Genomic DNA, 72089 nt, shown 5'->3' with positions numbered 1-72089 from the left:
CCAGCCAGGGAAGAGAAACCCAGGCAAAGCATGGCAGTCCCACCGAGTTCCGGGGACAGGTATTGAGTTTGGAGAACAGGAGGCAGCTGGATTCACAAGGCAGGGTACCGATGACAAGGACACTGCCAAAGAAATAGCTCCATGCACCTGCACGGTGCCCCGTAAGACCTTAGATCCGTGGTCTGCAAACTGCGGCTCACGAGCCACATGCGGCTCTTTGGCCCCTTGAGTGTGGCTCTTCCACAAAATACCAAGGCCTGGGTGAGTCTATTTTGAAGAAGTGGCGTTAGAAGAAGTTTAAGTTTAAAAAATTTGGCTCTCAAAAGAAATTTCAATCGCTGTTCTGTTGATATTTGGCTCTGTTGACTAATGAGTTTGCCGACCACTGCCTTAGATGAACTCTAAGCAATGCAAGCATAGGATAAAACCAAGCAATGCATGGAGTAAAATGCAAGAAGGCTGGGCAAGAATAAAAACTGCTCTGGAGTTATATGTAAGCTGAATAAATCCCAAACTCAACAAGGGTGGGAGGCTATTTGTACGGACCACCCAAATTGGAGAAACCTTGTTGAATGCCTGAGGCATTCAATAGAGACCCCAGAAGGGGTCTTCATTGCAGAGCTAGTCTCTATGCCACCCTAAAAAAGCACAAAGATAAATTCAAAATAATCCACGAGTAATTTCCTGTCGAAATATACTTCCGTACTCTTTAAATGAAGACAGTGAAATCCATACCCTTATCACTATAACATTCACTGTATCTCTAATTATATAAAAACTCCTGAATGTGGAAAGAAGCAGAAAAATGTAGCTAGCTCATAATCAGGAAAAATGTTTAATAGAAATAAACAGAAATAACAGAGATGATGAATTAGCAGACAAGTACATTATAAGAATATTATAAATATTCTCAAAGATTTGAATATAAACAAGAACTTAATGACAAGAGAAATGAATGATTTAAGGAAACAAATGTAATTGTTAGAGTTGAAAAGCATAATATCTGAGAGGGAAAATTAACTGGATGGACTTCCTAGCAGATTAGAGACTGAACAATAAAAGATTAATGAACTTGAAAACAGAACAAAGGAAATGCAAACTGTAGTACTGGGGTGGGGGGTGAGGGCTGGGAGGAGTTGAAAAAGAAATAAACAGAACCTCAGTTACCTGTGGAAAAATTGGGAGCGTCAACAAAAGAAGAAAAGGCAAATAAAAAGAAAAAAAAAAGACTGGTCAAAAATTCTCCAAATTATTCTTAAAAACTGCTTTATAGAGGTATGATTAACCAACAAAAAGAAGCACATATTTAATGTATTACAAGCTGAGATTGAAGATAAGCATACAACCTTGAAACCATCACCAAACCTATGCCATCAACATATATAACACCTTCAAAAGTTTCTCCCACCTTCTTCATCTATTATTATTGGGTGATAAAACCACAGCATAAGATTTAACCTCTCAGCAAATCCTTCAGTATATAATACAGTATAATTGACTGCAAGCACTGTGCAGTATAGCAGGGCTCTAGCAGTTATTCATGTTGCAGAACTGAAACTTTTTGTACCCTTTGGATAATATCTCTATAAATCCACAGATCTAAAAATCTGAACAGACAGGATAAAGACAAAGAAAACCACAAGAAAGCATAGCTTAATCACACTGTTGAAAACCAGTGGCGGGAAAAAAAGCACCCAGCAGAAAATGTCCGTGTTCAAACACCTTCACTGGTTAATTCTATTAAACATTAAAGGAAGAAAAAATAATTTTCCATAAGCCCAGAAATCAGAGGAGGAAGGGACAATTCCAAACTCATGAGCAACATTAATATATTAATGAGATGTTTTATATTCAGTTTTTTTTTTTCATTTAAAGGAATTAACATTACATTAAATTTAAAATTATGTTTCTCTGTCTCACTACATTTCAGGAGCTCAGTGGTCACCCCTGGCTAACAGCTACTATACTGGACAGTGTAATGCTAGAACCAAAGAATAATGACAATGTGTGACCTTCAGGAAAACACTCCGATTTAATGAATGCCTATATCTAATGCTTACAGTCAATGAAATTCTTACTCCTCTTTGAGAAGGGCATAATTTTAAAAAATCTACTTGTTGAAAGCTTCTTAATGGCAGACGTTGCTGCAGAAGCCAAAACAATCATCGCTTGCTGAAGAGCATTCTGAGTTAAGCTGTTTTTATTTAGAAGTTTGGTCTTTCTGGAATGTTCCATGACTTCTACCTGACCTTGCCACTCAGTTTCCAGATGGGCTGCCATATATTAATGATGTTCTCAGTGTGGCATGAATAGACAATGAACCCATGAAGAGAATTCAGAGAATTCTAAATAGTTTTGGTACAAGTGTCAGAATGAAAAATCTGCTATAAACTTCTCAAATTCCAATTAAGTGCCCTTGGTATTATCCCACCCAAATAAAGTCACAGCAACAACGGAAATGTAAATTCTCAAAATAAGGCAAGATTTTAAAACTTTCTTATGGTAGCATTACAATTTCTTCTCCCACTCCACCCCTAAAAAAACCCACAAAAAATAAACAAACCAACATTCAAAGTCAACTTTCATACTGGAATAAAGCCAGATTTGACAACATTTGTGTAGTTGGGAATTTATTCCTCTGTTATTAGATCAAGGACACTTATTATCCATGACAAATTATCAGGAAATACAATCATGAATGCATGTAATTTTGTAAGCATTTCCCAGGGAATAAAAGTTTTGATTTTGGTAGATAGCTCAGAATGGCTTCTGGTCCAGTAATCCCAAACTTGTCCTGACATAATCCCCAAAATGCACAGAGAGCCATACAATTTTGTTGTCAATAGTAGGCTGAATTAATTTAGTTCAAGGACTTTCTCCAAGCTATCAGGCAAGATTCATCATGCTCAATAAATAACAGCCTAAAAGGAAGAGAGTGACGACTAAAAAGAAAAATAAAATTATTGTAAAAATCTGCCCAAGTTGAATTACCAACTCTTCATCACCAACGTGCCCTTCTATATTCCATATTAGAAATTATAATGATTGCCATTTATGGGACAATATCTCAGCACTCACCTTAATCAGACCCTCCTCCCAGACTGAAGTAAGAGCTTATAAAACAAATAGGAATCTAACTTGAATTCCATTCCACCTCCACCTACCAACTCATCTCATCTGTCCTACAAAAAGTAATCTATGCTAGACCAAGGAGCTAGTGCAGAGAGGCTTAACCATGACATAACTGTTCCCTGTGAAATGGGTTGGTAAGCAGCATTATGATCATCAACAAAAGTTTCCTCTTAGAATAGCTTAGTAGGATTGAGACCCTTAAATTAATCTTCATTAGGGCTGGAGCTTTATTAGTTATACATGCATAAATACATTAAATCCATATATGTTTCCACATACACAGATGTCTATTATATATTACACACACACACACACACACACACACACACACACACACACACACAAATTCATAGCTTTCTCTAGAACCATCAAATGAAAGAGCAACTGGTAAAGTAAAATTTCTGGATTTTTTCTGCATCAACTAATATACATAGTTATTATAGCTCTGCAAAAGGCCACTTGTTTGCAACTTATGGATGGTGGCTGATTCTATAGTTGAGAGCTGGCATTTAAATCCAGGCAGTCTGGTGTACATTGTTGACTACATCGTTGACCACAATAGTAACATAAATAGTTCATTTTTGAAAAAAATTTAAAAGGTTGTCTAATACAACTTATAAACTTAGGTTTAATGTCTTCATTAATCCTTGGCAATGTATGAATTCTCCTAGCTGTAAGAATAGAGAAACATTTCTAAAGCAGAAAGAATATGTCAGGCCTTTTTTCTGTGTGACAAATTAAAATAGTTTAAAGTTAATCCTTAGCTCAGACATCCGATTTCTAAATTTTGAAGACTACCTTTTCCCATCTGATGTTCCATAATCATCTTTTCTATATAAAGAAAGAAAAAAATCACACCCATGAGATTTAAAAATAACTGTAAATAAATGAATTGTAAGTCATTATTTATTCTCTAGGACATCTCTATAGTTTGGGAAAAGAAAAACAGATTTTTCAGAGTAACTTATAACCTCAGCTCCATAGATTTGTTAAGCCAGTACATAATATGTCTAATACAGTAACAAAACCACATTTCTCACAGAAAATGCTAATTAGTTTTTTAATAAAGTACTTTTCACCCATCATATCTAATGTCTCATCTGGATTCTACCCTACTAAAAAATGCAGGCTTTCTCAAGGTTGAGTTCATCTACGTTTGCAGTAAAAAGAGAAATTGCTGTTTACTTTTTCAAAAATGTATTAGAAATGAAAGAAAATAGGAACATCATCAAAATGGTGGCTTCAAAGAAAATACAATGTAAAATCCTTTCATAGTTTTCAAAATCAAGCATAAAAGCAGTCCCTTTATTTTCTCATAAAGGGTGGGGTAAGGGATCTTCAGAGATCTCTAAGCAAACTTCAAACAGGCCTGCAATCCTGTTTCCCACATTTACATAAACATCCTTCCTGGTAATTTGACTCTGGAGCACGGGGACTGTCTGCATACCAAACAAAGCCATAGTTGGCATAGGTATCTCCCTAGCTCTGGGGGGAGATTAGAGATGGAAGAAATATCAACATCTACTAAGACCAGTGGAAGTAAATTTAAACTCTCTCTACCACCAAACAAACAACCACAACCACATCTTAAAAGCCACCACTGGGAAGACTGAGTCGGGCCCCAGGGCCCTGAAGTGGCTTTTTGCATATCTTAGTCCTGTAATTAGTGTCGGGTGTCCCCTCCCAACACTCAAGAGAGATTTGGTTTAAATGTTGTTCTAAAGTTTATCCAAATAAGGCTGGATTTTTCTTCTGTGTGTGTTCCTCCTTTTTTCTCACGTTTTCTTTCCCAGCCTATTCAATTTCTCCCGTAAAATCTATATATTTCCTTCCAAGCCTAGGACTTCTGATGGTGTCTCAGTTTAGTGTTTGTGTTCTGTTTCTCACATGTCCATTTTGCTCTCTAGATGCTAAATAATAGATTAAAGTTGTCAAAGAGAGTAGCTAAATTGAAAATCCAAGTTCCTTTTAGCTAGAAAATAAAATTCTCATGCCTATACTTCATAAATCTTCATTTTTATTTCTAAGACTTTTTTCTAAACAGCATACAACAGAAGTTATAATCAGCTTGAAGTGGACATTTATAATATTTGGCTGACTAGCCTCCTTTTTTTTATTCCTAAGAACACCATGATTTTGAAATGTTTGAGGAATTACCCCCTTCCCTTCTTCTGGGACTATAATTAGGGGCCCAACCCTGCCCTAGCGAGGCAGTGGAGATGTTACTCAAGATGAGCAATAATTTAGAGTTCTTTGGAACTTGAATCTTGAACACAGGAAAAGAACGGAAAGTTGTTGTGGTTTGTCCATTTCTGCAGTGGCTTCCTGACTAGCTCCCTCGTGCCATAGGACACTTCCTGTGGTTCCGCCTGTTCTCTGCACCTGCTGGCCTCACTGCCTGCTTCCAAGCCTGTTTCTCCAGACGTTATGTCATGCCTGAGAACTTCCAATAACACACCACAGTTCTCTTTGGTTTATGTTAGTCAAAGTCAGTTTCTGTTGCACACAATCAAAGAATCCCAATTGGTACTCAATTAAAACAGGAATTGTTTACAATTCCATGAAGATAATGGATCCTGTTTTGTGTGATCAGTACTGTTTTCAGTGCTGAAAAATGTATAAGAAAAAAAAGGGAGATATTGACTTATTCCCAGAGGGTTTACTGTAGACTCAAGATTAATCTACAAGCAACAGTTACTGTTCCCAGGCATACAAAGAGCTCTGAAGGAATGCATTCACCATCCAAGCAAAGACTTTTCTTGTCACCCACCTAGTCTCCCAAGCCTGAAACTGCAATTTATCCTTGACCTCTCTCTTCCTCACCCCACACATCTGATTAGTTACAAATCATTCATGGATAAAACATGTATTAGCAAACCATGCACTTGTGCTTATTTTAGAGCTCTTACTTCCTTCCATCACCAAAGCCTCTCCTTTAATTCAGCCCCTCCTGGTGCATTTATCAACCAACTAACTGTAGCAACTTAGTAACTGGCCCCTCTGACTTTGTCCTTTCCCTTACCATCTATTCTCCTCTAAGAAGGCAGAATTTTCTTCCTACAGTGCAAATCGAATGACATTGCTTTCCCCAGGAGGCTCGCCATTGTCTTCGAAGAGCTCCAAATAGCTTCGGGTGGTATTCACAGCCCTTTAAGGCACTCGAGAACTCTTCTGGAACAAAGTGAGCTGTAACTAAACAAACAAATGAAAAGCAAAGTCTATCTTGTTCTGCCTCATGTTTGTCTCTTGAGCTTCATCTCTCTCCATCCTGTGCTACCAGCACATTGAACTACTTATGGGTCCTTCCAGCACCATTATCTCATCCTCTGCCCTGAGCACCTGCTGCTGCTTTGCCTGGAATGCCCTCCCGGCTCCCTGACTGCCTTTTACCTGAAGAGCTCCTACTTTTCTACCTCCTAGCCTAGGCCCAGGAAAGCAGCTTCTTCTTCAAACTGCCACAGTAGTCACTCTGGCCATACCTCTGTGCATACATCTCTCTGTATTATAATGCACACATGTTCATTCTATATTATAATTTTCTGTTCCTTTGTATGCTTTCCTTTGCAGAAGGCAAGTTCTGTTCTTTGAGTTTGGAAAGTCTGTCTGATTCATTTTTGTATTCTCCATGCTTAATAGAACACCCAGAACATGGAAACATTCAATAAATGGTTATTGAACTGAATGAATACACATAAAATAATGCATATAGTATCTTTTTTTTTTTTACTGACCCAATTACACAGAGGATCTGGATAGAATACATTTTAAACATTCTACTTGTAAACACAGGAAACATCTTAATACCTAGACATTATACAGATTCAGGACTCTCTAAAGATGCCAACTCTAAATTTAACAAATTTATTACAACAAACAAGTAAATTTTCTAGATTTATGTAAAGTTTCTATTGACTCAATCGATCCGTAAACTCACATAGAAGCACTGACAAAACTATAGATGTCCATAAAGCCCTGGATTGTATGGGACATTTCATATATTAATGCATCAAACATAATTGAAGTAGAAGCCAATCCAACAGAATTGGTTTTATAGAAAAATAGGACAAATTAAACTAGTCTGTTACAGTCAAAGAAATATGTAACATTTTGGACAATATTTTCTGAATAAATGAATTCAGACAAAAATAATGGAAAGCTGTACAAGGAGCCAGAGGATGATTGGGCTATTATGGCAGATACTCTCCTAGGATGAAGTCAAATGGGATAAAAGTTTACATAGTTTCATAGACATTTATAACAAAATGAAGCAAAATACATATTCACCTGGCCGCTATGGCTCAATGGTTGAGTGTTAACCCATGAACTAGGAGGTCAGGGTTTGGTTCTTGCTGGGCTCCATCTCCAGCAGAGGACGTGCAGGAGGCAGACAATCGATGATTCTCTCTCATCATTGATGTTTCTTTCTTTCCCTCTCCCTTCCTCTCTCTGAAATCAATAAAAACATATTTTTGTAAAGAATTCTATGACAATAGGTATTGCATAAGATGAATTCCCCCTGCAACTTAACACTCTATTATTAGGGAGCGTGTAAGGCTCTTTCACAGAGAAACAAAACCTCTTCGTTAGGAAGGCCATTCGTGTATGGGGAGAATATACAGTACTTCTTTACTGCTGGCCTTTCCTCCTATCTGGAGAGTATTCCATTGTTACACTCCCAGCTTCCCTCACCCCCTCACTCATCCCCACACAGCTTATCTAACTGGTGAGCTTGGAAGGAGGACCTGAGCAAGTGAGAGGCAGCATCTTCTTCTCTACAGAAGCAGCTTTACTTCTCTGTGGGTCTGTGTTTGCTGGGAGAGCCTGCCCAGACCAACGCTGCCGGGACAAGGTGAGCAAGGCTGTCTGAGTCTGGGAATCAGTCGTTAGAAGCCCTCATGCTCCCACATGCAAAACACTTTCTCCGATTTGCGTTTTAACTGTAATAAGGATTATTTTTTTGTTCTCCATATGTTGACTCATTTAATGTATTTCTTAACTGATAAAGAATCTGAGTGGAAAATGGATTATAATTTATCGCATCTCCCAAATAACTGCTAGAGATAGTATATTGATTATTTATTTAAGCATGTTTGTCATCAGCATTTATAATGGGCTTTTTTTTCTACTTTTATTAGAGTACAGTTACTACTTGGGTATTTGGTGATGCTAACATATTTTTGGTGAGTCATTAGAATGTGCAATTACCACTAAATTTTTTCATAGAAAATTTTGTTAGCAATTTGAAATAAATGTGTTAATGTACATTGGTTATTTACACAGAAGCCAAAAAAGCAAAAAGTAAATATCAGTTTTAACATCATATTTTCTACTAGCATTTTCTATAGCCCATAGACATGTAATAACGTATACATTAGGAGTCAGATAAGATCATTTGTCCATTCAAAGCTTGTGGTAGAAACATGACTCAAAGAAAAGCAAATGAGCCTACAAATGCCAATGTCTCTTGATGACAAAAAAAAAAGGGGGGGGCACTTAATATTAAAAGCTAAGAGATATTACATTAAACATGCATGGCCACAAGACAAATCCATTTCAAATGCTTTAGGCTGGACTGAAATAGAAGTCATACTTCAACACCACTACTGCTTAATATTTACAAGCTGGCAAGGGGACAGAATACGCATTTAAACCTAAAAGAAGACTGAAGTTTGCTACCATCTCTCTCTTTTTTTTTCCTTGAAGGTCACACAATGACTATCTGTTTTTTAGTGCCACCTTTTGGGTGGTCTTGTTACTACATAACATCAACATTTAAAAACTGAAAATGCAATGCATGTGTCTGTGTGTGTGTGTGTGTGTGTGTGTGTGTGTGTGTGAATTGAAGTCTAGCATATCAAGTTTAACCCTTAGTTTTTCATGTGAATTATACAGCTTATTAAACAAGAACTCTGTTCAGTTATGTACTGTAGTAAAGTAGGCATGGTAAAGTTTCCTTATTAGAGTTTTTTAATCATGAGGTTCATCCCATCTACTATATCCTTATACGCCAACACAAACCCCAGCACTCACATTCACATCAACGTTGATTTAATGATGTCTTCTCTTTCCCTTTTAGAAAACTTACAAGTCAGTGGCCAACTGTGGCTGCTTAGAGGAGCTGTCATTGGGACAGCCCAAGGCAGACGGTTTTCTGATGCCTCCACATTTGTGAGTATGGAGTTCAAAACCAAACCCAGGTCTCGTAATACAAATTCCATGAACGACATTAATGCACTGCAAAGAACGTATTGGCTGGAACAAATGTCCTCTGCTACTCATCCTATCTAATAAAAGAGAAACATGCAAATTGACCATACCTCCGCTACTCCCACCAGCCAATCAGAGCGAGTATGCAAATTAACCCAACCAAGATGGCGGTGACCATGGAGCTGGAGAGAGCAGGAGGCTTGGGTTGCCCCTGGTGATGGAAGAAGCCAAGCTTCCCGCCCGCCCTGGCCAGCCCTGGCCTCCGCTCAAGGCTACAAAGTTTCAATTATAAAAGATAAATAAATCCCAGATACCTGCTTCCAGCCGGCCCTGACCTCCGCTCAAGGAGGTGCTGAAAAAAAAAAAAAAAAAAAGGAGGAGCTGGGAGCTTGGGTTGACAGGGGCCGTGGCCAGCCTGCAAACAGCCATCAGCCCCTCACCCAGGCTGGTCAGGCACCCCAGCAGGACCCCCCACTCTGAAGGGGGTGTGGCCAGCCTGAAAATGGCCCTCAGCCCCTCACCCAGGCTAGCCAGGCATCCCAGCAGGGACCCCCACCCTGATCCGGGACACCCTTCAGGGCAAACCAGCCGGCCCCCACCCATGCACCAGGCCTCTATCTATACTAATAAAAGGTAATATGCTAATTATACTGGGAGACCTTCCAGGAGACCTTCCAGACATTCTTCTGGACAAAGCCATGGTGGCGGGGCCGAGGTAGAGGTGGTTAGAGGTCAAGAGGGGAGGGCAGTTGTGGGTGATCAGGCCAGGATGGGACGGCAGTTGTGGGTGATCAGGCTGGTGGGGGACGGGGCCATTGGGGGTAAGCAGACCAGCAGGGGGCCAGTTAGGGTGAGCAGGCCATCAGTGGGGGTCAGTGGAGGTAATCAGGACAGTGGGGGGGCAGTTTGGAGTAAGCAGGACAGCAGGGGGGCAGTTGAGGGGAGCAGGCCAGTGGGGAGGGAAGGTAGGGGCGAGCAGACCAGCAGGGGGGTGAGCAGGCTGGCAGGGGAGGCAGTTGGGGATGAGCATACTGGCACAGGGGGCAGTTGGGGGTGATCAGGCTAGCAGGGGAGCATTTGGGGGTGAGCAGGCTGGCAGCAGGGGCCAGTTGGGGGCGAGCAGGCCGGCAGGCAGAGTGGTTAGGGGCAATCAGGCAGGCAGGCAGGCAGGCAGGCAGGTGAGTGGTTAGGAGCCAGCAGTCCTGGATTGCAAGAGGGATGTCCGACTGCCATTTTAGGCCCAATCCCTGTAAACCAGCAGTAGGACATCCTTTGAGAGGTCCCAGATTGGAGAGGGTTCAGGCCAGGCTGAGGAACAACCCCCTCCATGCACAAATTTCGTGCACCGGGCCACTAGTCTATATATATAAAAGCCTAAGTGACCGTTACAACCAAATGACCCAAACAACCAAAATGACCGGCCAACCAGTCAACCAGTCGCTATGACATGCACCGACCACCAGGTGGCAAATGCTCAACACAGGAGCTGCCCCCTGGTGGTCAGTGCACTCCCACAGCCAACTTCCCACAGCCAGCCAACTGCCCACGGTCCCTCCCCTGGCTGGCCGGCCCCCATCGGGCCTTGTTGCTAAACCATTCATAGACGACCTGCTTCTGGGTTGGAGTTTCATACAGAGCAGATTCCTTGCTGCAATCTACTGAAAGTCAGCCCTTGACACAAGGATTTGTCTTGCTCCCATCCTCTCCCTTCCCCGGGGGCCACCGGGGAAGGGTGAGGGAAGGGTGAGGGAGGCAGGGAACCATGTGGTGGCAGGTAGCCGACAGCGGCGTCAGCATCTGGCATCCGTTCCTTCCATGCCTGGCCTGGTGACTGTTGCCTTCTCTCCTGACCCCACCAGGGCCTTCGGGCCCCGGGCTGGGACAGGGAACCAGGGGTGGGTGGTGGCAGATGCGGCCCCTTTCCCAGGGGGGCCAAGGGCTGGTTCCCCCTTGGGCCGGAAACCAATCTCCCACGGTACCTCCCCACACCCCTCCCCCAGGGCTGTAGGCCCCAATCGGCCCAGCCCTGATCAGCCTGGCCCCGATCGGCCCTGATTGCCAGCCATGCATGAATTTGTGCACCGGGCCTCTAGTATCTTGATAAAGTAGTTTGAATTCCAGGTGAAATAAGAAATCTGCTCTCAAAATTTCACAACAGATGAACTTGCCCACTCACATCTGATAAGCTAAAACATAAACTTCTAAATTTGACCAGTAATGATCTCTCTGCTTTAGATTAGAAATGGAAAATATCATTGACTATTACCCAGTACCTGCCATCAACTCAGATACGTCATTCATTAAAGAGCCAAATTGGCATATTACCCACCCATTTATCTTTTTATTTTTTAACTTTCTATTGTCCATTGATTTTTAGAGACAGTGGAAGGGAGAGAGAAAGACAGAGAGAAATATTGATGTGAAAGAAACACATTGATTGGTTGTCTCCTGCATGAACTCCAACAGGGCCTGGGCCAGGGAGGAGCCTGCAACACAGGTACGTGCCCTTGCCTGGAATTGAACCCAGGACCCTTTGGTCCACAGGCTGACTCTCTATCCACTGAGCCAAACCAGCTAGGGTCCCACCCATTTATCTTGATTCCCAAAGTCCTATTCCTATACCAAACTAGATTATTAAAAACCATAACCCCCAAAAAAGTTAACTTAGCTCACAGAAAAATTTCACAAACTTATAATATAACTAGAGGCCCGGTGCATGAAATTTATGCATGGGTGGGGGTCCCCTCAGCCCAGCCTGCACCTTCTCCAATCCAGGACCCCTTGAGGGATGTCAGACATCCCTCTCACAATGAGGGACTGATGGCTCCTAACTGCTTACCTGCCTGCCTTCCTGGTCGCCCCTCACTGCCCCCCCTGCCAGCCTGGTTGCCACCAACTGCCCCACCCCCCTGCTTGGTTGCCCCTAACTGCTCCCTCCACCAGTCTAGTCTCTCGTTACTGCCCCCCCTGCCGGCCTGGTCATCCCATGCAGCCTGCTGCTCAATTGTTTGGTCGTCCCTCACTAACCCCCCTGCCGGCCTGGTCACCCCATGCAACCTACTGCTCAGTCATTTGGTCATCCCTCACTAACCCCCCTGCTGGCCTTGTCCCCAGAGTTGTGATGGCCCCTGGCTCTTTATATATATGCATTTTATGTCTCAGCTGAAGCTATTGATAATCACTGTCAGTGGAGAGGTAAAGCAGAAGAAAATGACAGTAAATGCAAGATAAGTAGAGGAAATATATGCACCCAACATGCTGAGGTCACAGGCAAGAAGGCGTACAATCAGACATAACCAGAGCCAAAGGTTATCAAGAGAAGGTTGCCAGGAGGCTTTATAAAACTTCAAAAAAATAAAAAATATCTTTGATTTTAGTAACTTTGGAACCTCTAGTATAAATATTATTTTCAGTTTGCTGTCATTGTTATTAATTTACATTTAGTTATTGTATAAGCATAAAGTTATATATATGAAAATACCATAATAATAAATTCATACATGCTCTGAAAAAAGTGGAATTTATATTCCATATATTTATTATAATATTATTTGCACTTTATAGAAAGACATTTCCATAACTGCAAACTATCTGAGCCATCAAAAACACAACTTATCTACTTAAATAAGGATGACACTCTGATCTTAAAAAGTGGAGAAAAAGAAAAAGTTCAAACATAAAAGTCTTGGGTATATCTGAGGAATTGTGGAATACGGTAGAGTGCTACCTTATTAAAGATTTTTTGGAAACTGAATTTGGAACCAATATATATATATATATAGTGATTTTTCTAACTGATATCAGGGAGGATATAGCATCCAGGAGGTAAGAGGGCTCCAACCCATTATACTCAGGAGTAGTCAATTCCACAGCTTTGTACTAAACAAGGTTTTCAAGCCAAAAAATAAGGAAAACTCAAAGAAGACTAGAGGAATAAAGAAAATATGGCCAAATGATTAGAGAACATTATCTCTAAGACTTGGAATTATTTGCTCTAAAGAAAGAAAGCTACAATCAATCTTCAATTTTAAGCTTGGCTACTACCCAGAAGATGCAATCACTAGACCTACTAAATGTAAAACAGATGGAATTAATTGCAACAGTGGAAAGATGAATGTGAAATAAAGAAATGAAGTCTTCCTGATTATGGGAGCTACTTAGCTGTTGAAAGTGCAACAGTGTTTTTATTTTTAGCAAATAAGAAAAATATTGTGCATGTTTATCATGTCTTTGATTTTCTTTAGATTATCTCCACATATGCTAGCATCCTTTAATAATATGTCCACTTCTGGATGTTTCTAAACTTCATATAAATAGCATGATACTGCATATATTCTTCAATCTATTTTTTGTTTGCACAAAATTATATATTTAATCTATGTTAGGATTGGTTTCTGTTTGTTTGTTCTGTTTTGTTTTGTTTGAGAACTACCTTGTTTTCTGGTACCACAAGATAGTCTAAGCATTTACACTAATGAAAGAGAAATATGCAAATTGACTGTACCTCCACAACATCCATCAGCCAATCAGGAGTGTGTATGCAAATTAACCCAACAAAGATGGTGGGTTAATTTGCATATACAAGCGTGGCGAGGCAGGGCAGGGCGGGACACCTGCTATGAGGGGGAGGGTGGGAGGCAGAGGGAGCTACAGGAGCAGCGCTCTAGCCGGGAGCTAGGACTTGCAGGCTCCCGGGGGGCCGGGTGCGAAGCCAGGGGAAGGAAGGCCTATTCTAGCATGAATCTTTGTGCAACAGGCTCTAGTGTCTAATATTTTCCCTGCTGAATAAACTGCTTCACCAAGAAGCCCTGGTTCCTTTTATTGCAGCATAGTATTTAGAAAAATATATGGGCTCCAAATGTGCTTATTGCTACTGGAGTGTCATTGCTTTTATGATGACAACATAGGCAAGATCAGACCCTTTTCAAATGTAACGTCCCAGGATCACTAGTGTCCTAATGTTTGTCTATTACATCATTACTAGCAGGAGAGAAAGCAATACTTCTCGGGGCTGGGGGTGGGGGGCCTGCAGCCTAGAATATGTGAGGGAAGAGTGTAAGTAAGTTTGCCCAGGGCCTAAAAGACCAAATAGTGCCAATTTCACCCATGCCAAACCAAGAAAATGGTTCATTCTTTCCTGATTTGGGGTTCTTAAAGCAGAGGACTGCTCATCAGGGAAACCAGAAAATTCATCATAAAGTCCAGCAGAAATAAATGGGGGCAATTCCCCAAGTTAAAGACAGTATAGGGGCTCAGAATGTCATTGCTTTTAAATCCTCTCAGCATATAGAGTGCAAAAATATGTCTATATATACTGACCCATACGTACCTACACATTTTATTTATTTCTGTATCCATTTATCCGTGTGTATATATCAAAAAACTTAAGTAAACATATGGCATAAAATGACAGCCAAGTTTGTGTGTGTGTATGTGTGTGAATACATATATTACAAGTTCATACAAATATCTCCAACTCCAGTATAACACCACAGGGTCCACTTACCTATCCCCCTTTACTCATTTGTAAGGTTTTTCTCAGACAATGAGAAAAAAAAACTTGGATTTCATTTTCTACAATATCTGTACTTTTTTTTTTCAATTATAACACATAACATAAAGCAATATCAGAAATATTAACCCATACCTTTATAATAAACACATTTACTGACCTCAATGCATTATTTGCATATTGCTCTTTTTGTATTTGGTTAGTTTTGTGGTGTACAGTTCTATGGGTTTGAAAAATGCATGGAGTCATGTAACCACCATTATAGTTGTGCTACAAAACAGTGCCATCTACCCCCAAATTCTCTCATGCTGTCCCTTTGTTGTCAACATCTCACACATCCCCCCTTCCTTACCCCTAGGAACTATAGATCCATTTTCCATCCCTACCATTTTTCTTTTTGCATAATAGCATACAAGTAAATCAAATAGTCTTTGGAGTGTGGCTTCTTCTACTTAGCAAAATGTATTTAACATGTATCCAGGTATAAATCAATAGTGCTGTCCCTTATATTGCTAAATACATAAGAATTTACCAGTTAAAGGACATGTGAATTGTTCCAAGGTTTGAACAATTATGGATAAAGTTGCTATAAGCATTCATGAAAAAGTTTTTGTGCTAATATAGATTTTTAGTTATCTTGTGAAAGCACTGAGAAATAGTATTGTTGGGTCATATGGTAAATATATGTTTAACTGTGTAAGAATAGAAGAGGGAATAGATTCACATATAAATGCTCATTTAAGCTCAGCAGGTGTGACTCACTGCTTAATCACAGACCTAGGAACCGGGAAGACACGGTCCGATTCCCGGTCAGGACACATGCCTGGGTTGTGGGCTCGATCACCAGTGGAGCGTGCAGGAGGCCACCAATCAATGATTCCCTATCATCATTGATGTTTCCATCTCTCTCTTCCTCTCATTTTCTTTCTAAAATTAATTAAAAAATATATTTTTAAATGCTCAAGTTATGATAACTATGCTAATGTAATTCAGTGGGGAAAGGGCGCTCTTTTCAATATGATGCTGAGGTAGATTAAAGATAGCCACAAATTTGTGGATGCTCCTTCCATGGAGATGTGGTCAGTATCCCTCCTCTCAAATCTGAGCTTTCCTGTGGCTGCTTTCTCCAGTAGAGTGTGCAGGAAGGGACATTCTACCAGTTCTGCACCATAAGTGGGTTATCCACTTCCACCTGTTCTCTTAAAACACAAGGTGCTGTGTACGAAGTCCACCCATTCAATGAGAATCCCGAGGCACACTGAGAAACCCTCACTGGGGATGAGATACAAGGCAGAGATAAAGATAGAGTGACAGAGAGAGAGGTCAAAGAGCCTGAGCACCACACCTGTGAGTGAAGAAGCCTTCTTGGAAATAGATGCTCCAGCCCCAGGTGCTCCGGCTGGTAACATCCATCAGCAATGAGCCACCTTGCCAAGCCTCTCCATAACTGATGACCCCAAGTCATCATCATGGGGAAAACTATAAAATCCAGCCCCTCCTTCTCTTTATATATCCAAACATTAATTTGAAATGAATTATGGCTCTAAATGTAAAAGGCAAAATTAGAAAAAATCTAGGGAAAATATTGGAGAAAACCCAATGACCTTGGATTATGTAAAATTTCTTCAGCAAGATTCAGAAAACTTTAATCCTAAAAGGAAAAGTTGATAACTTGTATGTCATTAAAATTAAAAACTTCTGTGGGTTTTTTTTTTCCTGAAACAACTCAAGCATTTTATTTAAAAGGCTGTAATATTAAAGGAATACATCTGCCTCAAAGCTCTTTGCAAAGTACCCCTTTTATCTAATCATCTCTCATGCCTTTGGCTTCTCTTTTTCTACGATTTTATAAAATTCCCCGAAAAGCTCCACCTCCAGTCCTAGCTTCTGTGCTCTTGGCCCATCTACCCGTCTTCACGTCTATCACAGTCTAAGGAACTAGTCATCAGAACCTGTCTCAAAGAGCTGGGAAGGGAAGAAGCCAAGGAAGCAAACCCAGAAACTTGGGGGTGCCAGGGGAACAGAAAAGCCTGGAATAATAGACATACGCTTATACCCTTATATATTCACCTTCCTACCATCCCTATCTTTACTGATCTCTGTCTCTGTCTCTGTTTCTATCTCTGGTTCTGTCTCTGTCTCTGTCTCTATTGAGGAGGACAAAGCTAAGAAAGCAGGAAACAAGAGCTGAAGCCCTGATGGTGTCAGACTCAACTCCTGCCTTGTATCTGAACTTCTACCTGTACAGGCTGGTAAAACTCCTTCTGGTTTAAGCCATTTTGAGTCACAGGTGTGTTCCTTTCACCTGGGAAGACTCTAACTATTCCAAGGTATAACCAAATGTTAGGTCTGGCATTTGACCTCTCTTCCCCACCCATCTTTCTCAATCAGCTCTCCCTATTTGTAACACCCCTGGAGTTGTCCCCTTCTTTCTCTCTCTGCAGTATCTTCCTTCCTGCAGGACTTGCTTTCTTCCTATTTTTTACAAGCTGCCTTTATCTGAGAAAAAAATGTAATATGCAGATTTGATGAACATTTCCATGACTTTATATGAGATGTTTTTCCTCACATATTTCAATCTGCCCGGCCTATTCTTACCAGGCAGGTCTGCAGAAAGCCTCCTTGAGCAGCCGTTATAAAGTTGTCCTCTCCTAAGCCATTCTATTCCGTACCTTTGTTTAGGAAACTTGAGCTTTTCTAAAGACACCATTTAGAACTTCAAAATGTTTGTGACAGATTAGGATATTTTGTTAGAGTTTTTATTGTATATCTTTGTCTAATCTTTACTATATATATATATATATATATATATGTATATATATATATATATATACAGTATCTTACCTAATAATAGACAAACATGTAAATTGTCCATACCTCCGCTACGCCACCAGCCAATTAGGAGTGATATGCAAATTAACCCAACAAAGATGGTGGTTAATTTGCATACACAGGCACTGAGTGACGGGGCCGGACGCTTGCATCATCGCCATGGCAACAACGCAGGCATTCTGCCCCACCTCCGGTCTTTTAGGGCCTCTGGGCAGCGTGGGAAGGTGGGGCCGGAGCAGAAAGAGGTGGTTCCAGGGCCTGTGTGGAAAGGCGGTGCCAGCAGCCAGGGAAAGGAAAGCCCATTCTAGCACGAATCTTCGTGCATCGGGCTCCTAGTATATATATATTTATATAATGCTTTTTACTTTATATGTCTCATATATAGATTATGTAGGTGTTTCCAGTCTATAATTATTTTAATCTGATAATCTGTGTATTTTTTTTTCTTCAACTGTCTTTTCTATTTTCCAGTCTATGGACTCTGTTATATTCTTGGAAATTTCTCCACGATCTCTCTCTAGTTCACAAATTTGCTCTTCATCTTTGTCTACTCTACTAATAAACCCATTTTATTCAGAATTTATGTTTGGCCTTTTTTATAGACTTTCACTTTGGAAATTCATTTTCAAACCATGATTTTATATTCTGCGTTGATCATTCAAATATCTAATTAATTGCAGGCTTGATTTTGGGTTTGTTTCTTTCTGCTGGCTCTCACATAACATGGCTTGCTTTTGTTTTGCTTTGCTTTGATTTTGTTTTTACTGTGAGCTCATATTGCTGTAGATATTATTTGACCCTGAGCTCTGGTGCTTTTATGACAAGAGAGCCTTTGTATGGCCCTGCCAGGTCCCAAGGCCACTACTAGCCAGGGACTACTTTACACTGAATAATTGTATGTTGAGTATTTAGACCACCCAGGAAGTAGGAACTCAGGCAGTAAAACTGAAATCAGATGGTTTGCGGTTACCACCTCCTCTTTGTGAAACCTTCACCATTGACCCCCGTCCCCGCTATGCCCGAGGACAAGGTTAATGGCTCCATCTTTTTTTTTTTTTTTTTTTTTTTACTTTTTAGTTTTTATTGTTGACACTATTACAGATGCCCTCTTTGCCCACCTCTACCCAGCCCCTGCCCTTCCTCCCTTTCCCTGGCCTTCACCACACTGTTTTCTATGTCTATATGTTATGCATATATGTTTTTTGGCTATTCTCTTCACCTTCTTTCATGCTGTCCCCACTCCCCTCTGACAGTTGTCAGTCTGTTCCAAGTACCCATGCCTCTGGTTCTGTTTTGTTCATCAGTTTTATCCTATCTCCTCTACCTTCTTCCTGAGTACCTCTTAGGACATTCAAAAGCTACTATTTAAATACATTTGTAGAAGACACCCGATTATGCCTGCAGTGAAGGACTTGAAGTTTTCAAAAGCCATCTATCTTATATAATAAAACCCTAATATGCAAATCGACCCAATGGTGGAATGACTGGTCTCTATTAACTGACCACCAGGGGGCAGATGCTCAACATAGGAGCTGCCCCCTGGTGGTCAGTGCACTCCCACAGGGGGAGCGCCACTCAGCCAGAAGCTGGGCTCACGGCTGGTGAGCGCAGTGGCGGTGGTGGGAGCCTTCGCAGCAGCACTAAGGAGCAGCGAGCTGAGTAGTAGGGAGCAGCAAGCAGGCGGGTGGTAAGGAGCAAGGGGTCCTGGACTGTGAGAGGGCACAGGCTGGGCTGAGGCCCCCCACCCCCACCCCCAGTGCATGAATTTCATGCACCAGGCCTCTAGTAGTAAATAATATTTCTGTAAAATAGCAAGATTGCTATACTTATTTTAACTAATATATACTCAAATGTAAAATGTTAAGAGGGAAAGAAAATATAGCATAGTAAATTTTAGGGGAAAATGGCTATCATCTTAAGGGATGTTTATCTGTGATTTGACATATGTTGATGGGCAAAAAAACTACTTTTTTTCTTCTATTTGATTTTCAAATATGATTTTCCATTGTCCCTGAAATCATCAAATTTATTCTTAAACCTCAGGTAAGAATTGCTTTTCTTTTTGGTACCTGGGTCTCAATTTTTTATCCTAACACTCTTTAGTCAGAAATGGCATCTGGCTTAGAAGACTAATGTGTTAAAAAGTTTTTCTCTTAAAAAAATATATTATTTTGCTTTATACTTTTGGCTTTTTCCATGTAATGCCACTACTTCATTTTTGTTTTAATTCCCAATTTTGCAAAAATAGAAAAAGATGCTTTCCCTGAGCCCCTCCCTCACTATAGTATTTCTCATCATTACGCTGCATGTGCTCGCCTGTTTCAGTTGCTGCACATATGTGCTTCTGTAGATCTGGTGTAATGTTCCTTCCACTTTCACCTGCTTTCTTGTATTGGAGCTCTAATTTCTAATGAGAAGTATATATAGCTCGTGCAGTTGCCTTGAGTTTGGGTGTATGTCAGCTGCACAGGCGAATTTGAGCAAATGGCACATTCTTCCAGATAGAAAAGTTTATTGATTCTTAAAGTTTACCATATGTGTATCCCTTCTTAGTTGAAACTTTGTCTTATACATTTAGGAATGGCTCTTTGGCAAAGCTCTGTAATACATGTGAAATACATAGGTCAGTGTCTGTCCATAAGTACTCGATTCATGTTAGCGATAAGAAGGGTGATGTTGATGACTTTTAGAAAACATTACATTTATCTACTCAGAGTCCAGTATATTTAATTAAGTAATAGTTAAAGTCAATAATATTGTAATAACTCTGTAGGGTGCCATGTGAGTACTTGAATTATTGGGAAGGATCACTTCATAAATTATATAATTAACCACTATGCTGTACACTTGAAATTAACATAAAATAATATTTAATGTCAACTATCATTGAAAAATGAAATTTAAAAAGAGTTAAAAAGTCATAACACCCACATCATCATTTTATGTTTCTTGCCTCAGTGATACAATATAAAAATTTGGAACCCATTTCTTTGTTCTGATATATATGCTTATATAAGATCTTTTATAGCATCTCCAAAATGTGGTACTGAATCCTTTTGGAAACTAAATCCCCTTCCACCAGCATCTTCTCCAGTTGTGTAAGAGGCTGAGTAATACAAGGCAGAAGAGTCCCATTTGATATTTACTTCATTGTTTCCTGACACTGGTGACAATAATACCATTAGCCATAGTTGGTTTCTAGAAACAGAAGATAGCATGTCTGATTTTTAGATATGAACAATGTTCTAGATGAGGAAAAGTTTCATTAAGGAATAATGACCTCGCCCAGGATGCAGTGTATAAAAAACTAACTGATTATGCAACAGAGCTATACCATTAAAACAAAGACACAGCAACCTGGACATGGATAGTCATTCAAAGAGCTAACTTTCATTCATAGTTCTAGAATAGGCAAGCTGTAAAGCTGTAGAATCGTCAAGCTGCAGCTGCCCAACCCACTCATTTTACGGACTGAGAAACTAAGTTCCAGAAAGTCTGTGACTGAGAGCACTGAGTAGGTGGCTGCACGTCTGAGATAATCTCTCTGACACTAAACCCAGTCCTGCTTTTTCTGTACTCCTACCACCCTGAAAAGTTTTAAATATGTGTATACATATTGTGCTTTGATTACACGAAAGATTAAAAGAACAGATTACCTGATTCTATGAATTATCAGTTATGTGGGCTTGGCCAAATTTCTTAACTTCTCTGTGCCTCAGTTACCTTATCTGTGAAACAGAGATATTAACAGCAGTAAATCTACACATGAGGAATAATTAGCACATATATACAGGGTGCCCCCAAAATATATACACACTTTAGCAGCTGATAGCTCAATTGATGCTGTTTCTTTCTTTTCAGATTTAACCCATTGGAATTCATAATGTATAATAAGAGTGTATACATTTTGGGGCACCCTGTATGTAATATATATATATATATATATATATATATATATATATATATACATATATATATATATATATATATATTAGCTTATAAAAGTGTGCATGGCATATATTAAGCACTCAATAAATACCAGGTATTGTCATGGTAAAACCATAGACAAATATTAATTCAGACATATCATTCATTACTGGCTCCCTTCTCCTAACTAGTTCCCTTGAGTGGACAAGAGTTCTTAATCTACTGGTGGCATGAAAGGGAAGGTACAGCCTGGCAGGGGACAGCTGGGACCCACTCCCCAGAAAACAAAGAATTGGGAATACAGAGTATGAGTTACTCCCCTACACAATGTACCCACAGTATTTTCCCAGCTCAATCTCCCTTGATCATCAGGTAGATAAACAGAAAGATTCCTGGAATCATTTCTCCTCGCCTGGAAATCTCGGCGAGACACCCACTGATAATAATGCTGAGTGGGCAACCACCAGCAGGTCTCATACGGTAAGGCACTTGGAACTATTCTGATTTGCCTATCACGTCCAGACCACCAGAATTCCCTGCTAGCTAACTGCACATACTCCACGTCATATCATTAACCTAAACAGCATGCACTTCTGCATTTTTCCGATGGAGTTTTTGTTAATTATGGAAAAAATTTCACAACACTATAATAAACTTTTATACTGTCATAAGTCTGTCTCATGCACATGTAATTTGATCATATCACTCTAATTAATGCAATGCACTAGCTAATATTGCTTCCTGCTTAAATTTTAGAAAATACTTGAGAACCATCATTTGTATGGCCAGTGTTTCTATAAAAAATTTCTCCAGGAAGTCTTGAACTTTGCCTAAGAGGCTAGGAATGAAAGGGATGGGCAGATGTTGAGGAGAAGCACTTACCTTGGCTAAGAACTATATAGTCTCTTGGCCACAGAGGCTGCTGTGCTGTAGCAAGGGGCTGATACCTGCCTCTGACAACCTGAGGGTCCAGGAGACCGTGGGGGAGGGTCAAGATGCTCAGGCTCACCCACCCAGTGTCTGCATCTCCTGTCTCAGGGTCCCACACTCCTATTAGGACTGTAAGATTATGCATTTTCAGATTTTAGCACGGTCTACTCACAGGCCTTAGGGAATAAAGGTGACTTTCATGGTAGACCTTGAAATTAAGAGTGTAAAAAAAAATGTAACGTTTCTTTTCAAAATTTTTCAAGGCTTCTGCAACGTGAGTCAACAAGCTATACTAATAAAAGAGAAACATGCAAATTGACCATCACTCCGCTACACCTACCAGCCAATCAGGAGCAAGTATGTAAATTAACCCAACAAAGATGGTGGCAGCCACGGAGCTGGAGTGAACAGAAGGCTTGGGTTTCTCCTGATGATGGAGGAAGCCAAGCTTCCCGCCTGCCCTGGCTGGCCCTGGCCTCTGCTCAAGGCTACAAAATTTCAATTATAGAAGATAAATAAATCCTAGATACCTGCTTTCAGCCAGCCCTGGCCTCCACTCAAGGAGGTGCTGAAAAAAAAAATAAAAAGGAGGGGCTGGGAGCTTGGGTCACTGGGGTGTGTGTGGCCAGCCTGCAAACAGCCATCAGCCCCTCACCCAGGCTGGCCAGACACCCCAGCAGTTATCCCCACCCTGAAGGGCGTGTGGCCAGCCTGAAAACAGCCCTCAGCCCCTCACCCAGGCTGGCCAGACACCCTAGCAGGACCCCCCACCCTGAAGAGGTTGTGGCCAGCCTGCAAACAGACATCAGCCCTTCACTCAGGTTGGCCAGGCACCCCAGCGTGGATCCCCATCCTGAAGGGGGTGTGGCCAGCCTGAAAACAGCCCTCAGCCCCCCAGGCTGGCCACACCCCCATGGCCCGATCCCTGTAAACGGGCAGTCGACAACCCTCGAGGGGTCCCAGATTGGAGAGGGTGCAGGCTGGGCTGAAGGACACCCCCCGGCCCCATGCATGAATTTCGTGCACCAGACCTCTAGTTACTTTCATAAAAGGCCAGGTGGTGCACGTTTTGGACATGTGAACCATGCATCTTTTGTAATCGCTCAACTCTGCCTTGTAGCACAACAGCAGCTAGAAATAATACATCAACAAATGACGTGGCTTATTCCAAACAAGCTTTATTTACAAAAACAGGTGGACGGCCCATCCCGCAGGCTATATATTGCAACCTATGCTCCAAAGCAGCTATCAAAAGCTATTTAACGGCACACTCTTTTTGTTGTTCTGTTTAAGTGCCACTGCTATGGTATACACCTCGTCCCACATTGTCAACTTACCCACAGTGACAATCTTCGCAAATGTCATGCCACTGCCTGCCTCAGACTTTGCCACTCATTTACCACCTATAAAGGGACCCTCATCACTGATCTGATCTGCCAGCGGTCCCACTACAGGATCTCTGATACTCATTGCTTTACTCACTTGAGCCCAGAAAGCAGAACCTGAGAATCAAGAATCGGACTGGTGCGGAGGCAGCCTTGTGTGTGTGTGTGTGTGTGTGAGTGTGTGTGTGTGTGTGTGTGTGGAGGGGGAAAGGGGAAGAAGGGCAAGAGCATGGAAACGAGTTTAGGAAACAGGAGAGGGGGCCTGACAAGACTCAGACAGGGGGTAAGCCAAGGCAACGGTGTATTATCAAGCTGGTCACTGCTAGGGACAATTGGGGCTTGATTCTCTCAGGACCCTCTGAAGAGGCATTTATAAAGGGCCTCTATTCTGTCTCCCAAGGTCAAAATATTAGTTACAGTAGATGTGGGAAATTGGGAGAACAAGAAAAAGAGAAAGAGTGGTAATTGAGATAGCTGAGGCTGCTGGTAGGAAGCACAGCCTAGCACTTTGAGATATTCAAATGCCATTGATTCCGAGCTACTCATTCTAATTTCCCTAGTGGATTGCCAATGAACTGCAAAACTTCATAATTCAGTCATTGGTTATCAATAAGATACAAAGGAGCCCTGTCAAGTCATATCCTTGTAGGGAAGGAACTTGGAAATCATCAGATATTGCTCTTTATCATTGGCAATAATCACTTCCAAAAAACCTAGACAACTGACTTCCAGCCTCTGCTCAAACAGCTGTATTGGGGGAAGGGGAGGACAACTTCCATCTCAATCAGATAATTGACAAATTGCAAGCTGGGTGGAGGGGAAATCTTCATTTAAATTTTCTTATTCTTCAGTCTCATGCGCCCCCTGCTGACGAAAATTATCTGCTTCCATACTTCCAATTCCAGAATTTATTAAGCTAGGGATACTGTGTTAATACTGATGCATTTTAAGGAATAAAACTTCACCAGAATATGATTTTCTATTCACTGGACATTTGGAAGTCACTTGCATTTAGAGCAGTCAAACGTGTATGAATTACTTGCCTTTATGAGCAATTTTAAATTTTATCTTTTGTCACCACCTGGTGGTAGACCGTTTTCTCACTTTTTCCCCCACTTTAAGTTCTTTTTTGTTTTTTGCTATGGGAAATCTCTAAACCAAGAAAACGAGTTAACTTTAGCAAGTATAAAACTTTTAGCATTGATAATCAAGCATTAATGTATACTCAGCATACAGTAGGCACTTAAATATCTGTTTAATAAAAGGTTTTAATTTTATTTCATGGATTGCAATGTCTATGATCTTTTTACTTGAATTGCATAAAGCTCCCAAATGTGGTACATGCAAGTGATCCACAGTATTATCAGTTATTTTTCCTTTTTTAAGTTTGAATTTTTTTTTTTTTTTTTTTTTTTGGTTTAAGCTAACAGAACTACATGATTAAAACGTAGCTAGCGAAGGCATTTTATTATTTTAAGAATGTAAATGCACTTAAAGTTATCATGTTTAAAAGGTATTTTCTATGATACCAAAAGGTGAAAGACGATTTGATAAAACTGTATTAAATGAGATTGAAAAGGTGTGACCGACATTGTAACTTCATGACTTGTGATATTAAGAAAAACTGAGTTGTACATCATTTGCTGTCGACCATCGCCACCTCGTGGGCTGAATGAGGTACTAAAAGCTGTGAATCTTTTAAGGTGGAATTGTTATTGCCAGAAAGTTCCTATTTAGAATTTAAATGAAATTTAATCATTGGAAACAACAGCAGTAATGAGTCTGACAACATTCATAACCTACCACACAATTAGATAATTAAAATGCCAAAAAGGCATTTGATTAAACATTATGAGTCACAGTCATTTCTAAGCCCCCAACTTGGTTTACCTTTAAGGCAACCCCCCCTGAGGCATAATTCAATATCCTGAAACAAGGAAAGTGGTTGCACAAATTACACTTTTCTCAGTTGTAGCAAATGCATGATTTGCGGGTTATAGCCATCTGTAGTCCAAATACAATTTACACGCATTTTTCTGTTTTCAACATTGTTATATTTCTGAGTATACGACATGCTTAAAGTAAATGTTTGGTATCTGTTTTCTCATTTACGATCAAATGAAATGTCCATTTTATTCAATGTGACTTTAGACCATCTGTTCCCAGAAGGATCACTAAACAGCGTTCCCATTTCTAATTGGTAAATCCTCTGGTATGAAAATATAAATCCATAGCGTCACATGTTTAAAAGAAATATGTACATTAATCATTTCTGTAGGCAATGTTTTCACTAAAACAATGCTAAGAGTGAATGTACCTCATTTTCTGGTTACTTATTGAATACTTAATTTGATATAGATTTCTTAGGAATTATGAGTAGAGTATTGTGTCTTACTATATGAAACACATGTAAACACAGAAGATGTAGGTGAGCATTAATACTTGTTTCTTTTACTTGAAAATGCTCAAAACATTCCCATTTCTCTGTCACCAGAGGACAAGAATGCTTGTAAAAGTTCAAACTGTTCATTGTAAGAATATTTTTATCCAATATTTTAACTTGGGTCAGCTCCTTTCTACAAATAATTAAAACTAGTTAAGGTCTGTAAAGTAAAACATATCTAAGTTTATGTTTGTATAAGTGCATATCTATAATAATAAAAGGGTAATATGCTAATTAGACTGGACAGCTGAACGACCTTCCGGAAGTCCTTCCAGATGACCTTCCGGACAAAGCCAGGGCTGCAAGGGCCAAGCCCCTTGCACGAATTTCGTGCATCGGGCCTCTAGTGTATCTATAAAAAGGAAGCCAGAAATATGGTAGGTCTTAGGACTACGTGTGATCTTTTTGGTGCTCGTTCAAATCAAGGAGCAAACATTTTATAAGGGGGAGAGTGCAAAACTTACAAAGATTCACTATTACATGTCATGTTTACTAGTGTCGTGAACACATTTTACTTCTGTTGGTCTTGTTTCCACAGAAAAATATTGTTTTCACATCACAATTTTGTTAAAAATATACATGTGTTATATGTATATATTTACGTAATACCACGAACGCCCAGAGTGCTGGTCTTTTTTAAAAAAGTAAGTAGATTAAATGTTCTTCTGCGTATGGATGGAGTTTTTCAAGCTTAGTAATTGGCAATTCCTACATCCATGCCTCTGTTGAAACGATTAAAAAAGAACCATTTCCCAGAACTACAGGTGCAGGACAGATTGGGGTCATTATGCAAAAGAACAGAAATCTGGAGAGAAACTTAGTGAATAAAAAAGCCATGTTCCTGGCCATCCGTTTGCCTTTAACTCTCTGTTTTGTTTTGTTTCTCAGCTCTATTTGAATATATAACGTGAAATATGCAAAAATTATAATAGATTTGAAATAAACCATCCAAGATTAGAAATCCATGCCTTGAATTAAACAAACTTCCAGTAAGAATGCACTGAGGGTGGAAATGAACTAAAGGCCAAGCTTGCATTCATATATTTTAAAAGCTAAAGTTTATGTAAGGGAGGTGACAGTTTGGAATACATTTCACAGGTTGCTGGTCTTCTGAATTTCCCATCATGTCCCAATTCAAGGAACTCACATTTTACCCTTAGTCCTCTGTTAAGTGTCTCAGCCCCTGGACCACCTCAAGCATTTGAAATCTCCACCGCTAAGCCACTCTGAGGTCCCAACTGCTGGTCACCTTACATAGTTCTCAGAGCCCTACTCTAAAGCAAGAGGTTTGAAAATTTATTAATGGCTTTGCCATCTTGCTTTCATCATCCCGGTCAGTATCTTGTAAGTATAAAGTGACTTTTCCTGAAGCGTTCTCCCAAGTATCTAACATTTCTTCTAGCTAAGAAAGAACATAAGAAATGAAATCATTTTTTTAAAAATGGGATGTTAAAAACCTATAACAGAGTAGAGGGGGTGGCATGTAGAACTTGGAGCTAAACTGACAAGTGGGGATGTTTGGGAAAGGACCCTTGAGAAGCAGAGAGGAGTCCATCTCTTCCCTCAAAGATGGACAGAAACAGTCAGGCTCAGACAATGTGGAAATGAATGGGCTACTCGTGGGTGTGTGTCTGTCACTATCAGAGTTGAAGGAGACATGGAAGGGGGTGAGAGAGGGCAGTGAAGGAGAGACTGGGTGGAAGGAGGTAGGTGGAAACAGTGGCAAAATGTTCGATGGTGTGAAAAAGGAAGAGCAAAGAAAAGAAAGCCTGGTGACCGAGATGCCTTGAGCTGCTGTTAAAACACATGCCGATCATGTGTTGGTCATTCAGCAGGTAATCATGACAGTGACTTCAGACAAAAGAAAGCCACATGGGAGAACCCATGCATTCATTCCTAAGTGTGTGGGGACCAGGGAAGGCTGTTACACTTTCCCCAGAGTGAAGCGTGTTTGCTTCTCGGCGCCGCTCATTCTCATTTGAACCCTGCTGGAGAGTGGAGAGCAACAGTTTGGATCTCATTGTCCAAGCAGGCAACCTAGAACCCTCGGAGAAAAGGGCGACATTGGAAAGTATTCTGAAAGCAAACCTGGGAAGAGGGATGCGTTGGGGGAGTGGAAGGGGGTGCCTCTAGCTGGGACAGAATGAAGTTGGCAACATCTGCAGAGGAGTGAGGCCAGGGCCCAGGGGCCGAGAGGAAACTTGGGGGAAACTGAGAGGTGGGGCGGAGGGGGCGGTGGGGCGGGAGGCCCTGCAAGCCCAGGAAGCGGAGCGCGCGAGCTGGAGGGACTGGGGTCTGCCTGGGCTTGGGCAGCCATTCACCATTGTCCCCGCGGCTTTCCGCCAGGGGAAGCATTATGAAACATTTCCTTCCTCTGTGTCACTGAGCCCCTCCCTCCTCCGGGATGGAAGAACTGCTCGGCTTTTTCTTGGAGACCTAACGGTGGAAAGGCTCCGCTGCTCTCGCTCCGGTAACACGGAGGCAGCCTTTCCCAGTCCTGATGGGAAGAGGGAGGGGCCCGGAAGGAAGCCGATTTCCTAAAGTCCCCACCGCACACTTTCTAGCCCCAGCGAGCCCGCAGGTCCCCGCGTGGAAAAGCGGGGTCCCTAGAGGTTTCCGCCCGCCTGGCCTACGCCTGGCCGCCGCCGAGGGTGAGGAAAGCGGGCAGGCTGGGCAGGAGCCCATCGGTTCTCGGATGGGGAAGAGGAAGAGCAGTTCCCTCCCTGGGCTCCAGGGACCTGAACCGAGTCCCGATAACCTCTTCCGGAAGTGTGACCCTGGGTCCCCACACAGAGGGCTCTCAGGCGGCAGAAGGGGGAGACGATGTGGGAAGGAGCAGGGGTGAAGGTCAATGCACACGCATGTTAACATCCAGAGCCCGGGAAGTGTCCCCGGCCCCCTCACCCAGCATGCTTTCTAGGGGAGGCGCTGGGCCAGCCAAGCTTTCCCCGAGAAAAACTGGGGCGAAGAGAGAGCAAACCGGCCCTTGGCAGGCTAGGGAGACGGCGAGGAGCGGTTGGGGTGCCTTTCTAGAAAAGGCTGGGGCGTCGGGGGCTCCGGGGGTGGGGGCGGTAAGAGAGGGAGGCCTCGCAGGGCCAGTTCCTGGGCGGGCAGGGGAATCTTGGAGAAGGGACGCAGCTTTCCACCCCGATCGTCCCTCCTGGGAACTGCAGCCTGCCCAGCGGACAGCGCTCCGCACCAGAGGGGCGGCGGGAAGGGCGGGTGGTCCGGGAAGCCGGCCGGGGCAAGGCGCGGTGGAAGTGAGTACCTCTCCCCGCAGCAGCCCCAGACGTACCAAGTACTGGTCACAGGGCCCCTGCGGCGTCTTCCGCCCCCAGATTGACGAGCCAGTGGCGCGGAGCCAGCGCGGAGGTCGTCCCCTCCCCCGCCCGGCCCGCCGCGCTGAGCGCGGTCTAGCACCGACTTTAGGGGGCGGTGTCTTGGGGTGGAGAGGCGGCCAAGAGGGAGGAGGGAGGGGGGAGGGGATGGCGAAGCCTCCAGCACGCTATAAAAGAGCGGTCCCGAGTGCCCGGTTCTTGCACTCGCAGGAAAGCCGCTCCGAGCCAGGGGCTGTTTCAAAGCCAGGTCGCGCGGTCCGGCCGAGAGGACAGTGCCCGGCGCAGAGCGAGCGGCACCCTGGTCAAGGCGGAAGCCAGAGAGGGGCTTCAGGCACCGATCTCCGCGTGGTCCGGTGCCCCCGCCCCAGAGGCGTCCCGGGGCGCTTCTGGTCCTCGCAGCAGCCACCCCGCCAGCACCAGCTGCGCGGTGCCTCTAACTCTGCGCTTAGAAGGAAAACTTCGCGTTCGCAGGCTGAACCGCAGCGCCTACTCCCCAGTGGCTCCGGGAGCCCTGAGTGTGGCTGATTTTCCGTGAACTTGCAAAGAATAACAGTAACTTAACTTTAACCATCCGGAGCGAGGCCAGCGAGGCTCTGCACTCACGACCCAAACAATAGCCTCCTCGTTTGGAGCGCTGCGGCGCGCCGAGCCTCCGGGGGCTCGGGTGCAGCTAGCGGTCCCCGCGGGGTCCCGAAGGCGCACCGCAGGCGGCGACATGGGGAAGGCGGAGCTGGCAAGGTGGTCTCGGGGTCCGCAGCCTGCGTCCGTGCTGCTGCTGCTCGCGGCGGCCGCGGCACTGCTGGTCGTACCGAGCGCGCACGGGCGCCCCGCCGAGGAGGACGAGGAGCTGGTGCTGCCGACAGTGGAGCGCGACCCGGGACACAGGGACACTCACCTCCGCCTGGACGCCTTCGGCCGGCAGCTGAGCCTGGAACTGCAACCGGACCGCGGCTTCCTGGCGCCCGGCTTCACGCTCCAGACCGTGGGACGCAGGCGCGGGTCCGACGCTCCAAGTCCCGACCCTGTCGGCGACCTGGCGCACTGCTTCTACTCCGGCACCGTGAATGGCGATCCCAGCTCAGCCGCGGCACTCAGCCTCTGCGAGGGCGTGCGCGGCGCCTTCTATCTGCAGGGCGAGGAGTACTTCATCCAGCCCGCGCCCGCCGCCGCCACGGTGCGCCTCTCCCCAGCCGCCGCCGGGGAGGAGCCGCCGACGCGGCCCCAGTTCCATCTCCTGCGGCGGAGGCGGCGGGGCGGCGGCGGTGCCAAGTGCGGGGTTATAGACGATGAGGCTCAGCTCGCGAGGGGCGCGGGGCCAGAGGGCGAGGACTCGGGGGCTCAGTTGCGGCCGAGGGACCCCGCGACGCAGAGCTCGGGGCAGCCAACAGGTATCAGTCCCAGAAGATTCACTCTCACTTGTGTCTCCATTCATCCCCCTCTCCCCACTCTCTCTATGCGACTCGACTTAAAGAGTAGACTCCAGTTTGTAGACAGGACGGAGACCTGGCGGGGAGCGAGGAGGTTTGAGGTCCTGCCAGAACACTTAGTTCCGTTTGCCTAAATAATGAATGATTGAGACAGGACAGACGACCCAATGATTTTCTGCTGACTAAGGCGAAGCATTTAGACGAGGAAGGGAGAGCTGGTAATGCAACTCATTCCGCCTAAGTCGAGTGTGAGCGTGTGCAACTTCTTCCCATCCCGTTCATTTCGCTTTACGGCCGTGCATGTGTTCTCGGGTCGCGTTGCAACTTTGCACTAGTTTTGTAACCGCTGCCTGTGCGCGCACGCTGTGCGCCGAGGAGGGCGGGGATGGAGGGCACCGGACCGCTGGTGACCTCGAAATGGGCAGCCCTCGCGATTGCACGGCTGCGCTACGACCTCTGTTCGGCTGCCCTCTGTCCCCCTTCCCCATTTAAGAGGCTGACCCCGACGACTAGCGGCGGCCGGGGCTTTCTGCAGAACCTGCTTGGGAGGTCTTCGCCCTGCTGGCCCCGCCTCTCCGCGCCTCCCACCCGGCATCCCAGTTTGCGCTCCCTCTCGCGGCCATAATTCTGCTCTCTGCTGAATGTTAGTCACCGCTAAGCCTGCTTCTCCTTCCCCTGACTTTGTTGTGTGGAGTGCTTACTGTCCAGTTCTTTTCGTCCTCTCACTTTGGTGCCTTTACGCTTCTTTAACTTCCTCACATGTCTTGTTTTAGAATTCTCCGCTCTCACTCTCCCCAGTACATCTGCTCCTTGAAGCAGTTACAGCCCAGTTCCCTGGGGGCTGAGTTTCAGGAGCTGAAGGGCCCTTTACTAAATCCCAGACATGGACTTATTTCCCTGGGGCAGCTGGAGTGGGGCAATAGGCTGCTGGGCAGAGTGGGTGGTCTTTTTGCCTGGATTTGGCAGGAGCAGTGCACCCCAGGGACCCCTGGAATGAGATTGCAGAGCAGTGCAGGCTGAGAGATTCCTGGAGGCCGGCCCCTTGGCAGAGGCCCCAGCCCTGCCCTGGGCCTTCCACGTGGAGCCCGATGATCTCATTCAGGATTTGAGCCCTGGCCTGTGAAAGAGTGACTCAGGGCCTCTGCCTGCTGCCCTTGCTCCAAGATTTTACTACAGCTGGGGAGGAAGATGTACACACGGCCTTCCTTGTTCTGACTGTAGGATTCCCAGGCGGACAAAAGAAATCCTGCTCACCAAAAAAAAAAAAAAATTAACAAATACGTTTTTTAAAAACAAAGCCTGACCCCTCTTTAAATAACATAGCCATTTTATTTAAAGTAAAGGAGAAAACTTTAAAAATAACATTTTCGGTGAATGGCGATGCAAATATTTTTGTTATTGTTGCCTTGGGTGTATTTTTGTTTTATTTGCTTTGACTGGTTAGACTTTCCTTATATACTAGTACCCTGGGGAGGTAATTATTCTTGGCTAGACTGCCCCTGAGCAGACCATCTTTCTTATTCCTTTACAGGAAGTGGAAGCGTAAGAAAGAAGCGATTTGTGTCCAGCCCCCGTTATGTGGAAACCATGCTGGTGGCTGACCAGTCCATGGCAGAGTTCCACGGCAGTGGCCTGAAGAACTACCTCCTCACCTTGTTCTCGGTGGCAGCCAGGTTGTACAAGCACCCCAGCATTCGGAATTCGGTTAGCCTGGTGGTCGTGAAGATCCTGGTCATCTATGAGGAACAAAAGGGACCAGAAGTGACGTCCAACGCGGCCCTCACTCTGCGCAACTTCTGCAACTGGCAGAAACAGCACAACCCGCCCAGTGACCGAGATGCCGAACACTATGACACAGCGATTCTTTTCACCAGGCAGGTGAGAGGAAGACAGGGCTAAGTATGGTAGGGTCCCCTGGGGAGTCCACTTGGTGACAAATGTCCCTAAGGCATGTCACCAATTTTTGGCACGTGCATTTTTTTAATTGGCTAGCGTGGTCAGTCAATCTCCTCATTTCTCCTACAATATTAATATCTCAAGTTGCACAGTCCTGTTTGAATAGCATTAGGAAGAAATATTGATGAAAGTCACAGAGTACTCCTAAAAGGACAGTAACACTGAATGTAGATGCTCCAGTACAAGACATATGTGAAGATACACCTTGCCCCGAAAGATCCCAAAGTTCATGGGATGGCCCTATTAATCAGGATTTACCTTTGTCCTTGTAGGACCTGTGTGGCACCCAGACATGTGACACCCTCGGGATGGCTGATGTTGGAACTGTCTGTGATCCCAGCAGAAGCTGCTCTGTCATAGAAGATGATGGCTTACAAGCTGCCTTCACCACAGCCCATGAATTGGGTGAGTCTGTTTTAGAGTAAAGAGCTAAGCTCAATTTGTGAATTCAAACTGAAAAACAATATATCAGTTTGAGAGAGAGTGTCTGTAGGTTATATTGCTATGTTAGGTGCCAGAGCTTCTTAGACATTGCAGAAAATATATTTTAATTGTTGTAACCATGATCATCTTTATTAGAATACCAATAAGATCATTGGAGCTATGGACATTTAGAGATTGTACACGTTGGTTTACACTCTGTAAAATGTAGACATTGTGTAGACATTGTCTCCAAAATAGGTATTCTTTTTTTCTCTCTAGAAATATCCTTATTTGGGATAAAATGCTGCAAATTTACCTATATTTTAATGTGAGTTTTGGATTGCTTCTTAGGCCACGTGTTTAACATGCCACACGATGACGCTAAGCAATGTGCCAGCCTTAATGTCAACCGGGATTCCCACATGATGGCGTCAATGCTTTCCAACTTGGACCGCAGCCAGCCTTGGTCTCCCTGCAGCGCCTACATGATTACCTCATTTCTGGACAACGGTCATGGTAAGACGCTCCAACTCCTCTTTCTACATGGCACCCAGCCTCCTATCTGTGAAGCTCTAATTAAACAGGCTCGCTTTTCTTTTTTTGTTCTTGGTATTTTCCTTCAAGATTACTTTCACTGCCAAGCGCATGCATTTTTAGATCTTAATTCCAATAAAAGATAGCGCTTCTGGCTAAGTCATTCCCAACGTACATGAATTTGAATTTTTAGCAGAACAGTCATTTCCTGTCATTGTTAATGCAGAAATACCCCATTGAGGATAATATCTTCATTTAAATTTATCTTCGTTTAAATTTCTCTGGCATCTTCTCCAAAAGTTTGACAGCTTTCAAATAGCTTTGCTGTATATTATCTCTTTATGATAAACATTTGCTGGAATCGATCTACCCCCTGCATGCTTTCATTTATTAGTTATTAACAATGGTTAATAGTTGGGTTTTTTTGTTTATTTTGTTTTTGCAGGGGAATGTTTGATGGACAAGCCCCAGAGCCCCATGCAGCTCCCCTCTGACCTTCCTGGGACCTTGTATGATGCCAACCGGCAGTGCCAATTTACATTTGGGGAAGACTCCAAACACTGCCCCGATGCAGCCAGCACGTGCACCACCCTCTGGTGCACGGGCACCTCCGGTGGGCTGCTGGTGTGCCAAACCAAACACTTCCCTTGGGCGGACGGCACCAGCTGTGGCGAAGGGAAATGGTGTGTCAACGGCAAGTGTGTGAACAAGACCGACAAGAAGCATTTTGATGTGAGTTTCCTGCACAGGCGCACACTCCTTTACAATTCAGAATCGAGCACAGTGAGGCCAAAATGGCTGATGGCACGTTAAACACCCCAACTCTGTTCTCGGGCCGGGAAGATAGATTCTTTTTGTAATCGATTCCTTGTCTCGTATTTTTCTCTTTTATTCCCTAAGAAGGGCTCTGTAGAGAATTCTAATCCGATGACTTGTGTCCCCACGTAGACGCCTGTTCATGGAAGCTGGGGGCCATGGGGACCCTGGGGAGATTGTTCAAGAACCTGTGGTGGAGGCGTTCAGTACACCATGCGGGAATGTGACAACCCAGTCCCCAAGAACGGAGGGAAGTACTGTGAAGGCAAGCGTGTGCGCTACAGATCATGTAACATTGAGGACTGTCCGGACAACAATGGTGAGTGAAAACGGGCAAAAAGCTGTGCCCGCCAAGAGGCAGTTAAGGGATGGAAACGGATAACGCCGTTCTGTCATTCTCTTTCCAGGCAAAACCTTTAGAGAGGAGCAGTGTGAGGCACACAACGAGTTCTCCAAAGCGTCCTTTGGAAGTGGGCCCGCAGTGGAGTGGACACCCAAGTACGCTGGGGTCTCCCCAAAGGACAGGTGCAAGCTCATCTGTCAAGCCAAAGGCATTGGCTACTTCTTCGTTCTGCAGCCCAAGGTAGTAACTTTTCCACTTACTTTTTGCCTAAGACCCAAGGCCTTGGCTTGCTACCTTTTCATGCAACCTAGAGGCATGTTCTTTAATTAGTATATTAATATGTTCAATTTCAAATTAGACTTCATTTTCTTCGGGATACCTCAGCCAGATTTGTTTGGTGTTGTGTACAGTTATGAATGAAGCTGAATTCAGCACTTAGGATTCTTGCAATTTCTTCTTATTATTCTTATAACCAAGAACCCTTTACTAGGCTAGATAAATTATGTATTCGCATGGCAGCCAACCAGTAGTTTTGGAAAACAGCCCAGGCACGGTCCAAGTACTTGTTACTGGGTGACTAGCAGGAGCATGTGCAAACAGACTTATTAAAATGGAAGTCTGAGCTTTGATATCTTTTGTGTTTAAGAACATATATATGGAACCAGCAAAAGCATCGTTTTACTGTTTGACTGAGGGGATAAACTGGCTGAGGTAGAACATGGTATTGAATTTGGTTGAAATCTCATGTGTCATTATCACTGTAGGCCATAAAAATGTTCCTCACTTGCAAATTCAATATTTAGTAAGTGATTTATTCAGCACCTACTTATTCAGGCATTATTCTGAGGATACAGCCATAAGAAAATTGACAAAAATTTCTGCTTTCATTGATCTTAGGTAGAAGTAAGATAGGTCAAAAAACAAATACTTAAAAATCTGTAATTTTTTCAGATGTCAATATGTACTATGGGAAAAAAAGACAGAGAAGGTGGTATGGCATGTGTAGAGTACTGTTTTATTGCGATGGTCAGGAAATCAGAGATGTGATGTTAGTGAGGGAAACTTTTGTAGTTATAGCTCCATGTCTCCCCTGGTTAGTGTGTGACACCAGATACCTATTCTTCCCCTCAGGTGGTAGATGGTACTCCATGCAGCCCCGACTCCACCTCTGTCTGCGTGCAAGGACAGTGTGTAAAAGCTGGTTGTGATCGCATCATAGACTCCAAAAAGAAATTTGATAAATGTGGCATTTGTGGAGGAAATGGATCCACATGCAAGAAAATATCAGGATCAGCTACCAGTTCAAAGTAAGTTTGAAAATGCCGTACTCCCAAAGATCCTATCATTTAGATGTTACTTTTTACAGGTTTGGTAAAAATTGTATTCTAAATGATTAGCTAAGCCATATAATAGCCAGTGAATGAGCGATCTTTCTCTCTGCTCTTCTTGCCTGCAGTCCTGGCTATCACGATGTCGTCACCATCCCAGCGGGAGCCACAAACATTGAAGTGAAGCAACGGAACCAGAGGGGATCCAGAAACACTGGCAGCTTCCTAGCCATCAAAGCCGCCGATGGCACATACATCCTGAACGGCGACTTCACCCTGTCCACCTTAGAGCAAGACATCACGTACAAGGGCACCGCCTTGAGGTACAGCGGCTCCTCTGCGACGCTGGAAAGAATCCGCAGCTTCAGCCCCCTCAAGGAGCCCTTGACCATCCAGGTCCTCACAGTGGGCAATGCCCTCCGGCCGAAAATTAAATACACCTATTTCGTGAAGAAGAAGAAGGAACCTTTCAATGCCATCCCTACCTTCTCAGAGTGGGTCATCGAAGAGTGGGGCGAATGCTCCAAGTCCTGTGGGCAGGGGGTGCAGAGGAGACTGGTGGAGTGCCGAGACCTCAATGGGCAGCCTGCTTCCGAGTGTGCCAAGGAAGTGAAGCCAGCCAGCACCCGACCCTGTGCGGACCTGCCCTGCCCCCACTGGCAGCTGGGGGACTGGTCCCCCTGTTCCAAGACTTGTGGGAAGGGCTACAAAAAGAGGACCTTGCAGTGTCTGTCCCACGATGGGGGGGTGCTGGCCCACGAGAGCTGCGATCCTTTAAAGAAGCCTAAGCATTACATAGACTTTTGCACCACGGCAGAGTGCAGTTAAGCGGGCTGAGTGTGGAGGGGAAGATGAGGTGAGGAAGGGCTGAGGCACTGAAATCAAGAAGGCTGGAGGGACCCAGTAGACCTTGCTGGTGATGTTACAATCCCTGTTCCCTGGTACTCATTCAATACTTGGTGTCCTGGGGGCTGGGAAAGGCAAAGCAGGAGAACCATGAGATTCTTAGTTTAAGGCGTGGCTTACTTTACGTCCCTCGCAATGGAGGGAGAAGGGAGTCCAAAGAGGAGCTTTGACCAGCACTGTTTATGATTGCGATGGTTTCAGAGAATGTCTCTGTCATCTTTTCTACCGAGAGTTAAGAATTGAAGAGTGTCCACCATGGAGAAAAAAGTTGAGCATGATGTCCAGTGACTCCGTCATTACCTTTTTGCGCCATTCTCCTGTCTTTGTGCATTTATTTTGACGAAGAAACAAGTCCTGTGTTTGTAAAAAACGCACTGAGTCTCCAAGGAGAAAACAGCAGCGATGTATCGGATGCTGGTAAATCCAGAGGAGGCACCCCCAGCTCGGTACCTCCACCTTCCTCTCCTCCCCGTGTAAGCCTACCTTAGGAATGTGCATGTGAAAAACCAGTTTGAGTCTCAAGAAAGTCAGCGGGATCACACACAAAAGGAAGTAATGCCAGAACAAGAAAGGGGTGAGCACAACGGGGTCCCCAGTGTTAGGGGACAGTGAGGTCATGTGTCTCGTGATGGGGAGGCTACTGAGGGGTAGCAGGTCCATCCCCAGCAGCTGGTCCAGCAGTCATATCCTGGTGAATGTCTGTTCAGCTCTTCTACTATGAAAGAGGATGACTTTTTCCATGTGTATATAGTAAAATACGTTACTATAAATTCTATGTACTTTATAAGTATTGGTTTGTGTGTTCCTTCTAAGAAGGACTATAGTATGTAATAAATGCCTATAATAACATATTTATTTTTATACATTTCTTTTTAATGATAAAACTCTTAAGTTATACCGTGATTGTAAAAGGGCATATAAAAATAGAGTATTTATACAATATATGTTACTAGAAATAATAAAAAAACACTTTTTGAATATGTGTGTATTTTTTTTTTAAGTGGGAATTTATTTCTAAGAAAGGAAATCCGAGACATAAATACTGAATTTGAAGAACAGATATTTTCTAATTCTTTGGAAGTAAAATTTCATTCTAATGAAATGTATTTTATATAACCTGGATTGCGTGATTGTTGCAAAGAAAGGAAGCTATGGTATCTTTGGTGATAGATAGGTTTGTTACTAATGTATAATATATACAAATGATTGGCAGACTTTTTCTGTAAAGAGCCAGATCATAAATACTTTTGGCTTTGTGGCCCATACCATCTCTGTCCCAACTACTTAAATGTGCTGTTGTAGCATGAAGACAGCCATGGGCAATACATGAATGGGTATGGCAGTGTTTCAATAAAATTTTATTTACAAAAACAGGCAGTGGGCCAAATTTGTTCTTTGGGTGTAGTTTGCTGACCTCAGATGTATACCATAAATTAAATGGGAAAAGATGGGATTGTGGAAGTATTTGGAATTTGTATGTCTTCCTCAACTATACCACATAATGTTATATGAAAGTACTTAACTACTGAGTAGAAAATGATGCCTTAAATTACATTAATAGACATGCCTGGTAAGCGGAGCCCACCAAATGTCCCACTTTCTCGTCAGAAACACCTGAGAGACACCCTGGAACATCAATGACATTCTGGGTAAACTTTTGTGAATGACTGTATTCTAAGTACGAAATGGTACATAAATTATTTTAAAAGTACAGCCTTCTTCCAAAGTACCTATCTTTCTCCCAGGAAATAGTTCATGTACTAGAAGACTTGGATGGTTAGCCACATACACTTCCAACTTCACACTTTCATCCTTCTCTTCACCATCCTTCAAATAGTCTCCTCAAATAGTTCGATGTAACATGCTAATTTCAGAGTCAGATGATAATTCGCCCTTCAGAATTACACAGTGTTCTTCCCCTGAGCAACTGAACGTACGATTTCTTTGGAGCCAGGTGTATAAGTCAGAGAGCAGGGCAGGGGAAGGGAGAGTCAGGTTAGTCTCTGGTTTCCTATTTTACTACTTCCTGGGCTTCAGAACTGAAAAGCGAAAGTCCAGTCTTTTCACACTGGGAACTAGTGGTCCCACAGAATTCCGTTAACCATCGGATTTGGCCATGTGCTTCATCACCAGTGGCTTAAGGTGATGTCTACCACAATTAAGTTTTTGCTTAACATTACTATGGTACTCAGTAAGCAATGTGCCCTCACTCTCAATCACTATACAAGCTATTTGATAAAATGAGATAAATGTACCTAAAATGATAACCCACAATATAAAGAAGTCATCTTCAGGTCTGGCCCAATTCACTGATGAGTTCATTGATTTGACATTGCCAGCAAGGAGACTGAAGTTCAGGACACAAAGAGAGAAAATCAGTCAAAAGGTTTTCCATTGTTCTCTGTCTATTCAATGCCAAACAACTTTCTAAGTCACCACCTTATGCTTTTAGCCCTCTGCTGAGGAGATTTTCCTTTTATCGATAAACTGAGCAGTTTAAAATCTTGACAGCAAAGAGGGCTTAGTTCAAAACACATCTGGTTTTGTGAGATTGATCAGGCACTTGCTTCAAAAGATGAACTATTTTGTGCTCGCTCATGGTACAGCCATAAATAATGAGCTGGCATAATGCTGAATATTAATTAAAATACCTAATTTGGAAAGCACTCAATAGGCACTTTCTCTAGCATTCCAACTATACCGTGCAAGCAAAATTTTTGAATCAGAGCTTTCATGCAAAAATGGACAAAAATTGTTCCCAATTTTTGCTCCTTGTTTAATCTGCCTTTAGAACAGGGCACTACAGGTCTTTACATGATTTAGGAATAATAAACAACACCCACAATTTTCTAATCTCATTTTTTTTAAATGAGAGAAAAGCAAAAATGATTAATGCAAAGGATGGGGGTGCTAGGTCTATCAAGAAAATTGACCAAAAGTATCCCAGTATAAAGCGTAGTCTGTGCTGCCATACACAGACTTTTGTGACATGAATGAGCTCAAATGATATTGTCAGAAATGCAAACAGTAAAACATGGAAAATGCATTGGTTTATCAACAAAATCGTAACTGAAGGATAGAAATTTTTTATATTTGGACTTATCAAAGGACATCATTTCATTTTTTAATTTGGTAATTAGGTATATAAATGAATGATGCTTCTTAAAAGCAAATACTCAAACATATCTCTTCATAGAGAGAGGATGTATGTAATATTTGATACATAAAGAAAATAATGGAAAGCAAAAAAATAAATTGAATTACAACCACATTATCATGACAAGACATTGTTTAAACTTTCCTATTCAAAGACAAATACCTTCAGGATGTGCTTAAAAATAAAATCCAATAATATGATAAATGAAAGGGAACTATTTAAATCAAAATGACATTTCTTCAAAGATTTATCAGGAAAACAGTAGAAAAAAAGTTGGAATAAAATGAAATCAGCCAAAATTATACTAAAGATGGAAAAGCACTAAGCAATATAAAGAATGACATTTCTTGTGAATTAAAGGTAGAATCTACAATAAAATACCTGTCCAAGATAGTAGAACATCTATGTGTCAATTTAAAATTGTTAAAAATGCAAAGGATAATCAACAGGTAAGGACAATTCTACTTGTCTTTAATACCTCTCTCTAGGTAAGGGCAAACCAAGTATGTAAAAAAAAACAAAAACGTGCAAAACTTTACAAAGACATAAAAGAAGACTTGACTAAAGCAAGAGGCATACAAATTTCTTTAACTCACAAACCTTTTTATTTTGTCCTAAAATGAGTAGATATAATGATTCCAATCATTAGCCATTCATAAATTTTTAGAACTTGGTAGCATGATTCTAAAATTCATCTGAGGAAATCAATTTGGTGAAGATAAGAGAAACACAACTATAAACAAAGTGCAATGTAAGATACTTGTTTGACCTGATTTGAAAAATTGCAATTAGAAAAAAGTAGTGCTTGTAGAATTATTGACAAGCAAATCTATGGGTGAAAAAGCTTTAGCAACCATAACCAATATATATATACTATTTATGCCCGGGCAGGGGATGTCCCTCAGCTCAGCCTGCACCCTCTCCAATCTGGGACCCCTCGAGGAATGTCTGACTGCCTGTTTAAGCGGGCAGTCGGACATCCCTATCACAATCCAGGACTGCTGGCTCCCAACTGCTAGCCTGCCTGCTTTCCTGATTGCCCCTAACCGCTTCTGCCTGCCAGCCTGATCACCCCCTAACCACTGCCCTGCCAGCCTGATCACCCCCTAAACACTCTCCTGCCAGCCTGTTTGCCCTAACTGCCCTCCCCTGCAAGCCTGGTCCCCCCTAACTGCCCTCCCCTGCAGGCCTGGTCACCCCTAACTGCCCTCCCCTACAGGCCTGGTCCCCCCTAACTGCCCTCCCCTGCAGGCCTGGTCACCCCTAACTGCCCTCCCCTACAGGCCTGGGTCCCCCCCAACTGCCTTTCCCTGCAGTCCTGGTCGCACCCAACTGCCCTCCCTTGCAGGCCTGGTCCTTCCCAACTGCCCTCCCTTGCTGCCCATCTTGTGGTGGCCATCTTGTGTCCACATGGGGGCAGGATCTTTGACCACATGGGGGCAGCCATCTTGTGTGTTGGAGTGATGGTCAATCTGCATATTACTCTTTTATTAGATAGGATAGAGGCTTGGTGCATGGGTGGGGGCCAGCTGGTTTGCCCTGAAGGGTGTCCTGGATCAGGATGGGTGTTCCCTTGGGGCGTGGGGCGGCCTGGGCTAGGGGCCTGTGGTAGTTTGCAGGCTGGCCACACCCCCTGACGACCCAAGCGGAGGCCCTGGTATCTGGGGTTTATTTATCTTCTACAATTAAAACTTTGTAGCATGGAGCGGAGCCAAGCCTTCTGCTTGCTCCAAGGTGGCAGCCATTTCTGTTGGGATTTATTTATCTTCTATAATTGAAACTTTGTAGCCTTAAGTGGAGGCCTGGGCCAGCCAGGGCTGCAGAAGCTTGGCTTCCTCCATCGTCGTGGGCAACCCTAGCCTCCTGCTCTCTCCAGCTCCGTGGCTGCCGCCATTTCTGTTTGGTTTTATGTATCTTCTATCATTGACACTTTGTAGCCTTGAGTGGAGGCCTAGGCCGGCAAAGACAGGTGGAAAGCTTGGCTTCCTCCATTGCCAGGGAAACCCAAGCCTCCCTCCTGCTCTCTGTGTCCATAGCCATCTTGGTTGGGTTTATTTGCATATTTGCTTCTGATTGGCTGGTGGGCGTGGCTGGTGGGCGTGGCTTCTGGGTGTAGCTGAGGTATGGTCAATTTGCATATTACTCTTTTATTAGATAGGATAAAAGTAAATCTGAGTGAAGATGAAGAGACAGAATTAATATGAAGGTACTTAAAGGGATTCTTAGTTTCTGAAGTTGAGGGAGGCAGGCCCATTGCTGAAGCAGGAATGCAGTGGTAGGCCCAGATAGAGGCCACATTTGACAACCTTGAAGTTGAAGATGAGGGAGCTCAGTGAAAGATGAAATGAATGGGCCAGGATCAAAGATCTCTGATTTCTACCAGAAGCTCTTCCCCAGATGGGTTAGATTAGTTGTGTTCAGAGTGTCTCTCCTTTTTTCCTCTATAAAGTGGGCTAAGAGCTTAGCGGGTCTCTGCAGTGTGTTCCATAAAACCAGAGAAGTGCCCTAAATAAAGAACGCAGCAGCTGAGCAATGCCTGCAGGGAGGGACATGACAATATCTTTCTGATTTTTCACTTATTTTCAGTTGGTTTACTCAGTTCCAAAGCTTCCAGAATCTTTCACCTTCAACATTTTCACCCAAGATGTTAATGAGACTAGAAGTAACAGGCTTGGCTTTCGTCTCAGACTTGTCTCAGCGCAAGCCAAAGGTATTGATAAAACAGGACATATTCAAAGGATGCTTGAGGCGAAAGGGAAGAAGAGCAGGGCATGCACCACACCAGCTTGATAAACAAATTCTGAATAAATGGCATTTGGCTGGAGGCCTTCATTTTGAGCCATGAAGACCCACAATCACAAACGCTGGATCTCCAAATCTTTGGGCAGGGTACTCTGCTCTTAAAGATCCATAGAGATATTATCTACTTATCAAAGTACAAGATATTCTGGAATGTTCTTTATATCATTAGGATAATTTCTTGTAGAAGTGGGTATTAGTTAAAGCCTGTATTTTTCTAACTAAGACACTTTTGCACTCATACCAGTACTCTAATACTCTGCATTGTTAATACCCTGTGATAGAATTTCCTCATATGGACCTTCAACCAGACTTTCAATTGGAGCTCAGAATTTAAAACACAGCTATCCCAGATTGCTGAAGAAATCAGAATATCCTGTTTGTCTCTGGCCTTGGTCTCCCATTTTCCTTTCCTAAAACAAAGGCCATTTACCAAAAGCTATTGCATTTTTTTTATTTGACAATTATGTGTGTGTGAAACATTTAAAAGATTAAAATATAAACAAAGCTGAAAGCTTTTTATCCCATACAATCATAAACATATCCAAACCTCACTTTGGACTGCACAAAATCACAGGCACAGTTGAACCATGGTAATATTCAATTCTCAGAACAACTGGGAGAAGGCAAAAGTATAATTTCACAGAAAAATTAAAAAAGCATTATGGGCAGACCAGAATTAGAGAACTAAGTATTTGTTTATCTGAGAGATTTTGCCATCCACCAAGTGTGGGATTTTAGGGAGGAAAAAATACCATGCCATTAATTCTTTCTAACATATCATGACTTAAATTATCAGTAACCACAAAAAAGATACAATCTAAAATGTGAGGTTTCGTTAATTACAGAGCATCGATAATAATGAAGTTGTCTGTCTTCAGATCACTGGATATTACACTTACTTATATTCAGAACCCAAAGGAGAGAGTAAACTAATAATATGAAAGCAAATGCTTACTTTTAAGTAATACACTGACAGAGACTGCTGAAGAATCAAATTGTCAACCACAAAGGTTTTCTGGTTGACAAGAAAAGTCCTTTATATTTTAACAACGTATCTTTAAGTAAAACATCACTTGTTAAGAAAATAGAATCTATTCTTGGCCATATATTTTTACCTTAATCACTTTGAATAAATAATAAAAATGTTTAATTTTGTCTCTCTTTCCCTGAAATATAATTACACATCTTTAAGAAGTATATGCTCAAGAGACAAGACAAAGAAAAAGAAAAAACCCAACGTAGTATTTTCTTAAGAAAATTACAGTAGAGAAGATAAATCTGCAGGGCAGACAATTAAATCATCATTCTGCTGATATTACAAATATGGGTAAGAATCAGTAAGTACAACTGAGCCCCTGTTTTGCACAAAGCCCTGTCCTAGAAACTCAGAAGCGGCCCACAAGAAAGGCAATAAAGAAAAATAAATAGGTAAAAGGATGGAAGAGAGGGAGATAGGGCGATAGGGAGGGAAGAAGAAAGACAATCTTGCCTTCAGTCTTACAATGTAACAGGAGAAACAAAAGATATGCGCATGAAAAGTTAATTAACAACACAAGGAAGCGAGTCCAATGAGTTGCATGCATGCATAATGTAAGGTCAGAATTACAGAAGGGAGAGATCACTGCATGTCAAAGGGTCAAGGAATTTCAGAGAAGTGGACACAGGAGGCCTGACACCAGGTTAAATAGAATTAAAATAGGCCATTAGTTTGGATTGTTGTTGCAAAGTACTAGAGATGGGGTAATTTATTTTATTTTTTTAATATATTTTATTGATTTTTTACAGAGAGGAAGGGAGAGGGATAGAGAGCTAGAAACATCCATGAGAGAGAAACATCCATCAGCTGCCTCCTGCACACCCCCTACTGGGGATGTGCCCTCAACCAAGGTACATGCCCTTGACTGGAATCGAACCTGGGACCCTTCAGTCCGCAAGCCGATGCTCCACCACTGAGCCAAACCGGTTAGGGCAAGACTGAGTAATTTACAAACAACAGAAATTTATTTCTAATAGTTCTGGAGGCTGGAAATCAGAGTTCAGGATGCCAGCATGGTTGTCAGGTTCTGGTGCGAGCTCTCTTCTGGGCTGCGTACCACCAACTTGTTAGTATATGTTCACATGGTAGAAAGAAGGCAAGAGAGATCCCCAGTGTCCCTTTCAGCAGGCCGCCAATCCCATTGATGGGGCTCCACCCGCATGACCTCATCACCTGTCAAAGGCCCCATCTCTTAAGACCATCACACTGGAAGTTCGGATTTCAACATATAAATTTGGGAGGAACACAAACATTCTGTTTATTACATGTATGTTCCAGATATTGAGGAAGGAATAGCAATAGCCCAGGTGGCTGATCCATGTGATCTGCTCTTCTCAACTCCTCAAAATGGCAACTGGATGCGTAGATGCCACCCAGTTGGCCTGGGTGGCGGCATCCATCCAGTGAGGACCAGAGAGCCTTCCCAGCATGGAACAAAGAATAAAGGGTATGTATAAGAGACCCAGAAAGATGCTTCCTGCCTTTGTAGCTTTATGCCAGCTCACTCAACTAGATGGGTTGACTTAGTTTTGTAAAAAGTGATCTGAACCCAGTATAGAACCTTTGGATATTACAAATAAAACCAAGTTACAGAGGCAAGTGATGTATCCTTTGAATTAAATGCACCCAAACTCACATGTTTAAACGGACACCTCTCTTCCCCAAGTTTAATTACTTTGGGCTGTGAGTCATGAGCTCAGAGCAGCTACTTCTCCAAGGACCAAGCTCTTCCTTGGAACTGTCCTCGGAGCCAATTGAGAGAAGCAACCTGTCTCATTGCCTCCCAACTATGTTTCATTTTTGACCAAAAATGGCAACACCCAGCTTGGAGACCCACCTTAGTCATCATACTTGGCTGCAGAGGACTTTGGTTGTATCCAAAATTAAAACCTCCTTCAAAGAGAGATTTGCTACCACAGGCAACATTCAAAGAATGAGCTGCAGGCTCCAGAGGTGATTCCAGTGGAACCAATCCAGAACTACTGAAGCCAGGGCAGCCTTCCTAGAAAAGGTCTATGTGTTTCCCAAATAACAACCTTAAAAGGGCCACAGTGGTTTCGAATGTGGACTTCGGTTTGTTGAAAAAAAAAGTCGGTTCTATTGAGAGGATGCTTGACATGGTGGCTGAAGATGCAAAATTTTGAATCAGGCTGCTTGGGTTGGAACCCCAGCCTTACCTCAATTTCCCATCTATAAAATGGGAGCAATGATAATAGTAACTTACTCTATGCCGTTGGTATAGGATCCAATTCTGTAATACCTGCAAAGTGTTCAACCCGGTCCCTGGTACATAGTAAACAGTCCAATCTTCCTGCGGTGGCAGATGTTAAGGTAGCAGATATAGCGTGGGACAGCATCAATGAGGAAAGATGAGTGGGGAGGCTGTGGAAGGTGCTCTGTCCTCTTAACAAAGACCTTTGACACCATGCCTGTTCCTAGTTACATTCAACTCTTTCTGCCCTGATTGGCCATGTGCTTCTCAAGGGACCATCTGCATTTCTGGACGATGCTTTCCATACTGGACTGATGTCTTTCAACTCGATATCCAAATCTATGCCATAAAATGTGTCTTTGGTCCTCCCAGATAAGAGTATAAATATATAGGCAGAGAGAGTATACTTAGCAAATATACATGCATATCACTGTACATGCACTAGAAGAAAATGGAGTTAGTTTATGATAATAATTGCGTGTCTGACCAAAGCCACAAAGAACCCAGACTCCCTTAGATCTATGCATAAACTCATCTTTTCCCCTCCTTAAAACCTAGGGCGTATTAAAGCTCTTCATAGTAAACCCACAATCTCCTCAAAAATCTTATTTTACAAAAGAATAATCAGCCCCTGTGTCTACAAGAATGCTTTGTCTGCTGTTACCGTTTTCCAGCATGATTCTCTTGCCATGCTCCAGTGCTACGATTTAGAACATCAAACACAAACATTTCTTCAGCCCTTCTACTCGCAGTGAACGGGCTGGAAATCCTGGATGTTTTACTAACTAAAAATGTGACCTTGAGCAAGCTTAATTTCTCCAGGTCTCAGGTACTTCTTCAATAAGGTAAGAGCATTAGATTATTTTATCTTTGTAGTCTGCGATTTTCCTCTGGCTTCATAGCTCTGTCACTGGATGACAATTTGGAAAGCGGAACGCCATCTGTAATTAATTATATCCTGATATTGGCCTTCAACTCACAGAGATGCACACAGAGGCAGATGTCACCGTGATGGTCCAGGCCATTTCCTTAAAACACTTATTAAAAAATGTACCCCTATTATACTGTCATTTTAATTGTTTACTAAAAAAGAAATAGTAGACTTGGTTTAAATGACCTTTATTTAGCACAGAATCACTTGAAGCTTTTCACTTTCAACTGTGTGTATCATTTTTCATGTGCCAAACCCTCCAGCAGGCACGCATTTCCCATAAAAGTGTTCATCTGGATTTTATGCTCTCTTGCTGTCTCTCCGTAAGTGGATTTTATGTTTCTTATTGATCAAACCACATCTTTTTCTTTTATAACTCTCCCTCGTGTCGGGTTCCTGGAATTGTAGAGCACGCATGGTAGAAACTCAATAGAAGTTTTGCTCATTGACAAACATGTGCGCTTCCTGCTAAGAGCGACTGTGACTTCCAACATTTTGCAGTTACGCTGGCCACAGTGACTTTGCAGAGGAATCTGCCCCCTTGTTGCTACTGCAATGGACATATCTGTGGTTGCACTATTTTTCTAAAATATGTATTTTATTGATTTTTTACAGAGAGGAAGGGAGAGGTAGAGAGTGCTAGAAACATTGATGAGAGAGAACCATTGACCAGCTGCCTCCTGCACACTCCCTACTGGGGATGTGCCTGCAACCAAGGTACATGCCCTTGACCGGAATCGAACCTGGGACCCTTGAGTCCGCAGGCCGACGCTCTATCCACTGAGCCAAACCGGTTAGGGCTGTGGTTGTACATTTATTTCATTACTTTGGAAACTTACAGAGGACTTAATCTCATTGAGTTTCAGCTTCCTTTTTTTTTTTTTTTTTTTTTGTAAAATAAAGATCTACTTTAGGGATTGTTCTAAAATAAATGAGATATTATATGTAAAGCTTCTGGCACACCAGAGAGGCATACTGTTATTGACATTAAATCTGGGGCACGTGGCTTTCAATCCCACCCTGATTTATCAACACAATTCAGTTACGTTAGAAGGTTTCTCGGTAATAAGAACTGATCTTGATTAAACTGGCCTCAGGAGCTTCTAAAAGCTGACAAGATTATCAACTGTAACAGAAGCACAAACTAGAGTCATCCAGGTCCTAGGAGGTTCTACAATAGCAACAAACAATACGAGTGGTGAATTCTATGACACAGGACAAATCTACCTTTCCAAGTATTGAATTAAGAGAAAAAATATTTTTTTAACTATGAAACTTAACCAGTTCCTAACTTCGTGAACATTTTTTGAGAAGTTTTATTTTCATGAGAATGGAGATAATTTTGATGATGGTGATGGCTATCCTAAATGACTAAGGTCCTAAACTACTACTTACACTGTTTACGTGGTTGAAATCAAAATTCAATTTTCCACTTTCCTTAGTTCTCCTTTGAAAATAAATTACAAAATGAATAACACACATTTATAACTGATCAGTCTGAATACAGAAAGTGGGAACTTCACCCTAGCCCAGCCGTGGGCAAACTACAGCCGCGGGCCGCATCCAGCCCGTTCGGCTGTTCTATCCGGCCTGCGGAGCTGAAAGAGCGGAGGGTTCTCTTGCTCTCCCCTCCGCTCCTTCACCAGCAGCAGTGTTAACATGGCAATGTCGGGAAACACGGCCGCAGCTCCTTCTTCTGAGTGGGCGGATTTATATCCCCATTCAGTAGAAGGAACAACCTCTCAATCTTCCAGAGGCTCCTTGTAATGCCCGCAGACACGTCCCCCGACATCACCCTGGGAATGCGTAGACACGTTATCGTGGTGATGTAGGGAGACACGCCCCTGGAGAGCACAGTGTCAGAGCATTAGCTAAAAAGGAGACCAACAACACTGTTCCCACTGAAGTTGATGTTTTAAAGACCAAAAACCTTTCAACCCCGTCTACATTGCCATCTACATCTACGTCCCGGGCATAATTTGGAAGTTGCACTAAAGAAAATGTTTAATTTACTGTTTACACATTTTGTTCTTTTCTATTTGTTTTAGTTTTAAATTATTTTATTATATTTAAGTTTAATTTGAAAGGCTTTTGTACCTTTCCTTTGTTAGGCAATTTTATTTTGCCTTTGCCATCTTCAATATAAGGTATGTTATTGTGCTATGATTCCTCCATTTTTTAAAGTTTCAAATTATAATAATTAGTGTTTACATTCTTCTTGTTAAAATGTTTCAAATGAATAAAACTATTGAAATAAAAAAAAAAGACCATACCCTTTTATGTAATGATGTTTACTTTGAATTTATATTAGTTCACACAAACACTCCATCCATGCTTTTGTTCCGGCCCTCCAGTCCAGTTTAAGAACCCATTGTGGCCCTCGAGTCAAAAAGTTTGCCCACCCCTGCCCTAGCCGGTTTGTCTCAGTGGATAGAGCGTCAGCCTGCGACTGAAGGGTCCCGGGTTCTATTCCAGTCTAGGTCATATGCCCAGGTTTCGGACTCGATCCCCAGTAGGGGGCATGCGGGAGGCAGCCTATCAATGATTCTCTGTCATTATTGATGTTTCTCTCTCTCCCTCTCCTTTCCTCTCTGAAATCAATAAAAATATATTAAAAAAAGATAAGAAAGTGAGAATGTCTAGAAATATCCAGTTATCATCATAAGAAAGAATGAGACACTGGGTGTTTGATTTTTAACCCAACTATATATTTCTCGTGTGTTGTGATTTTTTTTCACATAAAGAAGAACATTGTTTTCTCTATTTCTTCAAGTCCACAAAAAGTATTGTGACATTTTTAAAAGATATTTTTAAATAATGGGTGTTATTGTAAGGGAGAAAGTACAATGAAAATGTAAACCTTGAAAAAATTACTAAGACTTTAAGAAGTACTGATATTCCTATGGTGATTTTTTTTAGCAGTTTTTTTTTGCTAACAGAGCATGCACCGTATGTATTATCTTAGCTTTCTCTGTCAAAAGCAATATGAACTGAGACCTCTAGTGGAACTAATGGGAACTGTTCCACTGATCGCTTGCTTTAACCTCATCACGCAGCAACAAAGTCTCTGTATTGAAACCCTACATTTTCTAGGGTTTCCATAACGTTTAAAACCTGCATTTTTTAACAACAATTTCTAACAAAAATTATAGTAATTTATCTTTAAAACCTGTGTATTTATCTCTTGAACAATTAGCAAGTTTTTCCTAGAGCTTTCGAATACATACTGGTACTTACTTACTTAGGAAAAGGAATATGTATAAAGCTTGAAAAACTAGTTGCTGTGACTGTCAGTGCTTTATGGAATTTAGCACACAGTTTGGAAACCAAATGTCATTTGGTTGCAAAGCTCTTTTATTCCCTAGTGAAATGACTAACTGTGACTTTGTACCCTGGGGATGAAAAGCACAAGGGGGGACCGGAATCCTGTAACAGTGCTGATGCCGAGACTAAAAATACTTGACATTTGTAATTGTTTGACATCCTGGGACATAAAAGTAGGGTTGAAGTGCTGTGTCATTTTCCCAGCCTCCCTTCCAAATGATATACACTGCAATGTACCACCTGAAATGTGAGGCCAGCTTGAAAAGGAGAAATGCCTAAAAGAAGTATGTTATAAAAAATATTAATAATGTAACTGTGACCGAACCTAGAGGTCTGCACAGATTTAAACAGCTGCACACGAGCTCTCTGCAGAAATACTTAGATCACATGTTTCTCCATGTACTTTAATTTATGGTTTATTTGTTTGCGTTGTAGAATGAAAACCAGATTGTGTCTGTAAAGAGGATCCCTGAGGTATCATGTATAGATAACTCTGGTTGGAGATTGTCCAAAAGGACATGAGACTATTCATCGTACAAATGAAGCAGTTCTGAATTCAAGTAGAAAAAAAAAAAAAAAAAAAAAAAAAAAAAAACGCTCAAAAGATAAGATTTCGACCTGATCGTTAAAATGCCAGTAATTAAAAATGAAAAAAAGGTGTTCCCAAGGTCATACATAAATGTGAAGTCAAAACTAACTAGCTACCCTAAATAGCATGCATACATTTACAACAAATCCAATATAAAGTTCAGAAATATGCAGAGTTGATTTTATACTGATCAGGGTCATGATACATTTCAGTTAATTCATTCTTTTCAAAATGTTTACCAATTATATCTCTGTATAAAGCTTTTATGGGAAGGTGAGGCAGATAGAATAGTGAATTTTTCCACACTAATATTCTCCTTTGGGAAGTCAACTTCAGATAAAATTACTGAACAACAACAAAATGTATTATATGCTTTGCTACTAGCAGTAACAGTGACAAATATCATGGTTAATAGGGTGAACAGAGAGGATTATAGACTGGGATGCTTGAGAAAGGATTTGCAGAGGAAAAGGAATTTGAACTATGCCCTAAACAATGGGTGGGATTGGGATAGGCTATGAATGGCATTCTGGGAGTTATGGCAGGAAATAAAGCACAATCTTAGAGGTAGAAATGAATTTTAGGGAAATCATGGAGAAGAAAAGGTAAAAAACTGGCCCATTGAACTATTTTGAACTTGGGATACAGTGGCGATATTAACTGTAGGCCATGATTCCATGAAAATGTGATGGATACACAGGAGGTATGCTGGTGATGCAGGAAGGAAGTCAGCATTAGCTTAAGGCCTCAGAAGCTGCTTATCAGTATTTGCTGAACACTGCCTTTTCTATGAGTGCTATAATAGGTGGCATTGGTAGGATATTAAAAGAATAAATCTTGACTCAAGCTTTAAGGAAAATGTAATTCAATTGTCAAGATAAAATGTGTGCTAAAAGATATTTGGAAGCACATACAAATAACTCATGAGTACTATGAAACCTGATGAATGGCTAAGATAAAACACAGCCTAGGAAATGAGGAACCAATGAAGTTTCAAAATTTAAGCTTTCTATAAAGCCATCCCTTTTCTAAAGGGTGGTTAATTTTATGTGCAACTTAGTGAGGCCACAGCACCCAGATATTTTTAGTTAAATATGCTTGCATATTGCTGTGCAGGTATTTTTTTTTTTAAATGAGATTAACATTTGAATCAGTAGACTGAGTAAAGCAGATTGTTCTCCATAATGTTGGTGAGCCTCATCCAATTAGTTGGAGGCCTTATGAAAAAGACTGGCCTTGCCCTGGCCAGGCAGCTGGGTTAATTGGAGCATTGTCCCATACACCAAAAGGTTTTGGGTTCGATTCCTGGTCAGGGCACATACCTAGGTTGTGGGTTCGATCCCCAGTTGGGGCACATATATCAATCAATGTTTATCTCTCACATCAATGCTTCTCTTTCTCTTTCTCCTTTCCTCTCTCTCTAAAAAAATTAGTAAAAACATATCCCCAGATGAAGATTTAAAAGAAAAGAAAAGAAAAGAAAAAAAAGAGAGAAGAGAAGAGAAGAGAAGAGAAGAGAAGAGAAGAGAAGAGAAGGGAGGAGAGGAGAGGAGAGGAGAGGAGAGGAGAGGAGAGGAGGAGAGGAGAGGAGAGGAGAGGAGAGGAGAGGAGAGGAGAGGAGAGGAGAGGAGAGGAGAGGAGAGGAGAGAAGAGAAGAGAAGAGAAGAGAAGAGAAGAGAAGAGAAGAGAAGAGAAGAGAAGAGAAGAGAAGAGAAGAGAAGAGAAGAGAAGAGAAGAGAAGAGAAGAGACTGATCTCCCCCAAGGAAGAAGGAAGTCTGCTTACAGACTGCCTTCAGAGGTCCTGAACTACAATATCAACTCCTCCTTAGATCTCCACCCTACCAACTTACCCTGCAGATTTTGACTTGCCAGCCTCCACAATCACATGACAGAATTCCTTACAATAAATTTCTGTCTCTGTTGCTCTGTCTTTGTCTCTCTCTATGCACTACAAAAAGGAAATGAAATCCTGACATATGCTACAGCATGGATGAATCTTAAAGACATTATGCTAAGTGAAAAATAAAACAGAGACAAAAGTTCAAATATTGTGTGATTCCATTTATATAAGGTTCTTAGAATAGTCAAATTTATAAAGATAGAAAGCAGAATGGTGGTTACTGAGGGCTGGGAGAAGGAGAAAATAGGGATTATTTTTTAATGGGTACAGCGTTTTTTGTCTGAGATGATGAAAAAGTTCTGGAGACCAATGGTGATAATCATTGCACAATAATGTCAATGTAATTAATGTCACTGAAATATATATTTAAAATTATTAAAATGGTAAATAGTGTATTTTACCAGAATAAAAAAAGTACTTCTCTTTTGGGCAGGCAAGAGATCCTGCAAAGGGGGCTAAGGAAAATTAGTAGCTATCAGAGTTTGGCAAAGACATCCTGAATTTCAGAAGAGAAAGATGATTAGCCTGGGATTAATATTGGAAGGAGATAAAGAAATCTAATGAATGTGAACTTAAGGGCCTCAAGACAATGATAGTGTCTGTATCCTGAGCCAGTGGGAATCAAAGGAGCCAAAGTACACATTGTAGTGAGTAGCATAAGCCCCTTAGAGGATACACCCCCACAGAAAAATACACACAAGAATTTTCAGTCTAAATATTTATTCATGTATAATGGTGCTGATTGCAAACGATCCTTCTGAATTTGCTCTTGAAATCGTCATATGATTACAGTAAAAAAGATGAGCTCCAACTTAACCCAGGAAGAATATGAGCTATATGAGTTTTCCATTTGTCTCCATTTCTCATTGATACAGATACATTTAGTATGTCACTGTCATTTTTATACTGCTATTTTACTGGAAGAGTTATAAAATGTATTAGAAATATTCAAAATGCAAATTTTCAGAAGCACCTGATATAGCAAGAAATGTTGGTTGTCCGTTGCTACAAGCAAACCACCTAAAAATGTAGCAATGCAAAACAATTATTTATTTAGTTCACAAATCTGTAGTTTGAACATGGTTTCATAGAATAGGCTCATCTCTGCTCTATGAGACATCAGTCAGCTAGAACAACTCCACATGAACCTAAGGAGTCACTTTCAAGATGGCCCATCCTTGACAGGGAATTTGATGCTGGCTACCAGCTGGGAGCTCATTGTGGCTCAATTCCCCTCCACATGGGCCTTTCCATGTGGGTCTATCCTTAAGATACTTTGGTTTCCTCATAACATAGTAGTTGAATTTCAAGAGCAATAGTCCCAAGAGAATGCCTTTTCAAATATAGCTTAGAAGTCATATTGCATCACTTCTGCCAAAGTCATAGGCTTACCTAGATCAGATTAATAAGAGAAGAGTGGACATACCACCACCACCACTCCCAACCCTCAGAAAGGGATGTGTCAACATTATATTATAAGCAGAGAATGTGAAATAGGAGATATTGTTGCAGCCATTTTGGGAAAATGCAATCTATGACCATAGAAATTATAAAGGATACATACAGCTAAATATAAAATTTAAAAGTTTAGTTAGTTAAATTTAAAACGAATATCGTACTTAAATACATGGAGTCTGCTAAAAGTGATATTATAAAATTGAGTTTACTTTTGGCACTTTATTAGTTTACCAGTTTCATCTTCTCCTCCACCCAGTTCCCTTGGGATCTAGAAGCTTCATCATCTCCACCCCTGAAAGTGGCCTTCTGATAATCATGGCAAAGATTAATCGTGTTCAAAAATAATCATGATAAAAAATAATCATGTTCTCCTTCCCTCATCTCGATCTCCCCGATTCTTATCTTGCACTTATCTTGAACCTATCAAATAATTGTTGTAATGAATTTTATCTGTTATAGAAAACTGATGGAAAGCTTGATATATTTATATATTTTCTAAAGCATGAATTTTAAAAGAAGATAAAAGCATCATTCCTATATTTATAAACTAGATATGTGTTAAAGATTTTGCTTAATTCAGTTAATTAATGAGTGAACAGTGAGATGGCTGTAACAGATTTAAAAACTCAAAGGACCACCCATTTAGGGAGGAAATGCTGAATGAATACAGAACTTTAAAACTGTTTCATCTCCACAGGGTGATCATCAATTGCAATCCCAAGGACCCAATTTGCATTTTCATGGACATGAACTGTTTCCATTTCTACCGATTTCTACAAGTTAGCTTCTACCTCTACATGGTTACCGATGAAGGCACAATGAACCTAGAGAGAGATTATGCTGAGTGAAATAAGTCAGACAGAAAGACAAATACCATATGATTTCACTTATATGTGGAATCTAAAAAACAAAACTAACAAACAAAACAGCAACAGATTATTAGATACAGAGAACAAACTGATGGTTGCCAGATGAGAGAGAGGGTGGGAGATGGGTGAAAAAAGTGAAGGGAGTAGAAGTACAAATTGGTTGCTACAGAATAGTCATGGAGATGTAAAGTACAGCATATGGAATATAGTCAATAATATTGTAATAACTATGTATGGTGCTAGATGGATATTAGACTTATCGAATTATTACTTCTTAAATTATATAAATGTCTAACCACTATGTTACACACTTGAAACTAATCTATCTATCTATCTATATATATATTAAAAGCCAGCAACCGGAATGCCTGAAAGACCGGTTGCTGTGATGCCCACTGTGGCCAGCAAACTGGCTTGATCAGGGGCTGGGGCTGGCCAGCCAACCTCCCATGTCCCCTCCCCTGGCTGCTGACCCCTGATCTGCCCCCCAATTCAGGGGCTGGGCCTGAGGGCCAATTTCCTGAAGCCCCTCTTCCAAGCTGTCCCGGCCCTGATCGGGCCCCGATTGGGGCCAGGTGGGCCAGACCCCACCAATGCATGAATTCGTGCACTGGGCCTCTAGTATAAAATAATATTGGATGTCAATTATAATTGAAAAAAATCAAGGAAACAGATTTCCATCCAGGGCTTCTGGCAGGAATGCTGGCCAGCTGATACCTTGATTTTAGCTCAGTAAGACCTGTGTCAGAATTCAAACCTGCAGAACTGTAAAAAATAAATGTGTGTCATTTTAAACCAAAAAAAAAAAAACCAACTGCAGGATTACATAGTCTCTAAAGGCTCTTGCATTTCATTGAAACAATATCCAATAATCTCTTTTCTGCATTTCAAAATTTTCCACAGTCTTCTCCAAGTCTTAAAGAATCTTATTATCACCTTAACCAATAGGGCCCATCTTGTTTTTCTAATATTTTAGTGGTTAAAATTGTAAGATCATAACATCAGATAGAAAGTAGAAAGAACAAGCAACATGATGTAAATTTTCTAATGGTTTATTTCTGGAATCTTCCCATCTCAACTTCATCACTCATGTGTAGATTGACTTTCTTGACATACACATTATATTCCACCCAGACAGTACTCTAGGAAATGCATGCCCATTATAGTGCAGTCCAATGTATGCAATGAGAACATAATTACCAGAATTAGTAGATGATTGCACTGTACAGTATAAAATGTCAAATCACTAATTGTATACTGAAACTAACATAACAAATACATTTTATACCAGCTGTACTTAAATTGAAAACAAAAAGAATTCTAACAGATGAACTTCCACATGGTTATCAGGCCTTATAAATGGTCATATTTCCTCCCATGCTCAGGAAAATATAGGAGAACATTGTGGAACTCCCAACTCAGTTGTTCAGGACTTAAGATGAACTCCTCTGCTAAAGCCAGTTCCTGCATAAACAGGACTTCTGGGTGGTCATCCTGGCAGCATACAGTGTGACTCATTGAAGTGTAGAGTATTAGAGATGACAGAGGCACAGATGACCCCTACAAGGTTCAAATTAGAGAGAATCCAGGAGCAATAATGAATCCAAAGAGAAACTGAAGCTGAATATTATTTTGTCCAAATTCAAACTACTCTCTCAGCAGGGAACATAGCCCATCAACACACATCTCTTCATTTTATTGGGCTTGACACCAAACCAGATTTTCTCATTCAGATCTCTGTTATGCTCAAGCTCCATGGCCAGAATTAACATGCAGTGCTTGTCTTATTTATTTTTGACTCTTTCACCAGGAACTAAAATATTTGGATTTCGTTACGGACAATAAGAGTTTTGGTGGTAAAAACACCATCACATTCAGTTGTCAAGCTTACGGTACAATTTTACATGCTATGCATACATAAAAATGTGCTTAATGTGTTTGTGTTTGAGTTTCTTCACATGCTTTCTTTTTTAAAAATATTCATTTTGTCCTCACAATAAGCCCCAAGATAATTAAAACAGGTATTATGATCACATATAATAGAAAGTAAAATTAAATCATGGAAACTTTAAATTTATTTTTCTTATCATACAGATGGTAGTGATAAATACTTGGGCAAAACTCACATGTGCACATTATAGGGACTAGAAATAAACATTCAGATACCAAGTCCTGCTCACTATTTATATGAATAATAAGTGACAACTTTAGAACATAGCCGGAGAGAAAAGACTGTCAGCCAGATGTTTTCAACACAGATTTCAAGCTCTTGCAATGGTTTCTTTGTGTTTCTTCTTGGTGTGTAGCTTGGGAGTTTCAGTGGGAGTGGCTTTGACCTTGGACATAAAGGTAAGTGATGATGAAAGGCAATTTCCACAGCATAAAATAGCAATGATGAATTTGCCAACTTCCCACCAGACTTTGCCTTTTAAAGACCTCTAAAGGGAAGAGTAGTCTTGAATATCTGAGGAATGTATGTGAAGACTAAAGGAAGTACTTTCATGCTGAATATTTATCATAGAAAATGTCTTATGATCTTCTAAGCAAAGCGCCATTGTTATAGGCTATCGACTTAGGTATTAAAACAACTACTAAATCTCCTATGCAATTCTTTTTGACCTTCTCAAATTTTGTCACCGTAGGATGCATGTACAAAAATAAAATCCAGTGTTTTTACCTCTCAGCTACTGTACCATTGGGTGAGCAAGTGTCTTTCACACTTTGGATGATTGAACAGGTCAAAGAAATGCCACTACTTCAGTTTAGAAAATGAAAGTGTTTAAAAGTAAGTTTGTTTTTCAGATAAAAAAACAAAAAGGTTAACATCTAATACACTTAGGAAAAAATATGAATACAAAATTGGATCTTGTTTGGTTGGTTTGTGAACCAAGTGAGACTTTCCAAGAGGACCATGGTTGACTTCTGTTCAGATCCTAAATGGCTATGGCTAGAAAGACATTGTCCTTATAACAAAACTAATGATAAATGAATTTCAGGTCCTTTTCTCATCACTTAAAAAATGATTGTAATTTTCCTCTCTGTTTTAAAATCTGGAGATTAATAAATCTTTCATAAATAGATTTGGACAGGAAAAGCCCATCAAGAGAGCATCATTTAGGTATGTTCAAGAAAGCTTGTTTCTGATGTAGAGAATGTATTTTTCCATCCTATTTTGACTGCCACCAAATTAAATACTGGGAAAAATGTAAAAAAACAACCTTCTAGTTCAAGGAAATTATTTTAACCAAGCTGCATTAGAATTCTGCGGTAGTTGTGCTAAGTATGAATATTCTCTACAACCAAATCAGGAATTGCTGATCCATCCAAAGGCTTAAAAACCCTTTGATGACAAAAGCAAACTCTGAGGACAATTTGATTCCTTTTTTCCAAAGTGAGCCTCCACCCTAAATTTCCAACCATAATACTTAATTTGGCAGGGTGACAGGAGCATAAAAGTGCATTTTGTTCATGAATTATATTCTTTTTCCTATTCTTTATGACATTTATGCACACCAAATATAAATGACCACACAGGGATTAAATAACAAAGGTATCTTTCCAGTAGCACACATTTTATTAATAAGAATTTGACCTAATGGAGTAAAGGGAAAAAAAAAATTAGACTGGTTTCTGGAAATACATAGCACAGCCCATCTGAGGTGAATTATCTATTTCAAGTTCCTTTTAGCATCTCAAAAGGTTACTTGCCAAAAAAATTAAAGTCATTTCTTGGTAGGCATGTGACCTAGTTAAGTCTCCAAACAAACCTCCTGCATTCAGTTATTGAATGGATCACAATAGTCCAATACTGAAATCAAATGGTAAGGTCTAGAACCATTGTTTTGTACTTACTATTCTATTTGAAGTCTCTTCTGATTTTAAAAGCGCTATTTAAAACCCATACCTTCACAGTACTCAATATTGGCACATTTTACCATTTCACATACATTTCTCATCCTTCTGGAGATAATCACACGCAGAGACAAAACACTCTTCTTGTTCAGGAGTACTTACTGAAATTGTAAGTTTAAAATATTGTCTCATTCTAAGTAGCTCTCTATCTAAGTAGCTTCCTTGTGCCAGGAACGCTAAAAATCCAATTTATGCATGGAGGTGGGCACTTTCTGAATATCACACTTAGAATAGCCATTATTCTGCCTGTACTCAGTTTTGTCCCTATGTGTTATCTTTACCTCCAGTTTAGATTTTGCTATCTGAATTTAATGGGCTCTACGGCATTCATCTGCAGCACTGATCTTCACCAGCTGTTTTACAGTTGTGCTATCATTGGCAGCAGGTACAGTGATGCTCTGGCTTCCACTTCTTTTTATGTCTCACCTCTGAACTCCATCCATGCTTTGGTTCTACAACACGACCAGATATTTTCCCATCCCAAGCAGAATAGGAGTAGGCACAAGGGAATAGCTCCTCTTTATTACAAATATCACCTGGCAAGAGCTCCTTGGACTGTCTTAAAGGAGGTTTTCAAAAATAAAGATGGTCTCTCTAAGTAGCTCATCAAATTTTTTTCTCCATGCAGAGAGGCAGAAAAAGAACAAAAACAGCAAACTGTGATTTTCTGTATAACGGAACGCTCTGTGACCTATTACGCTCATAATTTCCAGAGTATAGGTACATTGATTTGACATAAGAGGCAGAGAGCAAATGAATATGGAACCTGGAGTTTGAATATTAAAATTATCCTGACAGCTTAAAATATGGATATATGTGGATGGCAGTGGAATGGAGTTAAGCTGACGATAGATATATTGCACTTTGCCTTTACCACAAAGGTAGATAAATTAATCCACCTTGGCAGCCTAAGTTAAATGTACCCCTTGATTCAGATAATTCAGAGGGTGTTTTGGTGAGCCATGAGAAGTTTACATAAGGCTTGTGAGAGCACCCTAAGATGAAAATTCACCCACAAGAGGAAAGTAATGGCATATGAAGTTGGTCCAAGAAAATTGTTCCAAGAACTGACGGGAGGGTTAATTGGAATATGGCAGGCTCTCTGCTACTTGTGTAGTCTCATGGCCATGCTTTATGCAATTTTACTTGAGCTCTATGGAGCAGACCAAACTAGAAACAGAAAGAACTTTCCAACCAGAACTGTGCAAAGAATTGAGTGCAAGAAGATGATGGAATTCGAAGGTGAGGAGAGGAATACTCATCACTCCTGAAGTCTGTCCTCACACATGGACTCTAGAGGAAAACAGTGAGCATCAGTTGGATTATGGGTTTGAATGCTGTGTGTGGGACAGCTACTGCAGAGGAATTGCTCAAGGCAATTTTTCTAATAAGAGCAGTAATGAGAAACAACAGGATATAGTGGCCCTGACACTGGCTTGTGGCACTTGTACAAATATCAGACATCTCATCTTCTGATTACGGTGTGAAGCCAGTGCAGGAAATGAGGAAAAGGGACATACATGATCTATTTCTGAGCCAAGTTGGTGCATACTCACAAGACATCCTCTGGAGACTTCCAGAAATATTTAGGAGGGATGATGAAGGTTCCTTTAAGTTGGGGATAGCACATGGGGAAGAAGTTAGAGAAACACTCAGGGAGACTTACTATGACTCATAATTTTGTCCTAAAATCTGTGTGGTCTGAGGAAACATGTTATCCATAAACAGCATATGTGGCAGATAGTGTGAGCTGGCTCATTCAACTTCTGTTTCAAATCCCTTCATTCTTGCTTACCAAAATTGAAGATAAAATTCTCATTCTTGTTTGTTGCTAGGAGGTGACCAGGTAAAACAGTTTTGGATTATGAGATTTATAGACTTCTCCTCAAATGTGAATGGCAAAATATCGTAGAGTAAGTGTCAACCAATAGCACCACTATGAGGTATCCCTGGGACCAGGCCCCTCTCCAGCTAGACAGCTCCTCCGTTCCTTGCTGGTCTGCTCAGTTCTATGCCAGTCTGCCCTGGCCTGCATTGCTATGTTCCACTCTGCTCCAGTGAGATGTCTTCCATGCTTCAACTCAGCCGGGGGAAATGCAGTCGTCAATCTTTAGTGGAAAGGGAAAGTGTCTTTCTAAGCTAGAGGTGAGCTGGCTTATATAGACAGAAGTCCCTGCCCCTGGCCCCTGACTGGTTCATCCTCATACAAATGAGGACTCCAAATCCTCACAGTTTGATTGGTCCAAATTGGTCAGAATTGAGTGCTCTGATTGGTTGGTGAAGAAACTGATGGGAATAGAGCTGTGCAGCTGGGATTGGATGGGAAAAGTCCTATTGGTTAAAATAGGATTCTAGGGTCTTATTTATAAGGGCTGGCTCAGATGGCACTAATACAGTGCAGGCAGGCAGTTCAGTGCAAAGGCAGGTAGTTCAGTGCAGGCTTCTTGGTGAAGTGTAGTTTGAGGAAGAGACCCCTGTGTAGAAATGGTTGCTAGGCTCTTTTTTCAAAATTTGAGCCCAGTAAGTCACAAGGAGCCTTTGTTAGGAGATGTCCTTTTTCTCAGGATTCTGTGTACTTGCCTTCTTCTTTCTGTCTGGAATGAGGATGTGATGGCGAGAATGAGAGTCATTTTGTGACCATGAGTCAAATGTAGTGTAAAGACAGTTGAAGGAACCTGGTTCCTCAGTGGCATTGCTGACATCTGCAAATGCACTGGATTTTCAGTTTCCAGACTTTTTTATGTATGGAAAATCATTTGCTTAAGCCACTATTCTGTTCACATGTAGCATGTGGGCTTCTATATTGATACGCTTGGAAGATATTCAATTCTACATTTGTTGTCCCTTGTGCCTTAATTGACACAACTCTAAATCTACTGTTTTCACATAGTCACAGAATGACATAAAAAAGAGCTACCCAATATTTGTTAAGTCATCCCATTGGTACAGTACAAAAATCAAACACTCATTAATTACTTGGGATCCCTTGACTCAAAAGTGTTCATTTGAAAAACAACAATAAATTTGCATTTATTACTTTTTATTCTCTTCATTTTATAGCAGGGCAATAGAAATCCTATCTAATAAAAGTGTAATATGCAAGTTTACCATAACCCCGCTACACCTACAAGCCACACCCATCAGCCAATCAGGAGCGAGTATGCAAATTAACCCAACCAAGATGGCTGCGACCATGGAAAGAGCAGGAGGCTTGGGTTTCCCTGGCAATGGAGGAAGCCAAGCTTTCTGCCTGCTCTGGCCTGCCTTGGCCTCTGCTTAAGGCTACAAAGTTTCAGTTATAGAAGATAAATAAATCCCAACAAAAATGGCTACGGCCAGGGAGTGAGCAGGAGGCTTGGCTCCGCTCAAGGCTACAAAGTTTCAATTATAGAAGATAAATAAATCCCAGATACCAGGGCCTCCGCTTGGGTCGCAGCCTACAAACCACCACAGGTCCCTTGCCCAGGCTGCCCCATGCCCCAAGGGAACCGCCACCCTGATCCGGGACACCCTTCAGGGCAAACCAGCCGGCCCCCACCTCTGCACCAGGCCTCTATCCTATCTAATCCTATCTAATAAAAGAATAATATGCAAATTGACCATCACTCCAACACACAAGATGGCTGCCTCCATGTGGTCAAAGATGACTGCCCCCAGGTGGACACAAGATGGCCACCACAAGATGGCCAGCATGGGAGGGCAGTTGGGAGGGACCAGGCCTGCAGGGGAGGGCAGTTAGGGGTGACCAGGCCTGCAGGGAAGGACCGTTAGGGGTGACCAGGCCTGCAGGGGAGGGCAGTTAGGTGTTACCAGGCTGGCAGGGAAGCAGTTAGACATCAATCAGGCTGGCAGGCGAGTGGTTAGGGGGTGATCAGGCTGGCAGGCAGAAGTGGTTAGGGGCAATCAGGAAGGCAGGCAGGCAAACAGTTGGGAGCCAGCAGTCCTAGAATGTGAGAGTCCAGGTAGGATTGGGCCTAAACGGGCAGTCAGACATCCCTCATGGGGTCCCAGATTGGAAAGGGTGCAGGCTGGGCTGAGGGATACACACATCCCCCGTGCACAAATTTCGTGTACCGGGCCTCTAGTGGGAATAATAATATCCTAACATATTAACTGATTGGCACTTGAATAATGTTATGTTTTAGCCCTTATCTAAGTTCTGAAAGAGAATCAAAATTCCTTGGCTTTAGTGACATGAAATTAGAAACCCAAAAAAAAAAGAAATATTTTACTATCCAGTTGTCTGATCATGTTTGCTAGTAACTTTGTACTTTCATAATCACTGTACTGTATTGATATTAAAACTTATTTATTCATGTGTACACATGAAAATATGTAGCCATCTGTGTAAAAATGCCTGAAAAATCAAACAAAGAGAAAAATTGTAAGCTCAGTTTGGGGACACTGATCTGCAGTTTGGCAAATAGGCCACGTCCAAGCTTGAGCTGAAGCTTTTCCAGATTATATAATTATCTCCAAGTGGGAACGTGGTGTTTTGTTTTCAGCTTTAGCTCTCCAGGCCTAATGCGTAGAGCAGCGGTTTTCAGACATGTGCATTAGGCAGAGAAAATATAATTGATTGCTGGTTTATTTTTTAATTTTCGTAAAACCATCAAATACCCATTCAGTGGAGTTAAGAGAAAGAGAGAGGTGAAAGGTAAGGAGGAAGCACATCCAAGAATTGGCTGCCCGGGTTGTCAGTGGAAATAGTGTCTGCACCTTGTACGTACCACACACTCTGATTAGGATAATACAATCCAGATGGCCACACTAAGGAGATTCCTTTCAAGAGGAAAGTTCTGGGTGGGGTGGATTATTGTGATCAATGGAATAAACTGCAGCTGGGTGAACTCTGGGTTACCTTTGAGAACTGCTAAATTAATGATGATTACATAGATTCTGACAAATTTCCCAGGAATTTTTCTAAGATGGCTGATAAAAAATAAATGTGTCCAGGGGCTAGATCTCTTCATACCTCTTAAAGACTACTGTGTCTCCATCGGGGGAGGAGATGGTTGAGATCACAGGGTTTGTGGGCACTGATGATTTTTAGTGGGTAAGCTGTGCAGGATATTTATAGCCTATGCTGATGCTGACTGGGTGAGGTACACCCTATACCAATGAATAAATATTATGAATATCATCCCTGATCTTTGGCAGGAGTTGTTGGCATTGATTAGATTCCCTTAGCAAATCAAGGTGGACATCTAAGATGGAGTGGGAATGGAAAGGGATTTCCATCCATCAAATGCTCATGCAGCTCATTGTGCACACAGCTCTATAGTAGATGCTAGGGATTCAATTGATGATACTGCATTTTGTTTCATCCAAGTGCTTGGGCTCTCTACTGCCAGAACCACTCAGTTTTACACCAAAATGGTTTCCCTGAATGGGTCTGAATCAGTTCTTTCATTCGGTTTTATGTATTGACCCATTCCTACATGCTGATATTCAACCAGGGGCTAGAGTTGAGTGAATAAGGTGGGCCAAGACTGGGTACATTAATTCTTTTTTTAAAAAATATTTTTATTGATTTTTTTTTACAGAGAGGAAGGGAGAGGGATAGAGAGTTAGAAACATCGATGAGAGAGAAACATCGATCAGCTGTCTCCTACACACCTCCCACTGGGGATGTGCCCGCAACCAAGGTACATGCCCTTGACTGGAATCGAACCTGGGACCCTTGAGTCTGCAGGCCAACACTCTATCCACTGAGCCAAACCAGTCAGAGCCATTAATTCTTTTGAACCATTACATTTTAGACTACTTAGCAGTAATTTGCTTAACTAAATAGATATCTATCAGAAGAAAGGAAGCCAATAGGCACAATGTCCCCCTGAGGTTCTGGGAAGAGACTTGTAGGTAGCATCAAAGGTCCATGGGCATTACTCTAGGTTTGGTCACTTTGGAGAAAAAGTGCAGTAGATGTTGTATGCGATGTAAAAGAAAAGAATGGGTTCTAAAACTTGGGGGTGGGGGGAATTGCAGAAACTATATTTACAGATGAAAAACACTATTTGGCCAGAATATACCTCTTCAAAAATTATTATTTTCACTTGCATTTATATATACTTTTTCTTACAAGATATTCTTTGCCAAGTTGGGGGAAGACATTTGTAGAAAGTGTTAAATGATGATTAAGGCAAGGCAGGGAAAGAAATGAAAGGGAGGCCACACAATATTACAAAAGCAACTTCTGAAATATGATCAGGGATGACTAAAGGTAGGTGCACAATACTTTCTGTTGCTGTGAGGCTGTACCAATCCTGTCAAATTAAGAAGTGTTAACTGGCTCCAGGAGAAAAAGGAAAGTTTCCCTCAATTCACAGAGCAACTTGGGAGTGGGTTATGCTAAAGCTGAAAGGGAAAGGAGGAACAGAGGAATTAGGAAGAAGACAAGAATAAAGGAAGAAGGAGTAGGTTTGTTAATTGTATTATTGTTAGTATAATTGTTGAGTTTTATTGGCATTCTAAGACTTTTCTGAATGCCAGAGTTAAAGCTGTTGCAACGCTAAATAGAGAACTATAGGTATTCTCCATTTGGACATATTTGTTAGATTCATACATGAATAACTTGCTAATAATACTAAATATAAAAATCAATATTATCATATCAAAATTCAAATTACATTGCCAATTACATGTTGCATGGTATTTCATTTCTACAAAGAAATGATATCTCCTCAAGAAGAATATTTTTACTTAATGGCTACATAGCCACACATTTCTAGTTTCCCACAAAAACAGGCCTTCAACCCCTAGGGATCTGTGACTGGGTCTGCACAGTATCCACGATCTGGCTGGTTAACTATTCATTCGATTTTACAGTTTTCATTCTAATGGTTAATATGTTAAGTATGGTCTAATTTGAGAAAAAATATACCCGAGAGATTAAAATCTATGGAATATTCACCAAATACAAATTAGTATGGACCCACCACATGGATCTGACTCTCAATCTGTCATGTATCTAATGTAAACAGAGAAATTCCTACTGGAAATATAGATATAATAGAAAATTCAGTTTGGTGAGTAAATATTGATGAGCCAATAAAATGAAATAGCAAAGCTTGTGATGTGGATTATCTGACAGATGTGATTTTTCAAAAATACTTCCGAGATCCTGGTGAAGTTGTCATAAAACCAAAGTTCTACAATCCCACGTTACTAACTGCCTGGAATGGAAAGAGCCAAAAACAAACAAACAAACAAAACAAACACACACACTTTTTAAGGTATTCATCCAGCTACTTGGAAATGGAAATGTGGTAAAGATGTCTAAAAATGTCACTTGAAATATAATCCTTTTTCTTGCCCATTTAAATAAACCCAAAGCTCTAATTAGAGTCTGTGATGTTGCATATATTGTTATTTCTGTTCTTTTATTATTGAGAACAATGGACACAAACAATAAAGACCGTTTAGTTCAGGGTAAGTTTCTTCTCATGTAAGCTTATATATAAATATGGCCTAAGGATATATTCATTTGCTAGATTTAAGAAAGACTCTGGCTTCTTAGACTTAGCTAACCGGCATGAAATCCCCAGCATACACCCAGCAAATGAAGACAGATGTGAGCAAAGGAAAAGCCCTTTCATGGTTCTCATAAAAGCTCTCAAGTTGCAGGCTGATGGTATTTTCTCCTTAAAAGGTATCAGAAGCTACAATTACAAAAGTTTGCATAGTGGGAAGTTGCATAATTCTCCCCACCAGCGCCTGTAGAAAACCCTCATCATTTTCTCTCTTTGGATACTCTCTCATTTGCCAATGCATTCAGTTTCAATTGAGTCCCCCCGCACCTCCCCCCCCCCCGACTTTTACTATTTGTGATCAGCAACTGAACATGTAGGAAAAAGTATTTTAAAAATCGGGGCCATAACATCTTCTTTTTAAAAATCTTGTCACTGAGACGGAACATGTGAACCGTCATGAATCATGGGAGCTTTCCACTGTGTCCTGAGGCTGTAGCGAGCAGGACACGAATTTAATCATGTAACTGCTTTTAATTTCAAATAATTGCATCCTTGTTTCACAGTAGTTTTCTCCTGAAGCCTCTCTCTGGCTCTTAGCAGATGTGATATTTGCAACTTGCTTAAGTGCAGTCCTTCTCCAGGGCTCTGTCCTGAAGAGCCCACTAATGAGAAAACAGAATGTAAACAGAGAATGGGGCCCTGACCGGGGCTCTGCTTATCTGACCGTTTGCACAGATCAATTTTCTATGGATTCCAAAACTAGATGATGTTGGGTAAACTCCCCAGTTAGCATTTTCTCTTTCTCCGTCTTCTGGAAACTTTCCAAATGGATTAACATGAAAGTAGCATCATGCATGATCCTGTGAATAAAGCATGAGACTAGGGAGGAGAGACAAGGAAACTCCTTTAAGTGAAGCAGCAAAAAGTGCACGCCAAAGCCATAAATGGGCTCAGCTCACAACCCGTGTACAAGGTACATGAGCCCACGTACTTACTTATCATCACAGGACACATCACTCACCTGCCGCCCACTTTTAGACTTCCACTCGGTGAGCTCTTTAAGAGCCTGGGAGAAGTCTGCAAAGGCAGTCAGGCCCCCTGAGGCCTGGTGGGGGAAGGGCTGCCCCAATGGATGGCAGCACCATCTGAAATATGCAGACAACTGAAATACACAGAAAGGGGACTGCATGTTCTAGCCCCATCCTTTTCTCAGAAACAGACGAGAGGAGGGAAGAGTAAACAGTTAAGGCAGTGGGTCTGCAGAGCCTGGACCAGAGCCATTTCTAAATGTGAGCACAGAACACACCACCCACAGCCAGCCTTGACCTCCAGGAATTAAGTGTATTCTCTGAAAGAAGTATCGCTTGTTCCTAATGTGTAGCTTTGAAAAGGGGGCAAGAGAAGGGTGTGGTTGGTTATGTAATCTCCATAGAATATAATTTCATTTACTTCTCTCTTCAATTGATTTTTTTTTTGGGGGGGGGGTGGGAATGTGCGAAGCATAGGTCCTTGCTTTAAAAGCAGTCCTCAGCTCATCCCTTTTCTGATACACATGATTCTTTCCACCCATGATTTATAACATGTAACTGGATGTAGATAAGAGGGTGGAGGGCTAGCAAAAGGGCGATTTTCCAGGGTCAGAAAAGCGAAGAAGCCTCCAGAACTGGTCTTCACGTTCTCCCTTGCTCTCTCTCTGAATCTTCCTTTGTCACAGGGTAGATGGTTAAGCGGAGGCAGTCGGGCTTACTAACAGGGTAAGAACCAAGTGGACAGAAGAGAATTCATCATAGCAGCAAGGGAGTGTGATGGCGTGACCATAACTCAAAACAGGGACCCAACGTACTTGCCACCATCATTCACTCAGTCCCATGGAAAAGCTGCTTGTGCCAACAGAGAAACTGAGGAAAAGCTCTCTGTCACTCCAAACTGCAGTACTTGGAGTTGTCATGATGAACCGTTAGTGGGTCATTGACTCCTTTTTGAACTAGATAAACACCATGAACGCTTTTCCCTGCCTGCCCCAAACATACTGACACACAGACAGGCACAACTTTGCATGCATTTGCCGGGAAGGCCCAACCCCCCGAGTCCCTGCGTATGCCCTGAGTGAGGAACCCTGCGCCCGAGAAGCCTCCAGAAAGCCTCTTCTGGGATGTGGATAATGGTTGGTCTGTTTGAGAGCAGCTGATGTCATCGCTTGTAGCAATTTCGGTTTGTGGAGTGGCCTTTTTATGATAAGCACTCGATAAATATTTGTTGAGTGATTGAGAAAACAAATACGTGAACGTGCAATATCTAGATCTGACAATTGTATGTCTCCGCTCTATCAAAGGCCAGTTTACAATAAATTGTTGTACCTTTTGGACCATGATGGTGGCTCTTCCAGGAGGCTGCCAACTCCAGGAGGACACAGGCTTGCTCAGCACAGGGCCTGACCTATACAGTGTAGTGTTAAATGAAGAGATGAATGGATTGAGCATAGGGGGCAGTCAATCTGATAAGAACACATTTTTCATTCAGATTTATCATTGGCAATACCTCCCACTGTGGTAAGCAGAATAATGCCCTCTGTCCCAAAGATGTTCATGTTGTAAACCTGGAAGTTATGAATACACTAGAGGCCTGGTGCATGAAATTCTTGCACGGGGGTGTGTGTCCCTCAGCCCAGCCTGCACCCTCTCCAATCTGGGACCCCTGGAGGGATGTCAAACTGCCCGTTTAGGTCCGATCCTACCAGACATCCTTCTCACATCCAGGACTGCAGTCAGACATCCCTCTCACAATCCAGGACTGCTGGCTCCCAACTGCTCGTCTGCCTGCCTTCCTGATTGCCCCTAACCACTTCTGCCTGACAGCCTGATCACCCCCTAACTACTCCCCTGACAGCCTGATTGATGCCTAACTGCTCCCCTGCCAGCCTGTTTGCCCCTAACTGCCCTCCCCTGCAGGCCTGGTCACCCCTAACTGCCCTCCCCTGCAGGCTTGGGTCCTCCCTAACTGCCCTTCCCTGCAGGCCCAGTCACCCCCAACTTCCCTCCTCTGACAGCATGGTCACCCATAACTGTCCTCCCCTGCTGGCCTGATCGCCCACAACTGCCCTCCCTTGCAGGCCTGGTCCCTCCCAAATGCCCTCCCCTGCTGGCCATCTTGTGGTAGCCATCTTGTGTCCACATGGGGGCAGCCATCTTGTGTGTTGGAGTGATGGTCAATTTGCATATTACTCTTTTATTAGATAGGATTACCTTGCAAGGAAAACGGGACTTTGCAGATGTGGTTGAGGTTACAGAGTTTGAGATTATCCTGGATTACCCATGTGAGTCCAATGTAACCACATGAGACTTTAAAAAACAGGGAACCTTACCCTACCTGGTTTGGCTCAGTGAATAGAGCGTCAGCCTGAGGACTGAAGCGTCTGGGTTTGATCCCAGTCAAAGGCACATGACCGGGTTGTGTGCTTGATCCCCAGTAGGGGGCTTGCAGGATGTAGCCAATCAATGATTCTCTCTCATCATTGACGTTTCTCTCTCTCCCTCTCCCTTCGTCTCTAAAATCAATAAAAATGTATTTTAAAAAATTAAAATAAATGAAAAGCAGGGGACCTCTACCAGCTGTGGTTAGATGAAGATCTGATGAGCGAGGAAGGTCAGAGATGCAATGCTGCTGGCTTTGAAGATGGAGGAAGGGAGCCATGAACCAAGGGTGGTCTATTCAGCAGAAAGAAACAAGGAACTGGATTTTTTCCCCCGAGAGCAGCCATAGGCAAACTACGGCCCACAGGCCGGATCCGGCCCGTTCGGCTGTTCAATTCGGCCCGCGGAGCCGAAAGAGTGGAGGGTTCTCTTGCTCTCCCCTCCGCTCCTTTACTTTGAATTTATATTAGTTCACACAAACACTCCATCCATGCTTTTGTTCCGGCCCTCCGGTCCAGTTTAAGAACCCATTGTGGCCCTCGAGTCAAAAAGTTTGCCCACCCCTGCCCTAGAGTCTCCAGAGGGAACCCACACCTGCTGACACCTTAGCCCAGTGAGGGCCAGGTCAGACTTCTGACCTACCAAAAAGGCAAGATAACAACACACCAGTGTTGCTTTAACTAAGTTTTGGCAATTTGTTACAGCAGCAATAGGAAACCAGTAGATCCCCTGATGGCGATAGGTAATGTTTCTTGAGTATTGGTACTGTTCTAAATACTTTACAGCGAGCACGTAAAACTCGCAGCCCGTGGGTCGCATGCCTCATTTATTTGGCCCCAGTTAGCCTTTGAGTTTAACATGCTTGCTTTACAGGAATTAAGTCAGTCCCCACACATCCTTTCAGGCAGGTACTTATATTAAGAAGACTCAGAAGAAGAGCAGATGGATATGACTTGCCCAAGGTCATTCAAACCCAGGAAGTCTGACTGGGAATCACACACTTGGCCAGGGGCTACTGCAGGGAAGATGGTGACGGCTCAGGCTGGAAAGCTAATTGACCTGGAAAAAGTAGCTAAGTTGGAGTTTTGCAAACTTGCCTCTGGAGGGTATGTGTGTGAGGGTGTGTAAATGGGTTTGTGTGTCTGTGTTTCTGTGAACTGTGTGTTTATCTGAGTAGCTAGCTGTCTAGGCATCTTTGGGTAGGTCTGTTTCAGTTTAGTGCTAAGCACACACACACACACACACACACACACACACCAATGACAATTTATAAAGCTTCAGGAAATGGCTTATGGATTCCCAGGTCACTATTTCTTAAAATAGAATTGTTTATCTCTCCATCTGCCTCTTTCAGTCAGTGGAAAGGCACATCTGGGTAGCAACTGGCCTCCAAGAATAAAAAATAATCAAGAAAAAAGAATATCACCCGGCTTTTCAGGGTTTAAAACCACCCCTCCCCCTGCTCTTCACATTTTAACAGAATTTCTAGGTGGCCTTCCAAACCCCTGTTTGTAGTTGGAGTAGGCAGAGGCCATAGAAGTCACACTATGTATCTTGCAACTCTGGACAATGTCAGA

The 72089-nt window shown here is 42.1% G+C and overlaps 1 protein-coding gene across 1 annotated transcript; it reads left to right on the top strand.

Moving 5' to 3' along the window:
- The first annotated feature begins 29906 nt into the window (after window positions 1–29906).
- On the top strand, window positions 29907–38816 carry ADAMTS1 (ADAM metallopeptidase with thrombospondin type 1 motif 1). Its single transcript, XM_080657932.1, has 9 exons — window positions 29907–31094; window positions 32665–33011; window positions 33362–33494; window positions 33864–34028; window positions 34492–34778; window positions 34995–35181; window positions 35270–35445; window positions 36337–36512; window positions 36662–38816. Exons 1-9 carry the CDS (start codon window positions 30422–30424, stop codon window positions 37359–37361), a joined length of 2844 nt encoding a protein of 947 aa, XP_080514058.1. The 5' UTR covers window positions 29907–30421; the 3' UTR covers window positions 37362–38816.
- Window positions 38817–72089: the final 33273 nt, after the last annotated feature.

This window comes from Plecotus auritus, assembly GCF_963455305.1.
Source record: "Plecotus auritus genome assembly, chromosome: 2".
Taxonomy (NCBI): Eukaryota; Metazoa; Chordata; class Mammalia; order Chiroptera; family Vespertilionidae; genus Plecotus; species Plecotus auritus.
Note: the sequence above shows the minus strand (reverse complement) of the source record. Positions and strands in the feature narration are given on the sequence as shown.

Excerpts from the sequence above, each read along its gene's own strand:
- ADAMTS1 (XM_080657932.1), top strand. The coding sequence starts at position 30,422 with ATGGGGAAGGCGGAGCTGGCAAGGTGGTCTCGGGGTCCGCAGCCTGCG. Across the intron at positions 31,095-32,664 it reads GAGCTCGGGGCAGCCAACAG|GAAGTGGAAGCGTAAGAAAG; the intron begins GTATCAGTCCCA and ends ATTCCTTTACAG. Across the intron at positions 33,495-33,863 it reads CACCACAGCCCATGAATTGG|GCCACGTGTTTAACATGCCA; the intron begins GTGAGTCTGTTT and ends ATTGCTTCTTAG.